The 64,725-nt window shown below is 37.5% G+C and overlaps 5 protein-coding genes across 6 annotated transcripts in view; all 5 read right to left on the bottom strand.

Annotated features, from left to right (window-relative positions):
• Positions 1–28,544: 28,544 nt before the first annotated feature.
• Positions 28,545–29,466, bottom strand: LOC130714486 (uncharacterized). Its single transcript, XM_057564383.1, has 3 exons — positions 29,064–29,466; positions 28,886–28,987; positions 28,545–28,804 (listed from the first exon to the last, which is right to left on the bottom strand). Exons 1-3 carry the CDS (start codon positions 29,424–29,426, stop codon positions 28,685–28,687), a joined length of 585 nt encoding a protein of 194 aa, XP_057420366.1. The 5' UTR covers positions 29,427–29,466; the 3' UTR covers positions 28,545–28,684.
• A 387-nt stretch (positions 29,467–29,853) lies between these two features.
• LOC130713194 (uncharacterized) lies at positions 29,854–32,928 on the bottom strand. Its single transcript, XM_057562984.1, has 5 exons — positions 32,741–32,928; positions 31,491–32,668; positions 31,090–31,400; positions 30,145–31,007; positions 29,854–30,039 (listed from the first exon to the last, which is right to left on the bottom strand). The coding sequence occupies exons 1-5, from the start codon at positions 32,879–32,881 to the stop codon at positions 29,854–29,856; spliced, it is 2,679 nt and encodes an 892-aa protein (XP_057418967.1). The 5' UTR covers positions 32,882–32,928.
• A 1,202-nt stretch (positions 32,929–34,130) lies between these two features.
• On the bottom strand, positions 34,131–37,319 carry LOC130710750 (probable alpha,alpha-trehalose-phosphate synthase [UDP-forming] 11). The gene is made up of 3 exons (XM_057560101.1): positions 35,089–37,319; positions 34,708–34,981; positions 34,131–34,599 (listed from the first exon to the last, which is right to left on the bottom strand). Exons 1-3 carry the CDS (start codon positions 37,044–37,046, stop codon positions 34,279–34,281), a joined length of 2,553 nt encoding a protein of 850 aa, XP_057416084.1. The 5' UTR covers positions 37,047–37,319; the 3' UTR covers positions 34,131–34,278.
• Positions 37,320–56,610: 19,291 nt separating this feature from the next.
• LOC130716115 (uncharacterized) lies at positions 56,611–59,404 on the bottom strand. The gene is made up of 5 exons (XM_057566309.1): positions 59,250–59,404; positions 58,690–58,783; positions 57,454–57,570; positions 57,162–57,263; positions 56,611–56,927 (listed from the first exon to the last, which is right to left on the bottom strand). Exons 1-5 carry the CDS (start codon positions 59,327–59,329, stop codon positions 56,883–56,885), a joined length of 438 nt encoding a protein of 145 aa, XP_057422292.1. The 5' UTR covers positions 59,330–59,404; the 3' UTR covers positions 56,611–56,882.
• A 3,369-nt stretch (positions 59,405–62,773) lies between these two features.
• The window catches only part of LOC130710143 (uncharacterized), a 4,571-nt gene continuing 2,619 nt past the window's right edge, over positions 62,774–64,725 (bottom strand). The window contains exons 1-3 of one of the 2 annotated variants that reach the window (XM_057559301.1): positions 63,810–64,725; positions 63,184–63,295; positions 62,774–63,073 (exon numbers count right to left, since the gene is read on the bottom strand). The exon at positions 63,810–64,725 is cut by the window's right edge and continues 2,619 nt beyond it. In XM_057559301.1, the coding sequence (XP_057415284.1) occupies positions 63,811–64,722 (912 nt within the window). In that variant the 5' untranslated portion in view covers positions 64,723–64,725 and the 3' untranslated portion in view covers positions 62,774–63,073; positions 63,184–63,295; position 63,810. Of the gene's footprint in view, positions 63,074–63,183; positions 63,489–63,809 lie in introns of both variants that reach the window. The other variant, XM_057559300.1, reaches the window with a different exon arrangement.

The following is a 64,725-nucleotide window of genomic DNA, read 5'->3' as shown; positions in this document are numbered from 1 at the left end:
TGGGAAATGAGTGGTCAGCAAATTGCAATACATACCATAATTTGCAGGGTTATTTATTCTATCTTGAAGCCAATCATATAAATTAGAATGACAGTACTTAAACTCTTTAAGTATGTGGTCAAGGCTTGTGAGAATACTGCTCAAAGCATTATTGTGTGCTAGAGCAAGTCCTGAAGCTGCTTCAAAACAACCACCATTGCCAGCTTCCTGGTTCAGTGCTCTAAGAGCTGGCAAGCATCCCAAAGGAGACAACCTTAGAAAACCTAAATTTATAGCCCCTTTCTTATATAGAATCTGCACAAATGAAATTAACAACTTGTTACATTCTTGTATTACTAAAAAAGCTAACTTGTAATTTATTTAGTTAGTTTAAATTTGCAAGTGGTTAGGCTTACTTGGATTGCTTGTGTCAAGTGTCCATGTGACAGAACTTAATGACACAACGACGACTTGAAAATACCATGTTTATCGTTCAGTAATGCAGATAAAGACTTTTCCTATTAGATCATCAAGTTATTATCACAACCATTCCTCAAATATTTAACAATTAATCTCTAACAATCCACCTCCTTCTCTTTTCCAAGTAAAAAATCACTTGCGTGCATCATGTAACAAAACAAAGATACATCCCAATAAAAAGAGAAATTTAAACTGAAAAGCAAATTCAAGGCAAGTTGCTCCAACCCATGAATAAAGTTTGTTACAATGTAGTTGCAACGAATTATCAATTATAATTGAGCATAATCACACTGTAGAAAAGATAAGAAACAGAATAACAAAATTAATAAGTCATAGATAAATAGGCAACGTGCTCCATCCATTCTCAAATAGCCAAGCCAAAATCAATATCAATGTATATTAAAAAAGAACAATTACTGTTAGACTGATTTAGTGACGTGACAGTACCAGGTTAATTCTCATAAAAAAAATTCATATGTCATTCTCATAAAAAAATTCACGTGTCATTATATTAAATAGTTTCAATTCTGTTGTGTCTTTTATTTTATTTTTAGAGTATCAATTAATTTTTATTGAATTTTTGGATTTTTATTTAACTTAAGATTTTATGAGTTTTTATTGTGATTTGCTAGATTTTTGTACTTTTTATCTATCTATGCAAATTTTCTCGAAAAAAAATGCAAACTTCAAATCTTTGTTTTGAAAATGACACCAGACCCTTCTTCTACCTAAAACCAATTAAAAACTAAATCGAATGTAAGATTCATTTAGTCCAAAAAAAAATTATAGGTTCCAACAAGTTCAGAGAATATGAATAATTTTTGCTACATAATTCATTGATATTTTGTTTTAGCAATTAAAAGTCAAATATTAGTTTACCTTATCTTTTACTATTATTTTATACTAGTATTTTTTTACCCGCGCGTTACACAGAGAATATGTCTACTGTATTTGATACGTCAATTAATACCTTGATTATTAAAAATTAAACAAATGATGAAATAGAAGAGTCAGAAATGCTAAACAAAGTTGACATAAAGACTTATCTTCTAAGCCTGATTGAGATCAACAGGAACTCGTTTCACATTCTTCGTGAATATGAAGACAATATCACAAATCACAAATATAAGGAATTACCAAAATATTAATCTTAAAAAAATGAATGTGATAGTAGCACAAATCAGGATTGTGAAAAATAAATCATAAAGTATGACATTATTGTGTTTATTCCAAGTCATCCAAGTTTGAGTCAATATTGACGCTGAAAGCAATTTTCTGTCTATATATTAGATATAATCAGTTGCTCATTTTATTCAAGCTTGATATCATCTTCTAAAATAAGCTTGATATTATCTTGACATATTATTGATTATTTTTTGAACTGGACATATTATTGATTCTATTTATCCCTAACTAGTGTTTTTTACCCACGCGTTGCACGGGGAATACATCTATTATATTTGATAAGTCAATTAATACCTTGATCATTAAAAATATAATAAACAACTGATGAAATAGAAGAGTATGAAATGATGAGAAAAGTGGATAAAAAGTCTTAAATTAAAACCCTTGTTGCATAAATTGAACTTCGTACAATTGAATAACTAATAAAAAAATTGGTTAACCAAATCTCAAATTATGCAAAACATATTAGGGGATGTGTTTTAATGATGGCTAATAAACAATAGCTGATTTAATCTACAATGAAAAAAAGAGAAATGATTCTTTATGTACGTGATTATGCGAGTTCATTTTTTACATAATAAAATAAACTAAGTTTTACTCATATCAAAATGAAGTCGTTTCACATTCTTCATGAGCCTAAAGACAATAACACAAATTATAGATATGAAGAATCACCAATAAAGCATTCAGAACACATTTTAATCTTAGAAAAAAAAGAATGTACCGCGAAATTTGTTATTGTATTTGATACATTAATTAATACTTAATGAAGGTACTTTCTTGTTAAAATATATTTCTTCCCGTAGGAGAATTTAACTCCTATAATAATTTGTACAATAAAATTAAAGTGGACTATATTAATATGTAGTAAAAAATTAACATCAAACTATATTATATTATGTTTTTCTTGTAACAAAAAAAATTCCGATGAAATCTTATTAACATTTATTTTTATTTAGAAGTATTTTCATGTAAAATATTCTTCCTATATATAAAAGCTTTTAGGCTCTTTCTAATACATTTAGATCCAGCTTCTCCTTACTCTCAGGATGCCTAAAAGTCTTTTCTCAAGTCTATCTGTTGGGTAATATCGATGAAGGTGATGACACCCACCATACCTTGCTTGCTTCAAGGTCGATCTCTTGTATCCTCCTCCTGCCGAAGACTTTAAGAGTAAACCTTGCCATTCCAACTTTCATCGATCGAGTTTCAGTTGCTTTTTCTGTTGATCCAGGTTAGAAAGCTTACTAAGGCAACCTCTGCTTTTGCCTATCTCCCAATATAAGAAGCATGTTGTTTTGCTCTTATAGTAGTACTAATGGGCGTACTTTAGAACAAATTTCTAGCGAAGGTCTTGACAGTTTGGAAATGAAAGGTTTGGTTCATTAATAATATCTAGTAGTTTCATCATGCTATTCTGCTTTTGAGCTTGTTGTACTTACCGGAGCATTTCTGCGATAAAAAAATTCAGAATAGTAAAGCAGTCGTAGTATGCTCCCTTTACTTGCTCTAGTGCTCAAGTGATAGCTGAGTGCATACTGTTTGCATCTGAATTATATATAAAAGACTCTTAAAAACAACTACTTAATTCTCCATTACAAAGAATATACATTACATCAGAACCTAATTATTATTTGTCAGTGACATAAGTGTCGAAAATAATAGTAATGGAAATTTCGAATGGTGTGAATAAGGGTTAAAAGTCCAATCTCATAAGAAAGAAAAATCTCCATTTACATCAAAATCTCTCTCAGATTTCTCTACCTCACTATCACCACCGTTTTTCTTATAAATTATCCAAAAATACACTCACAAATTCCACACAGTACCTAACATCATATGCAAATTTTGTTTTCACTGCAACCAGAGTCTGTTCTCTGGCATAAAAAAGCACTTCATAAAGTAAGAAGGTATCACATTTTGAATTTAAATCATTAAAATATTTATTTCTAATTAAAAAATCAAATGAAACTTGCTTCCAAATCAGCAGCAATCCTAGGTGCTATTCCTGATTGTTGTCCAACTTTAACATGAATTAATATGAACTCATGCTAATTCAAATGAAACTTGCTTCCAAATCAGCAGCTTCCAGCCGTATCTGCATTCTAAGTAACAGAAAATCAAGAACTCATGAAGTGAGATTGATAGACATGTTAGAGTAGGATAGACTAAAGACCACCAAACATAATAGCAATATGTGCAACATCAATCTAGCTATGATAGTGCAAAGATAGCAATCAAATTTGCAGACAGATATGAAAGCCAAATAATGAATTGAAGTCACTTTTCGGCTATGGCCTTCCAGTGGTTTCCATAACCAATCAGATCTATTTGTAAGGGGAAACTAATCACATGTTACTAAAGAAGATGAATGGAAGAAAATCCCTCTAGAAATTTTAGACCCATTATATTTGTTGAACGGCTAAAACAACTCTTTGCTTTATGTAGCACTGTTGTTGAAAGTACAATAACCAAATCAAAAACATATGCTGATATTAAATCGTAATGTGATAATTACACACTCATGCAAGCAAGACTTCCAATCACACTAAAGTTTGATTAATTGAACCATAGTAGAACAATGATTAATTATAAAATCTAATATTGCCTTCGAAAAGTGACTTTTAATATATGTAATGATGATAGATAGATGTAGAATTGATGAACTAAGTCAGTAAAACTATATATGCATCACAGTAGTGCAACACCAAACACACATCTCTATCTCTTATCTGGTGAATATATACATATAATGGACTGAGAAAAACCTCCATGAGTACTGGTCTCACATGTTTCGTGGCTTACTTGAAATGAGAGCAAGATAAGATCTTGAGTCATCAATCATGTTTCATCTTCAGCTAGTTGAGAATCAGAGAGTGTAGTCAGAAAGAGATATGCACCTCATTGTCGTTCTGTACCTACGGATAAAATCATGTCAAATGTTTCCAGGGAAGCCAAGGAAATCAATTTATTGTTAGAACATTGGTTTAGGCGTTTAGCATATTAGAAAGGATAGCACCAGTTTTAAAAGTCTAACCTCAATAGTATAGCTTGAGCGAACAAAGATAAGCAGTAAAATCTCATCCATGATATGTAGTTCTGTAGTTGTAACGGCAAGCACCAACAATAATAATTAATTTCCTCGGTGCAAGAAGCAGGCAAAAAGAAATTACCAAATAAAAAAGTTGCAAGGAAAAAAATCTACAACTTCTCCTTTCTCTCCCCTTAATTCTTTCACTCCCTCAATCCACTTCACTGACAATGATTAGGTTAATCAAAACATACACAGATCAATGTTTCACCTCCTATAACATAGGACACAAATTTTAGATGCAAATTAAGAAAAACGAATAAAATAGAATCACATATAAATGTGGACTGGGCGGGATATAAGTATCCCTTATTCCCGCCCAAATCAAGCATTTAGATGAACGAAAGCAGCCATGGCGGGATTATGGAACAACGTCGAAGTCCGCCCGTCTTCTGGATGGGTCCACGCGCCAGCTGGAAGATTCCTTTAGTTTTGTCTTATATGTATAGAGGCTTGGGCCCCGGTTGTCAGGCCCAAGTACAGTGACAGTCCATGTTATGATCATTCCCTCTATAAAAGGAGAGGTCAACCCCTTGTAAAAAGGACCTTTCAAACATTTAATGAGAATATTCCTTTTGTGATATTTTTAGCACTCTGTTAGGGTTTACTTTCTGTCAGTTTCCGACGTCAGAACTTCCTAGTACGGAACAAAAGGAGAATCAGAAAACATAAAAAAACAAATCAAAATATTGCGAAATTCCATATAGAATATAAAATGGACTCACCATCCATGGCTTCCAAAGAATCTCTTTTGGTGGAATATCTATAAAAAAAAACCTGGGCGGGACACCTACACAAGTGAAAGAACGGCGACACAATTATCAGAAGAACGAAGTAAATGATAAAGGTAGGCGACGAAGCAACGTATAAAGACATTTCGACTCAACTTACTTAAGCCTCATGTCTTGGGGGCATGTGGACTGGGCGGGATATAAGTATCCCTTATTCCCGCCCAAATCAAGCATTTAGATGAACGAAAGCAGCCATGGCGGGATTATGGAACAACGTCGAAGTCCGCCCGTCTTCTGGATGGGTCCACGCGCCAGCTGGAAGATTCCTTTAGTTTTGTCTTATATGTATAGAGGCTTGGGCCCCGGTTGTCAGGCCCAAGTACAGTGACAGTCCATGTTATGATCATTCCCTCTATAAAAGGAGAGGTCAACCCCTTGTAAAAAGGACCTTTCAAACATTTAATGAGAATATTCCTTTTGTGATATTTTTAGCACTCTGCTAGGGTTTACTTTATGTCAGTTTCTGACGTCAGAACTCCCTAGTACGGAACATTGGCGCCGTCTGTGGGTCTTACTTCGATCTACTACTTGACATAGAGGGTGCGTTTTAAGATCCATGGAAACTCGTTCGTGTGGTGTGGGCCGCCGCGATCATCGCCGGAGGGGTGGCCGTCACGGCGGCCGCGGCGGTGGACGGTACAACAACCGCGAAGTACCTCAAGAGCCGGAGCAGGAGGCTTCTTCGGCGGGGGTTCACTCGGTGGCGCAGTCACCGGTCTCGTTGGTGAATGCAGCTCCACGAAGACCTTCAGATCTGATAGCTAGATCAGATCCAGGAGTCAGGCGACGATCAGCGCCGCCTGAGTATGTAAATCTGGATGACCTCAAAACCAGCGTCCCGAGAAAAGCGCCAGAGGTGGTGACGGGAATCACTCCGGCGGCCTTGCAACAAATGTTGGACACTTTGCAAAAAGTACAAAGCCAGAACGAGCAGTTGCAAGCCCAGGTGCAGTACTTAACTCAGCGACAAGACTATAAGCAAGAACAACGGCTCGAGGCCGAAGACGTTGTTGAATTCCAGCCTTTTGTTCCCGCCATCACACGGGTGGGCATACCAAAGCATCTGCAAACGATGGCGTTGGACGCCTTTTCAGGCGACTCAGACCCCATGGAACACTTGCGTTATTTTAACACGAAAATGGTTATTGGAGGAGCAACAGATGAGGTGAAGTGTAGGTTGTTACCATCAACATTCAAGGGGATGGCGATGCAATGGTTCATCCGTCAACCGCCCTTCTCCATTGACAATTTTACTGATTTGTCCACAAAGTTCTTAACTCAATTCTCCGCCAATAAAACTACCAAGGCAACCATGTTTGATCTTATCAGCATACATCAACAGCCAGGGGAGAAGCTCAAGAACTACATGGCGCGATTTAGTAAAATGGCGGTTCAACTGGAGGAGGGCAATCCGGATGTTTGCCTTGCGTCTTTCAAAAATGGTCTTCGGGCGGGTGACTTGAATCGGGACTTGACGAGGCGACCAGCAAAAGACATGATGGACCTTCGTGCTCGTGTTCAGGAATTCATATTAATTGAGCAGGATGATCAGAAAAAACAAGAAAGAGAGGAAGGACGCAAGCAAGCCCATTCCGGCGGGGTTTCGCAGGATAAACCTAAGGCAGGGAAGGAAACCAGGGTAGCACAAACCCCCCGTGTACCAAGACCGGGACCATATCAAAACTCCAAACCAGGATTTCAAAATACATGGCACCGTAATTCTCAAGGTCCCGCTGCAGCCACAACTGGTCAGCATGGTACTGCGCCAGCTCCAGTTCCACTTACAAAGTTAAATGCGCCCTTAAGCACCATTTTAAGGGCCGTTGGGCAAACGAATGTTGTGCAGTACCCGCCACCCCCGCGGCGACCGCCAGCTAATGTAGATACCAATAGGTGGTGCGAGTACCACAAAGCGTTGGGGCATACGACGGATAATTGTTGGAATTTGAGGCGGGAAATTGATCGATTGATTAAGGCTGGTCATCTGGCAAACTTCGTTAAAGACACAGCAACGCCAGAAGTCGCTAGGATCACCCAAGGAGACAAAGGCAAAGGCAAGGAGATAGTGGAAGAGTTGGGCGATCCTGTTGGGGAATGTTCATCTATTGCAGGAGGATTTGGCGGGGGTGCAATTTCAAGTAAGGCTAGAAAGCGCTATGTGGCGGCAGTACACTCAGTACATGAGGCAAGCGAAAGCGAGTGTTGGGTGAATCACTCCCCTATCATATTCACTCCTCAGGATTTTGCGCACGTGATTCCCCATGACAACGACCCAATTGTGGTAACAATCAGGGTTAACAATTATGTCACGAAGAAAGTATTTTTAGACCAGGGGTCTTCGGCGGATATCATTTATGGTGATGCCTTTGATCGCCTGGGGCTAAAAGAGTCAGACTTGAGGCCGTATAAAGGAACCTTGGTAGGGTTTACAGGGGACCGTGTCACTGTTCGAGGATATGTGGAAATACCAACTGCTTTTGGCGAAGGAGAGTTTGTAAAGAAATTTCAAGTGAAGTACTTAGTCCTGGCGTGCAGAGCCAACTACAATGTACTCTTGGGACGAGACACCCTCAACAAGCTATGTGCGGTCGTTTCAACAGCTCATTTGACTGTTAAATATCCAGCCTGCAATGGAAAGGTTGGGGTATTACAGGTGGACCAAAATGCAGCAAGAGAATGTTATTTAAGAAGTGTGGCGCTTTATGGGCGTAAGGCCGCCAAAGAAAGTCACAGAATCACAGAAATCTTTCCGCAAGAGGGATTCAGTTTGGATCCAAGAGACGATGCTGATGATTTCCGCCCACAACCTCTGGAAGAAACCAAGCAAGTGCAAATTAAGGGTAAAGTTTTAAAGATTGGCAGCAGTTTGACAAAGGAACAAGAGGAAAGGTTGATCACGCTGCTGGGTGATAATTTGGATCTCTTTGCATGGACCATCAATGATGTACCAGGGATTGACCCCAATGTGATCACTCACAAATTGGCTATTCGACCAGGGGCGACCCCAGTCATCCAGCCAAGGCGGAGAATGAGTGATGAAAAGAATAAGGCAGTACAATTAGAGACAGAGAAACTAATCAAGGCTCGCTTCATCCGTGAGGTGCAGTACCCGACATGGCTCGCCAATGTTGTGATGGTCAAAAAATCCAATGGGAAATGGCGAATGTGCACGGACTACACAAGCTTGAACAAAGTGTGTCCTAAAGATTCATATCCACTTCCCAATGTCGATAAGCTTGTGGATGGAGCGTCGGGGAATGAACTTTTAAGTCTCATGGATGCTTATTCGGGCTACAATCAAATCATGATGCATCCATCGGATGAAGAGAGTACAGCATTTATGACCAATCAGGCGAATTACTGTTACAAGACAATGCCTTTTGGATTGAAGAATGCAGGAGCTACGTACCAACGACTCATGGATAAAATCTTTTCAAAACAAGTGGGCAGGAATATGGAGGTATATGTGGACGACATGATCGTAAAGTCCGCCAGGGCTAGTGATCATGGCGGCGATCTTAAGGAAGCGTTTACTCAATTAAGAACATATCAAATGAAGTTAAATCCTGAGAAGTGTTCTTTTGGGATCCAGGGAGGAAAGTTCTTGGGATTCATGTTGACATCGAGAGGAATAGAAGTGAATCCGGATAAGGGAAGGGCGATCTTAGAGATGAAAAGCCCAACAAGTGTCAAAGAAGTTCAGCGTTTGACAGGACGAATGGCCGCTTTGTCACGTTTCTTGCCAATGGCGGGTGACAAAGCGGCCCCATTCTTCACATGCTTAAAAAAGAATTCAAAGTTTCAGTGGACAGAGGAATGCGAACAAGCTTTTACCAAATTAAAGGAATCATTGGCCACATTGCCAGTACTTTCCAAGCCAACACCAGGCTTTCCATTAGTGCTCTATCTAGCAGTTACTGACAAGGCGGTGAGTACAGTGTTGCTCCAGGAAGAGGGAAAAAAGCAGAAAGTTATATATTTCGTGAGCCATACTTTACAGGGGGCAGAGTTGCGGTACCAAAAAATTGAAAAGGCTGCATTGGCAATTTTGAAAACTGCGAGGCGCCTTAGGCCTTATTTCCAAAGTTTCCAAGTTAAAGTTAAAACTGATGTCCCCTTAAGACAAGTACTTCAGAAGCCCGATTTGTCAGGGCGATTGGTTAGCTGGTCAGTGGAATTGTCAGAATATGACATACAATATGAGCCAAGGGGCCAAGTCACAGTTCAAAGTTTGATCGACTTCGTGGCGGAATTAACACCCACGGAAGGCGAGAAGACTCGAGGAGAATTGGTCCTATCTGTGGATGGATCCTCTAATAAGACTGGAAGTGGGGCTGGGATAACAATTGAAAGTCCAGACAAAATGATCATTGAACAGTCTCTAAAGTTCGAGTTCAAGGCGAGCAACAATCAATCTGAGTATGAGGCTTTGATTGCCGGCTTAAGGCTAGCCATTGAGCTGGGGGTCTAAAAGTTATTTATCAAGGGTGATTCGCAGTTAGTGGTTAAACAGGTGAAAGGCGAGTACCAAGTAAAGGATCCGCAACTTTCCAAATACTTGGAAGTGGTACACAGATTGATGATGGAGGTCAAAGAAATTAAGATAGAACATGTCCCGAGGGGCCAAAATGAGAGGGCAGATGTGTTAGCAAAATTGGCGAGCACAGGGAGATTGGGCAATTACCAAACAGTCATTCAGGAAACCCTGCCTCGCCCGAGCATTGATTTGGTAGAAATAAAGTTGAAAGCAGTCAAGTCAGTAATTGAAGGCGAGCCTTCTTGGATGGAGTCAATCAAAATCTTCCTAGAAAACCCTCCAAAGGATGACGATGTGAACACAAGAGCGAAACGAAGGGAAGCCAGTTTTTACACAGTGGTGGATGGTGAGTTGTATCGGCGGGGAATTATGTCCCCTATGCTCAAATGCGTTGACACCAAGAACGCCCATGGAATAATGGCGGAAGTCCATGAAGGTGTTTGTTCAAGCCATATAGGCGGGAAATCCTTGGCGGTGAAAATTGTGAGAGCTGGATTTTATTGGCCGACAATGAAGAAGGACTGTCTTGAGTATGTTAAGAAATGTGAAAAATGCCAAGTCTTCTCTGACTTGCACAAGGCTCCGCCATAAGAGTTAACAACCATGATGGCGCCTTGGCCATTTGCTATGTGGGGGGTAGACATTATGGGACCATTCCCAGTAGCGAAGGCACAAATGAAGTATATCATCGTGGCGGTTGATTATTTCACTAAATGGATAGAAGCCGAGGCGGTGGCAACTATCACGGCTGCCAAGGTCAGGAGCTTCTTGTGGCGAAGGATTGTTTGTAGATTTGGGGTCCCCAGGGCGTTAGTAATGGATAATGGAACACAATTCACAAGTAGTGTTACCCGGGAATTTTGTACAGAAATGGGAATCGAGATGCGATTCGCCTCTGTAGAACATCCACAAACCAATGGGCAGGCTGAATCGGCTAACAAGGTTATCCTGAAAGGTTTAAAGAAGAAACTGGATGAAGCAAAAGGGCTTTGGGCGGAGGAACTACCAGGCGTTCTTTGGGCATACAACACCACTGAACAGTCAAGCACAAAGGAAACCCCGTATCGTTTAACTTATGGGACTGACGCCATGCTCCCAGTTGAAATTGAAAATCAAAATTGGCGAGTGGTTCGGTTTAATGAGAATGACAACGGGGAAAATTTAATAGCAAATCTAATCATGCTGCCCGAGGAACAACGTAAGGCTCACATAAGGAATGAGGCGGGAAAAGTGAAGGTTGCAAGAAAATTCTCAACGAAAGTAGTGCCTAGAAAAATGAGGGTAGGAGACTTAGTGCTCCGAAAAAATACAATACCCGATAAACACAACAAACTTTCACCCAACTGGGGCGGGCCTTACAGGATTATAGGTGATGTTGGAGGAGGAGCTTATAAGTTGGAACAACTAAATGGTCAAAAGGTTCCACGAACATGGAACGCCTCTCATCTCAAGCAGTATTTTAGTTAATAGAAACAACCAAGGGAGAATGAAGTCGCACTCTTTTTTCCTTTCTTTGGAGAGGTTTTTAATGAGGCGGCATGTAAAAAGAATGGGACAATTGTTCTCATGTGAAAGAAAATTAATGAAAAGGTTATTTCAACAAAATTGCCTGTATTTTTTAATTCAATATAATTTATATTACGAGTTCATGCAATGCAAATCGTATCAAAGTATGCAATACTGCGAGTAAACCTTTCGGAATAAGAAAGTGTCGCCATCAAATGTTAAAAGCCTTGGCAATTCTAGTGGCCACTAGAAACCAAGCCTCGTCGAAAAATCGACTAAGGTATGCAAACCAAAGTAACAACAAAAGTTAGCAACAACTCAAGGTAACAACGAATGAACTTAAAATGGTATTCATTAAAAGTAAGGCAAAGAGGGCGACGCCCGTACATAATTTGGAATGATGATAAAAGACAGGGCAATGCCCAAAGCAAAATTCTAACTTCATGAAATAAAAAAAAAAAAAATCAAGCCAGGTTCTCATTGTTGGCGTTGTTGCCCTGGCTTGTCCCAGCTTGAGGGTCTTCCTTCTCGTGATCCTCGTTCTTGTGCTGCTCATTCCCATCCTCGCCACCTTCTTCAGGCTCACTTTCATCATCGAATTGGGGAAGGAGGTCGAGGCTAATGTCATCATCACCAACTACTTGACCATCTTTGATCTCCTTCAGCCACCCAATACGGGAAAGATCAAAGCCCGGCTCAACCACACTAATCTGCTCTTTGGCCGCCAGAAAGCCTTGAGCAAACTGGAGAGAAGCACGCCCCAAGATGGAAGCGCTTAGGCGTTCGTACTTCTTTTCCAGTTTTTGGCACTTGGCCTGAACAGCAGTGTGTTTGTCGTTGATAGTTTCTTTCAGAGATTTGGTCTTTTGGAGAAGCAAGTCAGAAGCCGCCAAGTCATCAGTTAACTTAGCACACCTCTCCTCAGCAACCTTCAGGTTTTTGTTGGCGGTCTCAGCATCGGCTTTTGTTTGCTCATAGGCAGTCTTATAGTCAACCGCCTTCTTTTCATAACGGTTCTTGGTTGCTATCAACTCCTTCACACACTGAGCCATTCCCGCCACAGTACTGGCGGCAGAGAGCGCATGATGGATCGCCACATAAGCAATGTTGGGAGGGCCTTGACCGGAAACATCCTTGTGAATCCGGTTGTCAAAGGTACGATTCATAAAATCCAATCCGTTGAAGCGAGGATCAGACAGGTTCAGCAAAGGGGGAGGAGCCTCGCCACCAATAGCTGAGCTAGGGCCAGCTTGGACGAATGGAGTTGAAGGGCGGTTGATCAGTGCGCCTGAATCCGGTTGATGTGGCGGGACATTGTCATGCCCCTTCTTTTTCTCAGTCGGACGACCTTTTGGGTCAAGAGTTGATTGGTGAAGAGGTTTAACACCAGCAGCGCTCGAAGTTTTTTGGCGCTTTGGGTCCTTGACGTTATCAGAGCCCGAAGTACCTTCATTCTTTTTCTTTTGCTCAGTCTCGGCGGCCCTTTTCTTCGCCGCCGCAGCAGACTGGGCGAGGTATTCCTTCATCTTGAGGGGGTTGGCATCAACCTTGCTTTTTCCCATCGTGGCTGCATGGAAAACATCAATTAGGCGAGGTACATAAACAAAAAGAAAAACAAGTTGTGCAAAAATTATAAACTTACTAAAAAATTGATTTAAAGTGCCGGATTTCGACGCTTCAATCAAGTCATGACCAGAGATCACTGGTAAGGTGCGGAGGTAATCGGCGATGGCTTGCTCGGATTCATCCAAGGCGTCGTATGAAACGGATATTTTTCGGCGAGGGTTTTTTGTCCAGTAAAAGGGGAAAAAAGGGTGGTTATTGGAATCTCGAAACAAGTTATTCATTTCAGGCGACTCCATGACTTTGAAATATTTTTTCTGCCACACTTTGTAATGGCTTTTAAGGGCGGTGAATCGGCTCATGTTCTTGCGAGCCAAAAGGGGAACCCACTTGACAGATGTAGGTTTTGTGGTGACTGTCTTATAAAAAAGGAAAAATAAGGGATAGGTGGGAGTGCAACTCAAATGTTCACAGAGAATTTCAAAGCAGCGTATGAAACCCCAGGCGTTGGGCTGGAGTTGACAAGGCGCCACGTTCAAAAAGGTAAGAACGTGGCATATGAAGGGCGAGAAAGGGAGTTTGATATTCAAATCCAAGAAAAAATAACCATAAACAAAAAAGAAATCGGGCGATTGATCAGTGGGTTCCTTGCGAAAAAGAACGCAATCGTCCTCGCCACATGGAAGAACATTTAACAGGTGATCTTCGTTATTTGAGGTGGCGGGATTTATCTTTGTAAACCCTTGAGAAGATATTCGAAGCGAACTGATGCTCCCAAGGCTACCCCAGATGGAGCGCCAAAGACACTTATCTTCAACTAAATGCGCATTGGAACGCCATTCGGGCGAAGACAAATCTCCATTAGAGGAGAGAATAGAATCAACGGAGCCGGCGGGACCGGAATCCTCGTGAGTGGAGGGCGAGGATTGTATTTCGATAACGGTGGGGGCAGAAACTTCCCCCTCCGTAGAAGGGGAAGTGAGCTCTAAGGAGGAAATGCTAAAATTTTGTGTCGACATGCTGGGTAATTTCATAAAAATAAAAAAGAAGATGAACAGGTCCAAACACAAAGAAAGAAGAAGACACAGTGTCAAGAAAAGAGAAAGGGGAAGGACTCACCGGAGGAAGAAGCGGAGGATTGAGTAAAGAGAACGTCGGCGATGGGGGAGCACCGCGCAATGACGACGGCCGGGGTGAGCAAGGTTCACCGGAGAGCAAAGAAGAGAGGGAAAGCTGCGATGAAAAAGTTTTCAGAGCAAAGGTTTTCAGAAAAGTGAAAAGTGAAAGGTAAAAAGGGTATTTATAGAAGAAAAAGGAAGAGAGAGAATGAGTGGGAAAAACTGCGAAGGGTCGTGGGATCGTGGGTTCGAAATTTGAAAAGGTATGAAACGAAAAGACGTAACTCCTCGAGACGCACAACGGCATTTATGGCAAATGATGGCAAAATCCCGGAAAAGAAGGATACGTGCGTCAGTTGAAAAGACGTGCTTGACAGGTGTGATAACGGCGAGATATCGACAAAGATAAAGAATGGCGACATATAAAGGAGCATGAAAATGGCGAGAATTCATAAGCAAGAATGTGACGACAGACCCATGACTACAAAGAATGGCGATACACTGTAAAGACGTCTCGACTCAAGGAACCTAAGTCTCATGTCTTGGGGGGGCATGTGGACTGGGCGGGACACCTACACAAGTGAAAGAACGGCGACACAATTATCAGAAGAACGAAGTAAATGATAAAGGTAGGCGACGAAGCAACGTATAAAGACATTTCGACTCAACTTACTTAAGCCTCATGTCTTGGGGGCATGTGGACTGGGCGGGATATAAGTATCCTTTATTCCCGCCCAAATCAAGCATTTAGATGAACGAAAGCAGCCATGGCGGGATTATGGAACAACGTCGAAGTCCGCCCGTCTTCTGGATGAGTCCACGCGCCAGCTGGAAGATTCCTTTAGTTTTGTCTTATATGTATAGAGGCTTGGGCCCCGGTTGTCAGGCCCAAGTACAGTGACAGTCCATGTTATGATCATTCCCTCTATAAAAGGAGAGGTCAACCCCTTGTAAAAAGGACCTTTCAAACATTTAATGAGAATATTCCTTTTGTGATATTTTTAGCACTCTGCTAGGGTTTACTTTCTGTCAGTTTCCGACGTCAGAACTCCCTAGTACGGAACAAAAGGAGAATCAGAAAACATAAAAAAACAAATCAAAATATTGCAAAATTCCATATAGAATATAAAATGGACTCACCATCCATGGCTTCCAAAGAATCTCTTTTGGTGGAATATCTATAAAAAAAACCTGAAAAAAAGAATTTGAAATTAGCATGGCAAGTGATGAACGAAATTGACCTTGAAGTCAAACATGAGTGAATGAAAGTTAAAGGTAAAGTAAAAGAAAATTGAAAAAAACCATAACATATTATGCAAGCAAAGGAAGAAAATAATTTGAAACCTCTATCTGCAACCTTCCCAATCAGTCCAAGGCAGCAAATTGGAGGGATGCGATTGCAAGTCGATGGCAAAGTGGTTCCGTTGAGAGATGAGACGATTTTGTGGGGTGGTTCCGTTCAGTGGAGAGATGAGATGAAAATTGCATGGAGGAGATGAATTCCATGGAGGAGATAGTGGAGGATAGCAGGGTTTTAAGAGGGTTTTTGCTGATGGGATGTATTATTGATTTAAATCACTTATCACAGATTTTATATTAAGATAAAATCATGAAATAAACAACATAAATCATAATCAAATCTAAAATATAAAAAAATACTAAATAAATATAGATAAAAACTATCAAAATCTAGTAAATCACAATAAAAACTCATAAAATCCGGAATTAATTAAAAATCCGAAAATTCAATAAAAATACCATAAAAAATAATTAATACTCTAAAAATAAATAATAATATAAATTTAGATAAAATACAGAAATAAACAACATAAATTCGCATCAAATCTAAAATTTAAAAATGTACTAAATAAAAATAGATAAAAACTATTAAAATCTAGCAAATCACAATAAAAACTCAAAAAATCCGGAATTAATTAAAAATCCGAAAATTCAATAAAAATACCATAAAAATTAATTAATACTCTAAAAATAAATCAAAAATAAATTAAGATAAAATCAAGAAATAAAAAACCTAAATCCTAATCAAATCTAAAATTTAAAAATGTATTTTTTTATTAAGGAGAAATAAGGTAAGGAAAAATCAGGGCACTTGTGGCAAGTGGGGCCAAGGAGAAAGAGCTTACATGTAAAATATTAGGTGAGAATTAATCTGGAAGCGACACGTCACTAACTTGGCCTGTGAGAGCGACACGTCATGCTAGAAGTTGTTCTTTTCTAATATATATATTGATTGATTGGCTAGACAGATAATTAATGTTTTTTTTCCTTAAAAAAAATAATTATTGTGTTTTTATTTCCTATTTCGTTATTATTTTGTATATATTTCGAAATTTATATAATTTTGTGATTCTTATATTGTTATAAAAATTATATAGAATTTTAATTTTAAAATTTTAATTGTTTTCGAATTAAAATGTGAATTACTTCAAATATATACAAAATAATTTTTTTTTGGGGAAAATCAAAATAAAAAAATGTTGATGCTGTAAATTTTTTAAAATATCAATATCTATTGGATTTACAATATAAAAAAATTTAAAAACTAATAATGATGTTGTTAACTAAAAAAAAATCAATATTTAAATGCTCACCATACACCTTTTAAAACCAACCAAATGTTAAATAGATTGTAAAAAATTTATATAGCTATCTAACAAATTTACACGTGGGATTCAGGTTCCTAATTTTATGGCTGGTCTGTGTTCCGCATTTGTCAACATAGGGTCCTTTATGAAGCTAGTTTGATGCTCCTTGCGCCGTGTTTTTGTTCAAATTGATGCTTCGGAGTGCTAAATGTTGTTTTTTCCCTCCGCCTTTTTGCAACTTTGGTGTTAACGGCATATCTGATGATTCATCCAGCTCTGCTCGTGAGGTGTTGCAAGGTGGAGTTTTGGCCGAAGGCACGGCGCAACCGATGCGGAGATGTTCTTTGTCATAGATCGTTTTGGGGCGTTATGGTTCTTGTTTTGGGCGCTATGGTTTTGGGCTGCGGAGTGCTGCTCAAGGTCAATAGTGAAGATGGTGAAATTTCGGGCAGGCGTGTGTTGTTTAGGGTCGTTGTCGGGTGTTGTTTCCTTTAGGTTTTTTTGCCTTTGCTTTCCGGTTGATGTCGTGTGTCGTTTCGCGTCCCCTCCAATAGCGAGCTATGTTTTTGTTAGGTTATGTGGTTTTTGTTTACCACATCTAGGTCCCCGACATTTGCTCTTTCTCATTGGTCGATTAGTGCTTGATCCGGGTTTGGACCTGTTTAATGTGATTTTTAGGTGTTCTTGGGGAACATTGGAGGGGTTTATGCTCACTTTGTTGAGTTATGTTTGTGCAATCAACCATTCTATTTAATAAAACTTATGCTTTAAAAAAAATTTTGACACGTGTAATTTTTCTCCTTTGCTCATGGATCTTCTCTATTGGGTGGAAAGAATCCCACCATACATACTCGCCACTATTGTCACATAAATCATACTCTTAAACTTTCTTGGTGCCCCCACAAGTAAAAATGCCCTCATATGGGCCAATCGCACAGCAAGCATTAATTCCTTCCTTAAAACCTTCAACGAAAATCAAAATTGAATTGGTCACATACATTGTGATTGAAATACAGTGGCAGTAGGGAAGTTAAGAGTAATGATTCATGGACATCCGCACACTGAAGACACCTAGCAGACACCCCGAGTGAAAAATGAGATGTCGGTTGAGTGTCTAAACTATTTGGTTGTCTAGGTATGGTTGGGAAATGAGTGGTCAGCAAATTGCAACACATACCATAATTTGCAGGGTTGTTTATTCTATCTTGAAGCCAATCATATAAATTAGAATGACAGTACTTAAACTCTTTAAGTATGTGGTCAAGGCTTGTGAGAATACTGCTCAAAGCATTATTGTGTGCTAGAGCAAGTCCAGAAGCTGCTTCAAAACAACCACCATTGCCAACTTCCTGGTTCAGTGCTCTAAGAGCTGGCAAGCATCCCAAAGGAGACAACCTTAGAAAACCTAAATTTCTAGCCCCTTTCTTATATAGAATCTGCACAAATGAAATTAACAACTTGTTACATTCTTGTATTACTAAAAAAACTAACTTGTAATTTATTTAGTTAGTTTAAATTTGCAAGTGGTTAGGCTTACTTGGATTGCTTGTATCAAGTGTCCATGTGACAGAACTTAATGGCACAACGACGACTTGAAAATACCCTGTTTATCGTTCAGTAATGCAGATTAAGACTTTTCATATTAGATCATCAAGTTATTATCACAACCATTCCTCAAATATTTAACAATTAATCTCTAACAATCCACCTCCTTCTCTTTTCCAAGTAAAAAATCACTTGCGTGCATCATGTAACAAAACAAAGATACATCCCAATAAAAAGAGAAATTTAAACAGAAAAGCAAATTCAAGGCAAGTTGCTCCAACCCATGAATAAAGTTTGTTACGATGTAGTTGCAACCAATTATCAATTATAATTGAGCATAATCACACTGTAGAAAAGATAATAAACAAAAGAAACAGAATAACAAAATTAATAAGTCATAGATAAATAGGCAACGTGCTCCATCCATTCTCAAATAGCCAAGTCAAATTCTATCCCACCGCTCCACCACGCACCGACGATAAGCACGTCAATAGGTTCATCTAACCACCTCTCTTCGCTTTAAGCCATGGCCAAGAGCGATATAAAAAATAATTTTTCCGGAAAATCAAAATAAAAAATATTGACGTTGTAAATTTTTAAAAAAACCAATATCTATTTGATTTAGAAAATAAAAAATTTTAAAATTTAAAATAAAACTAATAATGATGTTGTTAACTACAAAAATAAATATTTATTTGCTCATCATACACCTTTTAAAACAAATTAAATATTAAATAGATTGTAAAAAATTTATAGAAATCAGTTACCTTTAAGATAAATCTTTTTTGGAATTTTAATATTTTATGAAAAACTTTCTCAAATTTACCTTTAAAAAATCGGTTTCAAGATTTATTATGAAATTAATTTTAGGTAAAGAAAAAGTTTATTTTTAGAGTATTAATTAAATTTTATGTTATTTTTATTGAATTTTTGGATTTTTATTTAATTCAGAATTTTATGAGTTTTTCTTGTGATTTGGTAGTTTTTATTAATTTTTATGGTATTTTTAATTTTTTGTTTAATCTACGTAAATCTTTTAAAAATTTAATATTTTATGAAAAAGATTCTCAGATTTAAAATTACCTTTAAAAAATCGGTTTCAAGATTTGTTATGGAAATAAATTTTAGGTGAAGAAAAAGTTTATTTTTAGAGGATTAATTAAATTTTATGGTATTTTAATTGAATTTTTGGACTTTTATTTAATTCAGAATTTTATGAGTTTTTATTGTGATTTGGTATATTTTGATAGTTTTTATTAATTCTTTTTTATGGTATTTTTATTGAATTTTCTGGTTTTTTATTTAATCTAGGTAAATCTTAGATAATTTGGGCAAATCTTTTAAAATTTTAATATTTTATGAAAAAATGCCTTAGATTTAAACATCAAAAACTATCTAACAAATTGAAAGTTATCTAACAAATTGACACGTGGAATTTGCTATCTAACAAATTTACACATGGATTTTATATAGTGTTTTTTTCTCGTGCGTTACACGTGGAATATGTCTATTTTATTTGATATATCAATTAATTATGAATGTGATTATGCGTGCTTGTTTAAATCTTAGATAATTATGACAAATCTTTTAAAATTCGGTTTCAAGATCTGTTTTAGAATTAGGAAATACGTGTCAACAAAAGATAAGTTATCTAATTCTTTTATAATATATATTAATATATAGAGGGGGAGATGACTGATGCAGTATCTTAGATAATTAGGAAAAATCTTTTAAATTTTAATGAATTATAATCTCAGCATTACATTTTTTTTTTATATTGTGGATCATGAGAAAGAATAAAAAGGAGAAATCACGGGATTCCTGTTAATATGTAGTAAATTAGTTTTGAGACTTTTTCTAATTAAAAGAGATAATAAAAGCGGTTTCAAGATTTATTTTGGAAAAAAATTTAGTAAGGAATAATCTAGGTAAATCTTAGATAATTAGGGAAAATCTTTTTAAAATTTGGTTTCAAGATAAAATAACACAATATAAGAGAATCTATCAAATTGAATGACAAGTGAATTTTTTTATGAGAATTAATCTGAGAATGACACGTAGGATTTTTTTTAGAGTATTAATTAATTTAAGATAAAAATAAACAACCTAAATCCTAATTAGTTTATACTCTAAAAATAACTATAAAATAAAATAAAATATTTCCTAAAATTAACATTAAATAAATAATAAGATAAATTAAGATAAAATCAAGAAATAAACAACATAAATCCTAATCAAATCTAAAATTTAAAAATGTAATAAATAAAGATAGATAAAAACTACCAAAGTCTTGCAAATCACAATAAAAACTCATAAAATCCTGAATTAATTAAAAATCTGAAAATACCATAAAAATTAACTAATACTCTAAAAATAAACAATAAGATAAATTAAGATAAAATCATGAAATTAACAACCTAAATCCTAATCAAATCTAAAATTTAAAAAGGTACTAAATAATATAGATAAACACTATCAAAATCTAGCAAATCATAATAAAAACTCATAAAATCTTGAATTAATTAAAAGTCCGAAAATTCAATAAAAATACCATAAAAATTAATTAATACTCTAAAAATAAATTAAGATAAAATCAAGAAACAAACAACCTAAATCCTAATCAAATCTAAAATTTAAAAATGTATTTTTTATAAGAATTAACCTGAGAATGACACGTGAAATTTTTTTTATGAGATTGACACGTCACAAAGAATTAATGTGAGAATGACACGTCACTAAATCAGCCTGATAGAAGTTCTTCTTTTCTAATATATATATATATATATATATATATATATTGATTTGTTAAAAAAAAAGTTCTTACATTAAATTTTTTTACCAGTGGTATAAAAAATAATGATACATTAGAGAGATAAGTTAAAAAATTGCACAACAATGTGGATGCCTATGAGGAAGCCACACACAGGTCCAGTGGAATTAAGGAAGCTACACACAATTCACATCCACATAATGCAAACTTCAAGATCATAGTCTCCTTCCTTCAAGGATAAACATCCCAATTAAAAATCAGAAGAATAGGTGAGTAACAATAATTTAAGAGTAAGAGAGAGAGAATAGATATCCATACATATTTTGATTCAACAATTTTAAGCCCACAATATTCTTTCTCCTACTTATGATTCAAATCAATCAAAATATTCTTTTCCCTAAAAAAATCATTCCATTAGATAGTTTCTCATCTGTTGACACGTGTTTCCTGCTTCCAAAACAAATCTTGAAACCAAATTTTAAAAGTTTTGCCCGAATTTAAAAAAATCAATTTAAAAAAAAACTAATTAAAAACCATAAAATTGTTAATTAGAAAACATAAAACTGTTATTCAAACCTTATTTTTAATTGATTTTTTAATTAAAAACTGTTAAATATTGGATGAAAGTTGACAAAAAATCAAAACTGCAACAGTTAGTAAACGTGAGGAACGTTGTAGTTCAATAAATTACTTGAGGGACCATAGCGATCAAATTGTGATAAATAAGGGACCAAAAAATGCTATTAAGCCATAACATTATTAATTCAGTCTGTGTTCTCTCCAAGACTGGGTTAGACTCACTAACCATCATGCAACCTAGCTTCATGATGTTCGCCTTTGTAAGTCATGTAATGGGGACCCCTATGACTATTGTTTAATTAGGATTACATGACTCTTGAGTTGCATATTTATTGAGCTCTAAGTGTCCTTCGGGACTGGACTTTGATATAGTAGAAGGTAATTAGGTGACTTGGTTGGGCTACCATGAGTGGTAGCTTTGTACAAGCCCTTAAGTGTTGTACTTCCTTCGTTTCATTATTAGTGTTCATTTAGAGTAAAAATATTTGTTTCATAATAACTGTTCACTTAGAATTTCAATGTTGAATTAATTGATGTTTTTCCGTATTATACCCCAATAAGAACAATAAATGATGAGAGATAGAAATATACTTTAAGGGGCAAAATAGAAAAACAAATAATATATTTTTAAAAGTTAACCATATTAATTGCACTTCTTAATATGTGTGCATCTTCTCTAAATTGACACTTATTCTGAAACAGATGGAATACTTATTAAGCATTTTTTTAAATAGACAAATGTTAGTTGTTACTACCTCCATTCCTATATAACTGTCCAGATAGATAAGAAACACACATATCAAGGATTGCAAATAATTTTGTTAATTTTTATGAATTTTTTTTTCTTATTTCACCCTTAAGAACCCACTTTATCTATCCTCATTTATTGTTCCTATAAGGACATTTCTTAGAAAAACATCATTTAACGATTTCTTGAAACTCTAAGTGAACAGTTGTATGAAAACAAATTATTTTGTTCAAAGTGAACAGTTAATTAGGAACAGAGGAAGTGGTAAATTAGTACTATAAATTATCTCTTCTCAGGATTCGAACCCTGACCCTTCACCTGCAATGAATTACCCTTAGCTCAATCTTGTGAGCTACCCACCCCGCCCAAAATATAGTGCAGACTATATGTTTTTGCATTATGTTTGCTTGACTCAAAACGTTAAAAAATGAATGTTAATCTTAAACATTAATGTGAGATTTTCTTGAATGTAAATCTTGAAGTGTGTCCTAGAGTTTGAGCACACGTGTGAAGCCCACGTGATCAAACAAAACATTTTCATTTAATTGTTTTTATATATATTTTCAAGTTTTACCTCTCCAAAAATTGCATGCCCACCTGCTTATCTTATCCTCCTTTCTGTGTATGAAGTGTCAAACTTTGTTTCCCGTTTTATTGATGTCAACAAATTCTGCGCCATCAGGAAGATGCAGACAAATATAATGTACTAATTTTGTGTGTAATTCTCCCCCTCCTAATACAATGTAAACATCAGTTCCCGTTTCAAACCCCAAAGTAATTCTTTCAAAGAGACCAGTCGATTTTGTAAGTGGTCCTTATTTATTTGTTGATTACATATATGAAGTCTTTGAGTGCCGTTGCTTTCACTTGCCTAACATACCTCCCAATTCTATGTTGTTTCCAATATTAGATAATGTTAGGTTAAGATTTTGAAGGAATTGAAACAGACTAGTCTTCACTCTTCATGGCTTGAGTCACCAATGAAAATGAACCTCTCAACATTTACTGTGCTACCAGTCCCTTCTTTCATGTTTTACAAGTTGTTGACATTATCTGGAATTGTTATTCTTTGAGTACTAGATGACATCTTTGAATAAGCATTGCTTACTTTTTGCCTTGAATCTTATCCATTCCATCTCAATCATAAAAGTGGTTGAGTTAACATTTGGATTTTACTTAGAGCTAGTTTAAAATAGAAACTGCCTGCCTGCCTCCAATGGCATGTTGTAGAAAAAATCCTGTTAGATAAAAAAAATCCCAAGTGACCATGAGTACAAAAGCGAGCATTCTTTTTCTAGGTCATACCTCCTTTACTCCTTTATTACTTCCGGTTCTCCAAATATATGTAAATATATGTCTGGTATAGCAAGTTGGTCGACCAACGATGACAAAATAATATATTCACCTAATTTTAGGAGACAAAGATTGCAGTAATCAGATGACTCTGTCGGTCTCCATAAATGAACAATTAGAAATGATATTCTGGTATAGCAAGTTGGTCGACCAACGATGACAAAACAATATATTCACCTAATTTTGGAAGACAAAGATTGCGGTAATCAGGCGGGTCGTTCGGTTTCCATAAATGAACAATTAGAAATGATATACTTAACTAAATTGGGAAACTTTCATAGATTAAAAATTGATCCATATTTGACCTTAATCTTTCTTTTCTTGCATTAAAAATAAAAATACACAATATTGAGATTACATTAGAGAACACCTCTACCAACCCCACTTTGATCAATAGAGATCACTAGAGATCAAACTTGGTTTGTTTCATTGCAATTCCCAATCAACAATGCTAAAATAATACTACTATGCCATGTTTAATTCAAGTTGACAATCTTAAATGGATCAACAATTGGTGGCTAATTAAAAGCAGAATGACCCACTAGCTACAACCTGACAATTCTTGATGAGTTAAGAAAAACTGAAAGACTTGTTGAAAGAAAAAAACAGAAGGCTTTGTTTTACACTTGTCATTGTGTGAGCCAATACTACCTTTGTAACGTTGGCCATGTACCATTCTGCCATATGTTACATTGATATGAACTACCCCTTTATTGATATGATCACACTGCAGATTAATAGCACGGGAAGGAAGTAGAAATGGTAGTAATCACTAAGGAAAGAAAAGTGGCCACACACGTTTCCATGAGTCTTGGCCTCATGTATCGTTGCTGTGCTGAACTAGAGTATCCAAAGGAACGTATAAGAATTAAGAGGTATTAGAGTTCGTAGATAGTTGAATTCTTTAAGAATTTAATCGATGACTTAATCTTAGACGTAATGATTTGTTAGAAATCTATATTCGATTTCATAGTTTCAAGACGACCAGTTTCATCACAGTCAATTATGTGGGGATGAATACTAAAAAAGAATATCCAAAGGAACAATCCGTGGTTACAACTACCAGATTAAGGAACCTTGTTTTCAGTGTCTGTCAATGTAGACACAGCTCCCTGCAAAGAAACAAGTGGTGCCGCCCAAGGAAGCTTCTTTACATGGATAAGAAGATATTTAGATCAGTTCAACTAGTTCCCTGCCAAGTGTCAACATAACAGCAGCTGCTTAAGATATGATTGAGGCCCTTTCATGAAAGATTGGAACAGAATTGAAAGCTAGCCAAGTCATTGTCTTCATCAAATTTCTTGTTTACCTGGACAAATGTTATTGGATCATTAGGATTCAAGATTACTCACACTGATTGCTGAGCTTCCAAGTAGGGAATTGGGTTTAACACCCCAGCCCTTAGGCTTCCCGCCCCACTTAAAGTGGAGAAATTACCGGAAACCCTCAGGATTAATATCGGTAAATGATTTTCCGATACGTATCGGTTTATCATTTACCGATTCGTATTGATATAACAGCATCAGATAGGTTTTGAAACATAATTTTCAAAACCCATTTCCCTCCCCAAATCACTCCCTCTTCAAATCTCTCCCAAACTTGCGTTCCACCACTCCAAGCTTCGGTCCCATCATCATCAAAGCTTCCTCAAAGCACCGGAACTCCCATTCCATTACATTCAAAAGGTAAGTTTGATTTTTATTGATTCTCTCACATTGATTGATGATTAGAGGTAGTTGATGGATTATTAGGTGAATGTTGAACACTAGGGTAGTTGATTATTGATTAGAGGTAGGTTTTATTGACTGAAATGGCATGAAACGGTCATGGGCACGAGTGGGTCGTTTCCAGTTCTGGTTTCTGGGTTACTGTAAAATCGGAAAAACATTTTCCGATTCTGTAATGGAAAATGTTTTTCCGATTCTGTAATGGGAAAACATTTCCCGATTCTAAACCAGTTTAAGGCAGTTTAAAGCAGTTTTTTTAAGCCAGTTTTTTTTAGTTTTCCTCCATCTATTGGGCTGAATATTTTGTACAAATTTTCAAATATTTTAGTGTCATGACACTGGGAAAGGGTGTTGATGGTATCGGCTTATTAGAACTAGGGAACTTCCTTAATGTTGCATTTTAGTTATCTAGATTGACAAATTAGAAAGGGTGTTGATGCTATATGAGAGATGTTTGTTTCTATATGAGAGATGTTTGTTGCTATATGAGAGATGTTTGTACAAGTTGTAACTGTTAAAGTTGTTCAAGTTGTAATTTGATGTTAAATTTGTTTGCTTTTCATAGGAGAACGAAGGGCGGGAGGAAGAGGTCTCGATCTTCTACAGTCGATGATGCAGAGGATCGCCACGAGCGCTTGCATGCTTCTACGCGGCGCGGCGACCATCGAGCAACTAGTCAGGCGGTTGAGGCTTCGGCCCCGTCTCCGTCTCCGTCTGCTACTCCGGCCGGGGCTCCGTCTCCGTGTCCGTCTGCTACAGCTCCGTCAGGTGGTCCATCTACTACAGCTCCGTCAGGTACTCCGGCTGAGCCTCAGCCTCATCCTACTCCGGTCTCTCCGATGGTTGAGTTACCTCTTGAGGAGACATCTGGCGAGCAGTCTTCTTCGGAGCCCAGTGGCGAGGAGTCTGCTTCTGAGACTGCTTCTGAGGCCAGTGGTGAGGAGGAGGAGCCTCTTATTCTCCAGGAGGAGATTGATGCTGCTGATGTTGTGCCAGATGTGGTGGCAGAGGGCGGCGCGGATGACGACCTCATCCAGAGGGTGGCACCGTTTCCCGGGGGCCTGAGGATCTGTCGCTTCTTGCGCATTATCCTGACCACAAGGCTCCTTGGACGTGGCAGGCACTTCTTCGCACAGACCCGCGGTACGTCGACCGTCGGACATTGAGGGTGGCCACTGTTGGGGGGAAGGTATGGAACCTCCCCTGTGATGGCGATTCAGAGGCCCACACACATGTGCGACAGCTGCTGCAGCAGACGGGTTTGTATCACCTGCCTTGGTGCGGGTTACCGGAGACAGACCCAGCTGTCGTACTGGCCCTTGTTGAGAGATGGCATGAGGAGACGAGTAGCTTCCACATGCCGTTCGGGGAGATGACTATCACCCTGGACGATGTGTCTGCTCTTCTCCATCTTCCCACAGGGTCGAGGTTCTACACTCCGGGCAGAGGGGAGCGAGACGAGGTTGCAGCGCTCTGCGCCCAGCTCCTGGGAGGATCTGTTGCTGCTTATCTGGCTGAGTTTGAGGCGGCGGGTGGCCAGAACATTCGGTTCATTACTCTGAAGACCATGTACACGTCTGCTATGGATGGTATGTCTTAATAATTACTTTATTAAGTTGTATTTATTTTTAGAGTATTATTAATAACTGTTAACTTAATTCATTTCATTGTAGGGGGACGCTGTGAGGATGCTGCTAGGATCTGGCTGGTGAACCAGCTTGGTGCCACCCTCTTTGCCAGCAAGAGTGGTGGTTACCACACTACTGTCTACTGGATCGGGATGCTTGAGGACCTCGGTCGCGTGTCGGAGTACGCGTGGGGTGCGATTGCGCTGGCTTCGTTGTACGAACAGCTGAGTCGTGCATCCCGCAGGAAGACAGCGCAGATCGGTGGGTTCACCTCCCTCGTGCTGTCATGGGCGTATGAGTACATATCCAGCAGCGTCATTATCAGGACGGAGGTCCCCGGCTACACACAGGACCAGCCTAGGGCGCAGCGGTGGTCCACGTCTCGGATCGCGCATTCCGGACTCGATGAGAGACGAGTCATGCTCGATGAGCTTACAGTGGATGATATCACATGGACCCCTTTTGAGGACCATCGAGATGTTCGACCGCGGGATCCCAGGGCCCTCTATTCCGGCTACATCCGGACACCTTACGGCCGGTCTGTGAGCCGACATCTACCAGAGCGGGTTATGCGCCAGTTTGGCTTCATACAGGACATCCCTCGACACCCCTCTGAGATCCAGACGACGGGGTCCCTTGGTGAGACCACAGATGCTGCCTATGCTGAGTTTGAGCCGCACCTCCGCCCTCAGGGGATACCTGCTACATATCCGGGAGAGGCGGTGGAGGGTTACATGAGGTGGTATAGCAGAGTGTCACATGTGTTCATCATCCCTGAGGATAGGAGGGAGGAGCTTAGTGCCGTGGTAAGTTTGGATTCTAAACTTGTATATTATTTTTATTCATTCAATTGTGATTTTTGTTAATGAAATTATTTTTGTATATTATTTTTATGCAGTCTGCCATACGTAGGGGTGTGGAGTTGTTGGAGCCGTCCCTGGAGGTGCCAGGTGCTCTTGCTCCAGGGACACAGCCCCGGATCCTCACGGAGAGGGCGCTCGATCTCTTTCGACGGAGTTCCTTCGTTGGTACCCAGGGAGTTGCCTTTTCTGCTATTCGAGGAGCCGCAGCTGCGGGAGGCAGAGCTCGTGGAGGCAGAGCTCGTGGAGGCAGACCCCGTGGAGGCGGAGCTCGTGGAGGCAGAGCTCGTGGAGAGGGTGATCCTGGAGAGGGTGTTCGTGGAGGTCGAGCTCGTGGACCCAGAGGTCGCAGGGGTCGGGGTCGGGGAGAGTGATTTTATTACACTTGTTATGTGGGATCCATTATTATGTATATGTTAGGACTTTTTATGTTATGTTATGACTCTTGCCTCGTTTTATTTACATGTGTTATATTTTTAGTCTTAATATTATGACTCTTATAATGAAAAAAACAGAAACAACGACAACATATAAATAATTCAAAGCATGTAGTAATCCATGACAATAAGTTAAACGGTTACACAACCAAATTAAACATAAGCAACACCGAAAACAAAATTATTCCTCTGTGATATCGATGAAGTCATGGGGTCCGCAATCTTTTGGGAATACCTTCACTAGGTTGGGCAATGTTATATTAAGATAACAAACAGTTCCTCTAGGTGCAAACACAGCAACCTGCATGTGAAATGTATACTTTAATTAAACCATGCTTAACTGTCCAAAAAATGAAGCAAGTTTCATGTTTAGGTTTCAGACCTTTTGGAGAACGAGAACAGATCCAACAGTTATGTCATTCGCAAATTCACTGTGAGTAAATGCCTTGCGGTGGATGCTAGCATCAACAGCACCCGTGGGGTCCTAAATTTTTGAAATCGTTTGAGAAGTAAATTAGAACGGTTAGTCAAGGGGGACCAAAAGCAAGGACAAGACATACCTTGAGGGTAACTTTCGCATCTCCAAACCCATTGGGAGTGCAAGATTTGATAACAGCAACAACATTCTCCACCCTCTCAACGTTCGCTGTCAGAGAGCCCAGCGGAGTGGCTATTCCCCACTCTTGCAGGGCTGATAGCCAAGCATGTGAGTTGAAATCAGGATCGGTTTCGGTTGATCCATGATCTAGCACACGCCTCACGATTTCCTGGGTCGGAATGAGTGGTGTGTTAGGGGTGGATCTACGGGCATACATGGCAGCCTGGATGGCGCCAGCCGGGCCAGGAATGAGAGGACGAGAGCTGCCAGAGTTGTTGCTTTGACCTTTGCAATGGCGGAGGAATGGATTTGGGTCTTGTTCCATCGTGTAGAAAGAGGAGTAATAAGAAGAGGCAAGACACAATAGACAGGAAGATGATGAATGAAGAGTAAGAAGAAGAGGCAAGACACAACAGATATTTATAGCTCAGGCGTGCGGTCAAAACATTTAAGGTGTACTGGTGGATGGTAGAAGAGTGGTTGGGGCTGGTGGTTGAGAGTAATGTCAGGGTTGGTGGTGGAGGGTAATGAAAATGAAAATGACAAGAGTACATCAAATTAACATTACCAAAAGTACATCAAATTAACATTACCAAAAGTGCATCAAATTAACATTACCAAAAGTACACGCATGAACCTGCCAATCTACGATGATGTCTAGATTTTCATCATTAACAACAACCTGTGATAAGGGCCACATTCTACCAAATTACAGAGAGTTTACAAATTAATATTACACAATACAAGAACATTCAATCTGTGGTGATGTCCACATAGTCCGCATGACCACTAAAAGCACCAAGCCAAGCTTGGAATTGTGCATCATACATGCCTAAACGTGGACCATATAGGTTGCGCCAGTATTTGGAGGCAAGATCACTGTGCCATTCCCACTGGAGAGCAATAGTCGGCATAGGATGTCCAGGAGTTAATTGGAGCTGCATTTTAGAGAATAACCATAAAATTAGATAACTTCCACATACAAAAATTAATCGACAAGCTAGTAGGCAACTAAAATATTAGTGTATTTGGTCAAAATATACCTGTACCCAGTGATTTATCACATGTCCAATAGCTATAACAGAATGCTCATCTCGTGGGCCGGCTCCTATCAGTGGAAAGTATGTGTTACAACCCATAGAGGATAAGGATACGAGAACCAATTGGTACTTTGTGGCAACAAGGTATCCCATCTCTGGCAGTTGAAACCATTTGTCAGGGGTGGCCGGGTCACCAATAGGAAGAGTGAGACGATTATGTAAGCCATAAACAACATCTGTGCCCCACATCCTATTATACATTACCACATTGGTCTCAAGTTCTTGTATCAATGTAGCTCTAACCCAAGGCCAACCGTCCTGACCGGCGGAATGCCCCATTAATGCAGCAATGGATCTATAGCCACAGTTACCATCATCCTCAACATCTGTAATTGTGCCAATATATGGATGGAGAAAGGCTGGAAAGTTACACATGAAATGGCTTGTATCAGACTTCTTCACACGCTTCTTCCTCTTTGTTGGTTGTGAAGACTTCTTTTCCTCTTTAATCTTCTTGTCTGTAAGTTCAAACGCTGAAGGATCACGAGTCAAGGATCCTATTGCTCGACCCTTGGGTTGTTTGCTCTCTTTCAACTTAGGAGTGCGGTTGGACTTTATCCGAAGCTCGGGAGTACATAGTGTACTCCTTTCAGGACAATATATCGCTTGAAGCTTCCTCCTTACCATACTCTGCCCTCCAGTATCCAAAGAATGGAAATAACGTGTCAGTGCCTCAACTTCTGGGTGCATCTCTCCATGGTTTAGTCCGCAAATATCTGAGCTGCCAGTATCTGCAACAGGTACATGCTCCCAACTTAGGCTCTTCCAGAATGGATGAATGGCCTCGTACGGAATCCTCTCATAATCTGCAAGTTCACAGACATGTTACATTGAATCACAAATATAAATAATTGGAAGTAGTTGAGAGGAGAGTGGTTGACCGGTAACCTGCAAGTTGACAACCGCAAGGTAGTCCATGAGTCTCTCTCAATAAGCAATCGCATCTGCCGCCGCAGGCTCGCATTCTTGTCAGTTCAGCATCAATGAGTTTCAGGCATTTGATTGACACAAATCCCCTAATATTTGTGTAGAAAGGGGTCTTGAAAAGGTGATCAATTTTATTCATACTGCGCTCAAACGATGCTACTATCTCAGTGTGGCGATTGGTGGTCAAACTATGCGACGCATCCCATGATGTGGCCAGGTCACCCTTACTGTTCCGCAACATCAACTTCAAGCTGGCATGTGCACCTTCAGCCCTGCAAACCAACAACGCACATGTAAGAATTAATATTGTAATAATCTATGAAATGAAATACATATAACAAGTCATAACATAATTTTTGTACCTGTTACTTGTTGTTGTTCCAAAATGCATCACATGATTTGTCCATGCCTTGGCAAATTTCTGCTTGTGGACCAACCATGTAGTAGAACAATAAGTGGCAAATTTCAACTTGTGTTTATGCTTGCACATGTTAAACAATTCAATCCAATGAGCTTCAAATTCTGGAACTGTTGGAGCATCTACCAATTCGGCCCACTTGTCCATAACCTCTTGAGCAAAATCATCCGTGCCAACATACTCTTTGCACTTTGCCAAAACACACTTGTTGATGTGCCACAAGCATAGTAAATGGGTGGTGGTGGGAAGGCTTTGTGAAGCAGCACTCAATAAAGCAAGATCTCTGTCCGTCACAATCACTCTAGGCAACCTGGATTGGTCGGAAATCAGAGACTTCATACACTCCAATGCCCAAATGTAGTCCTCTGTGGTCTCATTGCCAATGTAACAGAATGCTATTGAGTATGTTTTATCCGTGGAGGTCAGGCCAACAATCTCGAGCAAGGGTAGTTTGTATTTGCTGGTCTTGTATGTGCAATCCATGATCACTACATATGGGAATGTGTTGAAAAGTTTGACGGCATTCGGATGAGCCCAAAATATATCTCTAATCACTTCCGATCCGGGTTCATTTCGTTCGAAGTGAACATACTTCTCACCGTCCAACTTCTTCAGCAAGTATTGTATCTCTGTCAGTGACCCACGAACGGATTGTCTGAACCGCTTGCAAACACCATAAATTTGTTGGATGGTAGTCAAGTTTGAAGGATCTTTTTCCTTCAAGGACGCCAACATCTTTCTAGGTGGAACCCAAGTCTTAGCCTGATTTATCACGTCCTCCTTCGCCTCACTATTCAGTCTACCAGCGTAATTGTGGCCAACTAGTGACTCAGCTGCGAGATGGATGTGTCTACCGTCCATCACCTTCAACCACCAACCTTTATCATCTTTCGTACGTCGTCCTTTTAGCCTAAAAGGACAACATGTCTTTTGTGTTGACGTTCCTTCAACAAGATCCGGTTCTCTGTAGGGAATATACGCACCATGCTTCTCACACCCCAGAATGACATATTCTTTTCTTCCCTTCGCACCACTATCAGACTTTGTTGTCACCAAAACAAAATTATTTGCCATAGAAATGTCGCGAACCCATTTCATAAGATCATCTTTCAAAGGGAAACGCTGTTTCAGGATAGCATAAAACAAGGCATAAACAAAGCAAACAAAGCATGCAAAAATTTGTGCAATGAGTACCTGATCAGTATGATACAAATGAGAGACATCTATAGATATAATCGGAGGTTCAGCTAGTGATGGTTGCTCCTCTGGATTATCATTTTCCAATCCAGCAGCATGTATCAATTGTGATTCACCAAAGAAAAAGGACTCTGTCATCCCTGGAACAAAAACGGTAAATCAATAACCGACCCTATAACGGTAAATCAAATTCCGGTATAATAACGGTAAATCATAACCCGATACATTAACGGCAATTCATTTACCGATTCGATTCACGATTCAGCAGCCTAAATTACCAACTTAACTAACTAAACTAACTACTTAAACTACTTAAACTAACAACTAACTACTTAAACTAACTATAAATAAAGTACCAAAGCTAACACCACTTACCAGAAGTTAAAAGCTTTCCCTTGGTGGTGGTGGTGGAAATGTGGAGATGGTGGTGGTGGTGGGAAGGTGAAATGTGAGGGAGGAGTGGAGTAATGGTAGAATAAGGTAGTTTGGGCGAGTTATGGGGGGCTGGTGGGGGGTTGTTGGAGGGAGGAGTAATGGTGGAGGGGTTGGTGGAGGGAGGAGTAATGGTGAAAAGGTGATCAAACTGCCAGATTACCAATCGGTAAATGATATACCGATATCAATATAAGAATCGGTTAATGATTAACCGATATTGTTCTTCGTGTTCTGGGTAATGGGATAAAGGTGTTCATACTGAGGAACAATAACGGTAAATCATTTACCGATTGTTATTTTGACATCGGCAAATCATTTACCGATGGGTAGTTTTGGAATAAAAAAAAATGCTGGGGCGCGTAGCCTAAAGGGTGGGGTGCAAAACCCAAATCCCTTCCAAGTAGCTCAACAAAAACTGCTTTTAGGTAGTGCACAGTATTGGTTAATGACTAAGTCACTAGTGGAAAATTTGGTGTTGTGATTGGAATAGTCAGAGAAAAAAATCTTCCTTCACTTGGAAAAAGTAAAAGCAAGTTATGGATGATGTATAGCCTCAAAATCAAACAACTTTTACCACAAATTTATTTTGGAGAGCTTCTGAGCAAGAAACCAAACATGTCCTTAATAGAATATGTGACACGTTCTTTTTAACTTGATTGCAAGGAAACATAAATTTGCCAGCTTGTGATGGACCAGCAAGTACTGACAACCATTTTATGGGGCATGCTGTGGCCTCATCATATGATGCTTGTGCCTTTCATTTAATTAAAATCCAAATGCACATTTTTTCACACCATAATGAAGAAGAGTATATTAAGCTTTGCTAGTTTCAATTTTCACCATAACAGTAAATTTATTCATAGAACCCTCATACTCAAGAAAGATTATTGTTTACTGAACCCTCATACTCCGGAAAAGACTAGTTTTAGGCACGTTTTCATTGCACAGTGAGGAAAGAAAAATAATTTTTTACTGCAAGTTATGTGAAGAAGAACATCATGAATTAAGCTATTCTGTAGATTTCTAAGTATTGGCCCCTTTTTTTTCGAATCAACCTATGAAAGTATCGTTCTGTACAAGACTGTTTTCTGTATCAGTTTCTACAATGTTCCTCCTTGCAATTCCTGAGAAGCTATGGGCAGCGTAGCTGGGGCTGATGCAGTCGCGAGTCCTTCGAGCAAATTGATAACCTCGCTAGTATCTTCCAAATAGTATTTAGCCATGCTTGGTTTCTGGCCAACAGTGCAAGCAAACACTTTGGATATGGTTGGCAGAGCTGGGTTAGAAACTGAACTAGCAATGCTCTCAAACATGTCTTCATCTGAGCGATCATCTCCAATGCACAGAAGAAAATCTGGTGATTTCCCCTCACTCCTCATGGTTGAGATAAGCTCTTCAACTACCATACCTTTGCTCACACCCTGCAGCAAAACAGAAAAATACACAATTTTAACAAATAACTAATGAACATTATCAAATTCACCTTGAGAACTACCAAAATTGTCAGTTCAAAGAGTATTGGTTGATACCTGAGGTTTAACTTCAACTATATGTTGTCCCCTTTTAACCACCACTGGCTCATTAGCCAGCACATTCTCCAGGTGATCAAGTAGCTCTTTTGCCTGGCATGACCCAAAATGAGGATCTGCTTCCTGATGGTGCCAAACAATTGCGCTTTCCTTTTGTTCGATGAAAGAACCATCCGTTGCTTCTGTATAAAGCGCCATCACCGGCTCCACAACCATTTTCCAATCAAATTCTGTTGTTGATCCCTGGGTCTGCCAAGGAGAGTCCTTACTCCACCTGCCAGCAATCAAGAACAAACAATGGATTAACAAAAACACCAAGACCCAACATTGATGAATCTCTAACTATAACATGGAAATTCAATTAGTTCAATTCAATGTTACCTGGTGAAGTAACCATGCTCAGCAGAGAGACCCAGCTTCTCACACGGAGAAAACCACTCGCTGAGGCGATCCTTATCTCTGCCGCTGACTATAAACACAATATTTCTGGGATCACTGCATAGACTATTCAAGACAGAAATGACCTCAGTGCTTGGAGTTTTGTCAATAGAGGCCTGGGGCATCATAGTGCCATCATAGTCCAAAAGGATCAACCTACTCTGTGTATCTCTGTAGTCAGAGACAATGTTATCAACAAAGAGCTTCCTGAAGGTAGGATCCAAAGCAACAACTCTAAATCCCAATCCCAGCCCAAAACCCCAACACCTCTTACGGTGATGCTTCCTACAAGCCCTGCCTAAATCCTGATCAAAACTCCTCGCCCAATAGGCTACATCATGAGAGCTTATGTACTTGTAATGCTTCTCGTGGCGCAAATGCTTCTCTGCCTCCGACATTGTGATGGCCGAGTTCATGGCCTCAGTAAGATCATCAATGTTCCACGGATTCACCCGAATGGCTCCACTGAGAGAAGGGGAACACCCAATGAACTCAGACACAATAATAACACTCTGCTTGGGTTTCACCTTCCCATTCTCATCTCCTTCAACCCCAAGTGCCTTATCCAAGGCAACACTCCCCTGCCTGCACACAGTGTACTCATAAGGCATCAAATTCATCCCATCCCTCACAGCACTCACAACACAGCACTCAGACACAGCATAGTAAGCCACCTTCTCCTGAGTGGAAACTGGGCCGTTGATACAAACAATTGGCAGGTACCCCTTTCTGCCATACCTCTGGTTAATCTCACTTGCAATAGCCTCACTCTCACTCTTCACATCCTGAATGTCCTTCCCTCTGCTTCTTGCAGGATTCAGAATCTGAACCAGCACCACACGACCCCTCAAATGCTCACGCTGGTCCAGTAGCTGCCCAAGTGCCAAGAACTTCAAGCTAATACCCTTGAACAAATCCATATCATCAACTCCTAAGATCACGATTTTCCCCTTATACTGCTCCCTCAACTCCTTCACCCTGGAAGCAGTTTCCGGCAACGACAAAACCGATTCCAGCAAACCCATATGAATCCCAGCTGGTTGAATCTTAATATTCACTGTTCTTCCATAATAATCCAACCCAATGTGACCCTTTTTGGACTCATAATCCAACCCCAGCATCCTGCTACAACAGGACAAAAAATGCCTTGCGTAATCAAAGGTGTGGAACCCAATCAAATCACAGTTGAGAAACGCCCTGAGAATCTCCTCTCTCACCGGTATAGTCCGGTAGATTTCCGACGTCGGGAACGTGTTGTGGAGGAAGAATCCAAGCTTCACATGGTGGAAACGCTTCCTGAGCAAAGTTGGGAGAATCATGAGGTGGTAATCGTGAACCCAGACGAAATCCTCATCTGGGTTAATCACCTCCGTGACCTTATCAGCGAAGATCTTGTTGGCATGAACATACGCCTGCCACTGCGCGCGGTCGAACCGCGCACCCTGGCTCGGCGACATGGGGAGCATGTAGTGAAACAGAGGCCATAGATAGTGCTTACAGAACCCATGGTAGAAGAGATTGTGAACCTCCGAAGGCAAAAACGTGGGAACACAGTGAAACTTCTCTAGAAGAACCTGCGCCACCTCGTCTTGCTCCTTTGGCTCGACCTCCGCCTTCAACGACCCCACATAGAGAACCTCAACCTCCGATGGAAACCCATCTTTCGCCTGTAAAACCAGACTATCTCTGTCAAATTCAAACCGCCAGTGCTCGTTCTCCCCGTCGCGTGAAGCGCGTATCGGTAACTGATTCGCCACGATTATCCGCCGTTCTCGTGACGCCGGCGAAACGCCGCCGTCTGATCCGAAATTGTTAATCTCCGGCGCCATTACCCCTGGAACTCGATTGTAATCATCCGCTGATATCAGATTCAATAACCCCACGCAAGATCGCGAGAGCATTATCCAAATACAAAATCAAAATGAAAATGAAAACTGAGGTGGTGGTTGAGGGTGAAGAAAACTGTGTTGGTGTGATGGTATTATTATAGGTGGGTGTTGCAGAGGAAGATGAATCTTGTAGCAATGGAAATCTTGGATTCTGATTTTGATGATGATGATGATGATACACATTCCATAGAAGAAGAAAGAGCGAAGGGTGGCGTTTTTGTCTGCAACAAAACCACGACACTGAAGAAGTGTTGCGGATAAGAACGAGGTCGAAGCAGAACAGGAAACCGAACCGGGTTTTATATGGGATGTAATTAAACGGATTCATCCAACGGTTGAGATTTGATCTGTACTAAGTGCTTACTGTAACCGACTACTCTACATTATCCTTCAGTTATTAACTCACTGGGTTTGGATTTGAAAATGTTACCGGGTATAGCCGGTGTAAATGGATAAGGATGTGTGAGTACTCAAGGATCAGAAAGGAAAAAATATGCATTCAATGTAAATCTATAGGATCACGTGGTCTTTACGGCAACAAATTTTAAATCTATTTACGGATATTTATTTATTAACAAATGTTAATTTAATCTCACCATGTTAATTTTGTTTAGCATATTGTGGATAAGTAGACTAATATGCATGCCAGCTGGGAATGCCGAATTTGAAAAGAATATGAGATAGACAAGAGTTAAAACCTTACATTGAAGATGGAACATACATACAATAAATGTTAATAATAATAAGAGGATAATGTTTCTCTGCCGCTACTGCTACCTGCTCTCATCATTTCAGTGAATAACTTCTATGCTATTCTTAGTTATAACTTGTCTCATGAATTTTAAAAAATAATTTTGATTTTAATAGATTTTTTACATTTAAAAATGTTTCGCGGTGCATGTTAATTGTTTAGGTGGGAAAAATGGAAAGGTTGAGTTAGATGAATGGGTCGCACACAAGATCCCATTCCATGTTCACACGGATGGCGCAAGTTTCATAGTGCGACTTTTGTTTCTCCGTTATCTGCATCGACTTTTATTTATTTTTTATTTTTTATTTTCATTATCTATCTTTTTCCTTTTCTTAGGTGGTGGAGTTATGGTATGATTATATATTTATTAAATATATGATATGGTATTTTATTATGCGAAAGGGAAAATGGGTTTGAAGAAGTGGCCACGTGGTTGTGTACCTAAAGAACGTGGCGTGAGGGTGTCGTCTTTTACCTGAGAGAAAACTTTGACTGCTGACTTGGCATCCACGACTGTAACAGCAACCAGTCCTTTTATGCCACGTTACCTCGCTTCCCAATTATACCGCGCTCTTCTTGCTTCCCACGTTGCTCTCAAGTACAATTAAAAAGAAAAATATAATGACAAGTAATAAAAGTCGTGTGCAAAATTAACAACGACAAAAACTTGTCCCGCATGATAAATATTAGATAAAATTGTGAAATTATCATAATTTTAGTAGTCCAACAATGGCCTTGATGGTCCACATCCTCCAAAACTTGTGATTGAATGGTGATTAGAGTTGCATAAAAAATTTAAAACTGATTTAAATATCTTGAAATTATAGAATTCAAGATGATTTTTATGAAAAAAGAGTGTCCAATTTTATAAGACTATATATTGTGAGGATATGTTTGTAGCTTACGTCAATATTCCAATAACGGGGAGAGGAGGAATATATTAATTTACGAGCTTATTTTGATTGTACAAACATACCTTATCCATATCACCAGCACCGTAAAATCTTAATAAATTCACAAGTGCATCCCCTTCAATTTCTATCCGTTGACATGGGCATGGCAAACAACTTTTAATACATATATATCCTCCGTAGACGGTGAAGTGAATACGATGATTAATTTTTTATTTCAAAATGCTTTTAGAATGGAGTAATAATTTTTAAGAGGACATTAATTTATGTTTATCTAAACAATGTTCTTGTAGGAGCAATAAATGATGAAAAACAAAACACATTGTAAAAGATAAAAAAGTAATCAACAAAGTTAATCACACTTTTTAAGAGCGTCTTCAATGTTAGGTTTTTAATTCTTAATTTTTATCACTATTCATGTGGGTCCATACTGCAACAAGTGCTCAAGCAATTTTTTGCAGATTTTGCTCCAATTATGAGTTTTTAACATTATTCATTCGATCTCACAATATCATTATTTAGTAATATTTTATATTTTCATATAATTTAAATTTAAATGTTAATTCAATACTTAAATTAAATCAATTGATCATGAATGAGAGATTTTTATTATCATTTAAGTCAAGAGCTCAAAAAATAAAAATTATTATATAATAACTATTATTTATTTTTAAGAACTAAGAGCTTTACGTCAATCTCCTCCAATTGTTAAGAATTCAGTTTTTAATACTTAGCTCAGAAATAAGAATTAAGAACTTTGCATTAGAATACTCTAATATGCGTATTTATTCTCTTCTTGAACAGTTAATTAGAAATGGAGGTAGTATATACTAAAAATGGAGGTAGTATATACTAAAATAAATTACATGTACTACTTAATTTATTTTTCAAATATTTACCAAAATATTGTATTTTGATAAATATTTACCAATCTATGGTAGTTTTGGCCAGGTAAGATGCTTAGGTGGTCACTTTTTGCAAAAACTCCTCATATGGAGAGTTTTCTTAATGACATAGATGTCTAGAAGTAAGAGTTTTCACAGTCAATAATTACATCATCATTATGTCGCATAAAGACTCCTCAAGTGAGGAGTCATGCTGTCACGTCAGACTCTTGGAACGAAACACCACTATTTTGAAAAAAACTCCTCATTTGAGGAGTTCTCCTATCAAATCAGTCTTCTCATACGAGGAGTCTCTTTTCCAAATACGTGAAACGAGGTCAACTACCATCTGAATTAAATTTGACGAATTGATCAAACAAAGGCGATCCCAAAGAGAGAATGTGCCAAGCATATTCAAACTACCACGGTTGACGACCCAAAACATACTCTTAGGCAACCTTAAACACTCTATAAAACAGCCACAAAAATTACTACATTCCTCCCATTTATATGTGAAATGATCCAATCATATTTAATGTGTTATTTTTAATAAAACATATAAAATTAAATAGATGAAAAAAATACAATCAAAAAGTGACAACTAATATTATTATCTTGAATTTTTAAAACAACAAATAAATTAGATTAAGTTTTTAAAACAGTTTCAGATAAATGGCTACAAGTATATTATTACTATGGAAGTTTTTTCAATAGAAACTATCTATGTATTTGATACCCTAAAGTATCAATAGTAATGATTTTTATGTTGTAATTTGGAACATGTTTTAATGGAAAAACAACTACGATTACATGTTTTCAACTGGATTTATGTGTGAATTTACTTTTAGTTTTATGGGCCGTGAAAAGTAGTTAACTCGTGCCACACATTTGAAAATTTTCTTTGAGGAGGTTTTATGAAAATAATGGTGAGTCTGAAGTGACAGCAAAACTCCTCATTTAAGGAGTCTTTAGGTAAGATAATGATGATGTAATTATTGACTGTGAAAACTCTTACTTCTAGATGTCTTTGTCATAAAAAAAACTCATCGTACAAGGAGTTTTTGCAAAAAGTGATTACCTAAGCATCCTACATGGTCAAAACTACCATAAATTGATAAATATTTATCAAAACACAATATTTTGGTAAATATTTATTTTTTTTACAATATTTAAAAAAAAATTCCTACATACTTATCTTTTAGAAGTTAACTTCACTAAACATATGGATAAAAAAAACATAACAAGGAGGTTTTTATACCCATGACGTGGGTAAAACGAGGTGACGTGGTGATTGGAAATGTAACACGTGGCAGAACAGGGAGCTAGTTTGTGTTGATGATTTCTTTCCTCAACGAACAAATTTTGAACAATGTCAGTCATGATCCTCCACGGCTTTTCTCGACATATATTGGGACCTGCGCCTGCGTCTGTGATGCCAAGGAATAAGGATGGGATGGATTGGGTCTCACGGTGAGTGGGGTCCATTATTGGTTACGTGTCGATAATGGGTCCCACTTTATCCACAAAGTTATTATTGTTTTCGAAAGTGAGCCATTCACATGGCCAGCATCTCATGTTCTATCCTGTGTCCAAAACAAGGACCCACCTCTTTCTCTCTTCACTTTCCTTTTTATTATTTTTTGTTAATGAGCACCAAGATATGATTCAATACATTCTCACGCTTCACGCCTTGCCATAGTCCACGCGTATCAAATGTGAATTCTATAGGTTGGCTGTTGGCATCTCCAAAATAGATAATGTTACCAACACTTTTTCTAAGACTCTCATTTCAACATTCTTTTTATTATTAGCTGAAATTTAAGTGAGATTATAAGCACTCAAAAATCCATAATAGCTAGTAAGCTAGTTGAAGGGTTTTACCAGCAGCTAGCATAGTGAACTAGCCAATGGGACAGCTAGCCGAGGTAAGACAAATTAATAATCGATCGCTCATAATGAAATGATTGAGGTGTCGAATGTGGAAAACATCGGAGAAGATGAACCTGAGTTTTAAGTTTTAACGCGTAACAAATATATCAATCAAGGTTTTAAAAACTCACATATGCTTGAGATAGAAACTGTTCATCACCCTTTAAAATTAGGAGGCAGTTATTGCTTAAGAACCAACTAATGCAAAGAGTTTGGCTTAAAACAAAACTCCCAGACTGGTTAGGAGAAACAACTGCCAATATCCGACGACTGTAAATGCTTGTAAAGAACTGGAAAATGTTGGTAATGGCAATGATTGTTAACTGTTGGAAGTTAGCCGAGTTTGCCTCTAAAAAATATAGGAAAGGTTATTTGTACCATCACACACAATCAATCAATCAAAACTATATTTCCACATTTATCTTTTTCTTTTACTTCATGACTTTACTTTTTAGTCTTTCAACTATTTATCTATACAGTTTTCTTTCATTTACTTTTAGCCGTTTAGCTTTTATCTATCCATTTTTCACCTTACCTTAGGTTAGTAGCCTTTGACACCGATACAAACTTCTCAATAGCGGTCACACTAAGATTTTTTTTGGAGTGTCATAGGAATCTGCATTGAGGAACAAAGTCTACTTCCTCGAATAATCGCTTGATTAGATAATTGTTACGTTGGTTTCCCTCAGCCAACCCACATGGCTACCTAGTCCCTTATTTGTAAACCAACATAGATCTATTAATTTAATGAGTTTCAACCAATTAAAAACAAGGTGTTGAGAAAAAAATATTAAAGTGAGCGTCAATGACGCTCTTAATCAAATGTTATTGTGTGTTCATCTTTTTGTAAGGTGTTTATTTATCGTCTTTCAACTTTCAATTAAAAATTACATTTCGTGTGTGTTATGAACCTTGGACCTTTGACTCTTTTTGGGATTCAAGTAGAGTTAATTTAAAGCCAAACATACATGTTTGTTTTTTTAATTTTCATTAAATTTAACATAAATCTACGTTGAAGTCAAAGTATCCAAAATATATCTTCTCCGATCCACGTTAAACTCAACTTCACATATTTTAACTATATTACTCCATTGAAATATAAAATGATATTACCGTTGATTGTAATATTGTCAAACCAAACCTGGATTAAATCTTGCTCATATAACTACTTAATACTTTATTACCATATAGGTAGATACACATAACCTAACCAGCAAAACAATCGTTGGTGGGGATGGTGATAAAATAATGTGGAAAAAATGTGTGTTGACATGCATGTAGCTAACCCATCTTACTTGTCAATGTGTGTTATTATTTTTATTCCAATCAAAATTCTTAATTTATAGCCCACCAAACAAATTTGTTTCAAATTCCAACTTTTTCATATGGCGAAAATAAAAGCTCCACCAGGTTGAGTTGGCCATCCAATCAAGGTCTCTTTCCCACTTAATTAAGCAGAAAAGTTCCCGATCTAGTACTTACCTAATTACAGGTTTAATTAATTTATTGTATACATAGATAATTGAAACGACTTTTTTGAATGTTAGGAGGATTGGAATATTCAAAGGATAAGGCGTTTCCCTCTAGCAATCTTTTTTCTCTTTTCCTATGGTTTTATACCAAGAATATTATCACTAACTAATCTTGGAGGATTTGGGACGTAATAATATATTAGTCCTCTTTGTCTTTTTGGTCTTCGTGTTTCCCTTGGACCAGCTTGTTTTCTTCCTTTTGTCTCTGCGCAGAAAATATAAAGAAAGAAGAAAAGGAAAAAAATATATATAGCATGCGATTAGAATTTGGTAGATAAGGCAGCTGACAAAGACTTTGATATGTGTCCAAAATTTTGTATCCAACCTTATCTAAGGAGAAGAAATTTCAAAAGCACAAGACACAAATTGACAACCTTCATCATTTGTAGTTATCGCAAAGATTATAATAAGCAAGCAGACCCAAGTGCAAAATGATATGCTCTGGACTATATATCTATGTTTGAAATTGGGTAATAACTGTTGCATATTCTAATTAAGTTTTCTTCGGAACACTCAGATTATTTTACAAAGTGCATTCTAGTCGTGGAAGAAAAGCACGAGTGTTGATCCGTCTTTGTTATATACCCTAGTTCGTATTCTTATTTAATATTTATGATAGATTATTGCCCCTTCAAAAAAAAAAGGGATATGATTGTCGTACTTGCCATATAGGCAAAAAATTGCTCCCTTAACAGGCCAATCTCGTCTACTAATTATAATACTTTTAGATGGGAAAAGAATGTGAAGTATTAGAATTTTAGGTGGTTGATTGCATTGTTTTTAATAATTACGATATTTTAACAAAATTCCAAAAGATGAGATAAAAAGAAAAGGGAAAAGATAAAGAAAAAGATAAAATACGTCACGGCGTGCAAAAAGTTTGAAACCTAGTTTCAATTAGAACTTAATCGCAAGGGAAAGCATATTCGAGATTGGTTCAACCAAGAGGAATACCATAAGTTTGTTCTTCTCCTCCTTTCCACCTCTCATGCACTTTTCATGCCAATTTCCATCACTTTGCTACTATAGCTCTTCAACATTGCTTTAATTTCAAATCAAAAATCATTATTTAACTTTGAAGATTGGGCCTTATCAATTCTTTGATAGGGCACTACCTAGAATATTTATCGATAACTATCAAGAAAATATCATTTATATTAATTTTTCGCTTGATTTTTTTATAGTATATTTTTTAATGGTTAATAATTCATTCAACAGCCAAAATAGAAATGTAACGACACTTATAACATGCGAGAATAAATCTCAAACGAGTGATAATGTAATGCAGAACATAAGCAATAAAAGACAAACATGCACACTCAAAAAACTAAGCTGAAGCATTCAGCTCAAACCATGATGTAAAAACTCCAAGGGTAGTACAAAAGCCCCTAAAAACTCCAAAATAACATAGAGAGACTAGTTGACTTGGAGCAGAGAAGTTTACGTCTTCAATTTTAAATAGCACTATCATTCTAACAACTCTTTGACTCTTCGCAAGGCTATCAAAAAAGTTCAAATGTTGCTTGAGCGTTATCAACGTAGACAAACCAAGCTCTATGGAAGAAGAGAGTGGGGAAGCTTTTGTAAATTCAGGAATAGGGTACGTAATTAAGAGGCGATGGATGCATCTTAGTCGGTGAGGAAACAACAAGATCGACAGAGATAAAGGTGACTAGCTATAAGCGAAATATAGTGGGGGTAGCTGGAACAGCCGTCGTGGATAGTGGGGCAAATGACGATGGTGATCACTCATAAAGCTCCACAACCGCTTCAAACCCCACTTCATATCTAACTCAGAACAAGTCAAAGCTCTGGATCTACCGCAAGCTCCTGATGACCTCGGAATGGATAGTGCTCATGATATCTAGCTATGTTGACGGTGAGATGGTGGTCGTGTCGTTTCAACATTGGATCTACCGCAAGCTCCTGATCGCAGAATGAGGTGGAGGAGGTGGTCAAGGTGGAGAAAGGAGCGGCGGAGGAAATGGTGGTCAAGAGAACCCGAAACAAAACAAAAGGAAAAAATCACTTATTTGAGTATCATATTCATCTAATTTGAAGAGAGTACCATCTAATGTGGGGAGAAAAACCTACCAAGGAGGTAAGGAAACCTCCCTAGAGGAGGCGAAGCTCCCCAAGGGGAGAAGAACGATGCTCTGTGTATGTAGTACCCTAGCACCTAGCACCAAGGTCGTGTATGGCCTAAGGCAATTGAGGTAGGCCCCCAAAAAAATTGAAGTTGTAGTTTTTTTTTTTGTATTAACAAATTTTCATTTTTTAAAACACTAATAAATAAAATATCTCTTATTTTTACATTCTCAAAATAGTAAAATTAATTTGTGTTTACTCTTAATTATATTGTTAGTTTTTTATAACTAATATATCTATAGTACAAGTTTTCTCTTCACTCATTGTTTCTTCTTTCAAAAAAGAAAATTTTAATTGTTTCTACCTTGCCTTGATATTGAAGTGTTGCAAAATCTCTCATTGTTTCATTTCTCGTATTATAGGTTTTATTCATAATTTTTTATTTATTTTGTAGTACTATTTTAATTATATTTCTTTCTTATTATTTTATTCTTATTTTTTAAGAGAAAATGACAAATATAAAGTATAAAATTAGAAGATTAATATAAAAACTAGTGTTTTTTACCCGCGCGTTGCACGGGGAATACATCTATTATATTTGATAGGTCAATTAATACCTTGATCATTAAAAATATAATAAACAACTGATGAAATAGAAGAGTATGAAATGATGAGCAAAGTGGACAAAAAGTCTTAAATTAAAACCCTTGTTGCATAGATTGAACTTCGTACAATTGAATAACTAATAAAAAAATTGGTTAACCAAATTTCAAATTATGCAAAACATATTAGGGGATGTGGTTTAATGATGGCTAATAAACAATAGCTGATTTAATCTACAATGAAAAAAGAGAAAAGATTCTTTATGTACGTGATTATGCGAGTTCATTTTTTACACAATAAAATAAACTAAGTTTGACCCATATCAACATGAAGTCGTTTCACATTCTTCATGAGCCTAAAGACAATAACACAAATTATAGATATGAAGAATCACCAATAAAGCATTCAGAACACATTTTAATCTTAGAAAAAAAAAGAATGTACCGCGAAATTTGTTATTGTATTTGATACATTAATTAATACTTAATGAAGGTACTTTCTTGTTAAAATATATTTCTTCCCGTAGGAGAATTTAACTCCTATAATAATTTGTACAACAAAATTAAAGTGGACTATATTATTATGTAGTAAAAAATTAACATCAAACTATATTATATTATGTTTTTCTTGTAACAAAAAAAAAATGCCGATGAAATCTTATTAACATTTATTTTTATGTAGAAGTATTTTCATGTAAAATATTCTTCCTATATATAAAAGCTTTTAGGCTCTTTCAAATACATTTAGATCCAGCTTCTCCTTACTCTCAGGATGCCTGAAAGTCTTTTCTCAAGTCTATCTGGTGGGTAATATCGATGAAGATGATGACACCCACCATACCTTGCTTGCTTCAAGGTCGATCTCTTGTATCCTCCTCCTGCCGAAGACTTTAAGAGTAAACCTTGCCATTCCAACTTTCATCGATCGAGTTTCAGTTGTTTTTTCTGTTGATCCAGGTGAGAAAGCTTACTAAGGCAACCTCTGCTTTTGTCTATCTCCCAATATAAGAAGCGTGTTGCTTTGCTCTTATAGTAGTACTAATGGGAGTACTTTAGAACAAATTTCTAGCGAAGGTCTTGACAGTTTGGAACTGAAAGGTTTGGTTCATTAATAATATCTAGTAGTTTCATCATGCTATTCTGCTTTTGAGCTTGTTGTACTTACCGGAGCATTTCTGCGATAAAAAAATTCAGAATAGTAAAGCAGTCGTAGTATGCTCCCTTTACTTGCTCTAGTGCTCAAGTGATAGCTGAGTGCATATTGTTTGCATCTGAATTATATATAAAAGACTCTTAAAAACAACTACTTAATTCTCCATTACAAAGAATATACATTACATCAAAACCTAATTATTATTTGTCAGTGACATAAGTGTCGAAAATAATAGTAATGGAAATTTCGAATGGTGTGGATAAGGGTTAAAAGTCCAATCTCATAAGAAAGAAAAATCTTCATTTACATCAAAATCTCTCTCAGATTTCTCTACCTCACTATCACCACCGTTTTTCTTATAAATTATCCACAAACACACTCACAAACTCCACACAGTACCTAGCATCATATGCAAATTTTGTTTTCACTACAACCAGAGTCTGTTCTCTGGCATAAAAAAACACTTCATAAAGTAAGAAGGTATCACATTTTGAATTTAAATCATTAAAATATTTATTTCTAATTAAAAAATCAAATGAAACTTGCTTCCAAATCAGCAGCAATCCTAGGTGCTATTCCTGATTGTTGTCCAACTTTAACATGAATTAATATGAACTCATGCTAATTCAAATGAAACTTGCTTCCAAATCAGCAGCTTCCAGCCGTATCTGCATTCTAAGTAACAGAAAATCAAGAACTCATGAACTCATGAAGTGAGATTGATAGACATGTTAGAGTAGGATAGACTAAAGACCACCAAACATAATAGCAATATGTGCAACATCAATCTAGCTATGATAGTGCAAAGATAGCAATCAAATTTGCAGACAGATCTGAAAGTCAAAGAATGAATTGAAGCCACTTTTTGGCTATGGCCTTCCAGTGGTTTCCATAACCAATCAGGTCTATTTGTAAGGGGAAACTAATCACATGCTACTAAAGAAGATGAATGGAAGAAAACCCCTCTAGAAATTTTAGACCCATTATATTTGTTGAACGGCTAAAACAACTCTTTGCTTTATGTAGCACTGTTGTTGAAAGTACAATAACCAAATCAAAAACATATGCTGATACTAAATCGTAATGTGATAATTACACACTCATGCAAGCAAGACTTTCAATCACACTAAAGTTTGATTAATTGAACCATAGTAGAACAATGATTAATTATAAAATCTAATATTGCCTTCGAAAAGTGACTTTTAATATATGTAATGATGATAGATAGATGTAGAATTGATGAACTAAGTCAGTAAAACTATATATGCATCACAGTAGTGCAACACCAAACACACATCTCGATCTCTTATCTGGTGAATATATACATATGCATCACAGTAGTGCAACACCAAACACACATCTCTATCTCTTATCTGGTGAATATATACATATAATGGACTGAGAAAAACCTCCATGAGTACTGGTCTCACATGTTTCGTGGCTTACTTGAAATGAGAGCAAGATAAGATCTTGAGTCATCAATCATGTTTCATCTTCAGCTAGCTGAGAATCAGAGAGTGTAGTCAGAAAGAGGTATGCACCTCATTGTCGTTCTGTACCTACGGATAAATTCATGTCAAATGTTTTCAGGGAAGCCAAGGAAATCAATTTATTGTTAGAACATTGGTTTAGGCGTTTAGCATATTAGAAAGGATAGCACCAGTTTTAAAAGTCTAACCTCAATAGTATAGCTTGAGCGAACAAAGATAAGCAGTAAAATCTCATCCATGATATGTAGTTCTGTAGTTGTAACGGCAAGCACCAACAATAATAATTAATTTCCTCGGTGCAAGAAGCAGGCAAAAAGAAAAAAATTACCAAATAAAAAAGTTGCAAGGAAAAAAATCTACAACTTCTCCTTTCTCTCCCCTCAATTCTTTCACTCCCTCAATCCACTTCACTGACAATGATTAGGTTAATCAAAACATACACAGATCAATGTTTCACCTCCTATAACATAGGACACAAATTTTAGATGCAAATTAAGAAAAACGAATAAAATAGAATCACATACAAAGGAGAATCAGAAAACATAAAAAACAAATTAAAATATTGCAAAATTCCATATAGAATATAAAATGGACTCACCATCCATGGCTTCCAAAGAATCTCTTTTGGTGGAATATCTATAAAAAAAAAAAACCTGAAGAAAAGAATTTGAAATTAGCATGGCAAGTGATGAACGAAATTGACCTTGAAGCCAAACATGAGTGAATGAAAGTTAAAGGTAAAGTAAAATAAAATTGAAAAAAACCATAACATATTATGCAAGCAAAGGAAGAAAATAATTTGAAACCTCCATCTGCAACCTTCCCAATCAGTCCAAGGCAGCAAATCGGAGGGATGCGATTGCAAGTCGATGGCAAAGTGGTTCCGTTGAGAGATGAGACGATTTTGTGGGGGTGGTTCCGTTCAGTGGAGAGATGAGATGGAAATTGCATGGAGGAGATGAATTCCATGGAGGAGATAGTGGAGGTAGACAGGGTTTTAAGAGGGTTTTTGCTGATGGGATGTATTATTGATTTAAATCACTTATCACAGATTTTATATTAAGATAAAATCATTAAATAAACAATATAAATCCTAATCAAATCTAAAATTTAAAAATGTACTAAATAAATATAGATAAAAACTATCAAAATCTAGCAAATCACAATAAAAACTCATAAAATCCGGAATTAATAAAAAATTCGAAAATTCAATAAAAATACCATAAAAAATAATTAATACTCTAAAAATAAATAATAATATAAATTAAGATAAAATACAGAAATAAACAACATAAATCCTAATCAAATCTAAAATTAAAAAATGTACTAAATAAAAATAGATAAAAACTATCAAAATCTAGCAAATCACAATAAAAACTCATAAAATCCAGAATTAATTAAAAATCCGAAAATTCAATAAAAATACCATAAAAATTAATTAATACTCTAAAAATAAATCAAAAATAAATTAAGATAAAATCAAGAAATAAAAAACCTAAATCCTAATCAAATCTAAAATTTAAAAATGTATTTTTTTTATTAAGGAGAAATAAGGTAAGGAAAAATCAGGGCACATGTGGCAAGTGGGGCCAAGGAGAAAGAGCTTACATGTAAAATATTAGGTGAGAATTAATCTGGGAGCGACACGTCACTAACTTGGCCTTTGAGAGCGACACTTCATGCTAGAAGTTGTTCTTTTCTAATATATATTGATTAATAATTTATATGATAAGATTTTTTCCAAAAAAAAAATCACTTTAGCATTTTCGCCTTATGCCTCAAAATGCCTATACACACCCCTGCCCAGCACAGAAAATATTGAGCAACCTATTCTTTCAAGGCGCTCTTATTTTTTGTATATTATTGAAATAAACAAAATCACAATCATACAAAACTAAGCTTCGTACCCTTCAATACGAACAACTATCTTGAGGAAGGAACCACTAAAGAAAATCACACTATCTGCACCCTTCTAAAACAACTAGTAAATCAATACAAGAGTTTACCTAAAGACTAATGTTTATTTTTATTTTTAAATTTATTTCCTAGTATATGAAGTGAAAAAATAATTATAAAGTTCCGACAATATAATATAAAAAATTAATATCAGAAGGTCTATCACTTTTTTCGTAATTATCAGAACTTTGACAAAAATATGTACCAAAAAAAAAAGAACTTTGACAAAAATAAATAAAGTTGTAATTAAGCAAGAAAAGTGAACAATAAAGTCAAAAACACAAGTAATACAAAATAAAAAATGTTCCATGTTAACTATGATAATGTTAGTTAGCAGGCTGGCATCACCTCTCCACCACTAAAACATGATCTTTAATTGTTGGCAATGGTTCAGAGAGCAACTTTCATTTCATGTCGGTTCTGCAGAAGCATCTTTGCAAGCCTGCAAATTGCATTAAGAGACAAATATTAGACAAATACATGTGTTCAAAGTACATGTATTGTTAGTCTTTAATTGGCTAGCATACATAGTACCCTACTTCTGTGCTAGTTTTTACATAACTAAGCATATGCTCATTTAATTTGTACCATCGATGGTGGTGGTGGCTATGCTAGTGGAGCCTTAATTTCCTCCCCCAGCTCCTTCTTAGTTCTAACTTCTAAGCCACCCAACTTTATCTGAATTGTCCCTTTCCCATTATCCTCAATTCCAACTCAAATGGGGTGGCACCTAAAACACCTAAATGCTAACTTGATCTTGTTCACCCAAATGGAACAAAGACCATACACACACAAAGTCACAAACAACAGTATGCACACCGTTTGGGTCTCAGCTTCTGTTTTTTCCAAAATCAATTTTAAAACTGAAAATCTTATTTCTTATTTTCATAACTAATTTTAAGTTCAAAATCAAGTCTAGAAATATTGGTTGTTTTCGTATCTGGTCCGCATAAAAAAAAGTGATTTTAAAGTAGGATAAAATATAATTTTATTTTACGTGATTTTTTAAAAAAGTGGAAATTGATTTATGTTTATTTATAAATATAAAAAATATTTTTCGCAATAAAATCTTTGATAATTTTCATCTCATGGGGAGATCTTTGGTTATCAGAACACCCAAATCAAATTAAATTATTGAAATAAAAGTTACTTATGATTAAAATCAGGCATACACAATCAATTTAAAAACATGAAGTTTTTTTTTGAATAAGGAATTGTTTCACGAAATAAATATAAACAAATGGAACCATTTTCAAACAGAAACAAACACTTCATTTCTAATTTCAGTGACTCAAAAAACTTTGGTTGATGCTTACACCTAACTAAATATGTAATCTAGGATGTGAGATCACGTGACTTGGGCTCACAAAATTTGGTCCACACTAGTTGTTCAAATATCATAAACCACATTTAATTAAGACCGTTAGGAGCCCACCCAGATTTAATAAAAGATCGGATCAGAGGATAATGAATTTTAGAAAAGTGAAAAAAAACAAAAAAAATGGTTGGAGACGCAATTAGCCACGTTTTTTACGAAGTTGGGTCCACACACAGGTACGATGTGGGTTGAGAAAGGTGAAAGGAACACGTTTTCTTTGGTTCCATTCCATGAAGAGGATTTGAGGACATAGGAACATGTCTTTTTCTTGCAACCACTTTCAAAGTTTTGGGGTGTTCATTATGAATTTCTATCCTTATCCTTGTTGCCTGTTGGTTTTAATTCAGCAATGCCTCTTTCCTAGGAACCTGCTTCTTTTGTTGACCCATCAACCCTGCACTGCACCTTCTTCTTTGTTGCCTAAGATCTTTCTCATTTTTCAACTATGCAATCTTCCAAGAGGAAATTATGTGGTTTATTCCCATCACTATTGAAATATAAGCTTACAAAATGTACTTAGTCTATTCTCTTTTCACAATTAAATATAGTCCCTGCCAAATTGTATTGCGCTGATTATGAACTTTGGAAAACTATGAGCAAAATTCAATGCCCAACTATTGCCAAAAGGTTCAAGCAAACAATACACATGCCTTATAGACACCGTATTGCATATTATAAACCAATTATCTTGAAAATTTAAGTTTAAAGTAAAAGCTACATAAATGATTATATTTCTAAGTTCTAACTCGTCCCTACATAAGAATTCTCTTGGACTTGAAGTGAGAATAATCATATTCACATACTATGTGTTAAAATTCAACTTTATTAAAATTTATTAGAAAAATTAGGGTGACAAGAGTTAAACTTTAGACCATTTTGTTATAGAAGCTCTGATAACATGTTATGAACTAATTATCTCAAAAATTTGTAAGATGGATATTAATGAGGATTCAAACCAATACTAAGAAGTTAATTATTCCTTTTGTTTTCCTCATACCTCCGAATTACTATGAAAAAAATGTCAAAACCTATATCAAGTATTGACCAGATTTGGAAGGAAAACAAAGCTGCTTTTGCTTACAAACTTGGAGTGTTTTTTTTTCCAAGGCTCAAATACGGTACATTTCTATGTATATTCTCTATATTTGGACAACGTCATGCAACTGAAATTGGGCAAATGGGAAAGGTAATTTGTGTCACTGTAAACCTTTTTTTCTTTTCTGGTTAAATGTCACTGTGAAGTGTAAACCTAAAGAGTACATTTTTTGCAAGTTATATGCAACACTCAAGTGGGATTGTTGGTCCAAATACGTTAATATGGCCTTAGAACATTCAATGATTATAGCCCATCGGGGAAAAGGCCATAGTGGGCTTTCCATTTACACTCATTCCCTTTTCACATAACTCGTGATCTTGTTAAAGCTTAATGGTAGACTCAAAAATTTCCCATTTTGATGAAAGTGCATCAATGCAACTAGAACTTCAATTTATTACTAGTTGGTTTTGTGGAATAACGCCTGCACCTTTGACACGGCAAGTCAATATCTTAGAACACGTAACGGATTTTTTTGTTCATCATTTATAGTTGAAAGGTCATGGATTTATCTTTCCATATAGAAATCATGTTCTGAAAGCAATATATTTCTTTTAACGTTATTGTTTGTACATATAAATTTTAAAATTATGCCAAGGAATAGAATCCCAGTTGAATTAGTACATTGTATAAAACATGTTAAGGAATTTGACTTAGAGGAACCCCCTCCTTCCAGAAAGACCAAGTCAAAGGGTATATATGGTTGCCAATTGCCATCGCAAGAGAAAATCAAAGAAGAGGGAGTTAGATAAGAGTTAACATTCTTACTTTTTTACAATCTCTTATATTTGAGAAGAAAATAGTCTGTAGTTTTAATTTTTATGTACTTCCGAATTTTATCCTTACCTACTATTTTAATCAAATCTTATATATAATTAACTATTTAAAAAATGAGAATTGTTATTCAGACCCTCGACAACTATTCAGATCGAAGGAATTTTTTGAAACCCGAAATTACCCATTTCGAACGCACCTTTAAATTGCGTGACAGTCGCAGTTTGAACCTCATGTTCCGAGTGCGACACGAACGCACACTGAGAGTGCGATTAATTCAGAACTTCTGTAATGTACAAGGACCCTGGCCTTTAGAATATACATTTTGTAACATATCGCACTCTCATGGAGCGTCTTAGACGCATCTTGAGAGTACGACTCTGACGCACCCTGAGTGTGCGATTCTTATGTCGCACTTTAAGAGTGCGTGAACAAGTGAACTCTGCATGATAAACGTTTCAAGCAAACAGAAACAGGCCCATAGCACCATCACACAAAACAGAAACATGATAAAAAACATAGCAGCTTAATGTATTGGTTCAGGTTCGTCCTCCTCTTCCTCCTCCTCCTCCTCCTCCTCCTCCTCCTCCTCAGTAGAACCCTCCTCCTCTTCTTCACCAGAACTCTCCTCCTCTCCTTCACCAGAACCCTGCTTTGCATCAACCATATCATCATCTTCAAGCTCTTGCTCCTGTACTGGTTCAGGTTCAGGCTCCTGTATTGCACTGGCAGCAGTCGTTGCACTACCTGCACGCCTTTTACGGGTTACCTCGTCACGCCTTTTACGTGCTTCTTCTTTCTTTCGTAGGGCGGCGACTTCACGCTCCTTACGTTCAGATATGCCAAATTCAAATTCTTTGTTCTTGGCATATTTGAACCAACATTGGAAACATAAGACTCAGGGTGCGTCTTGGTCGCACCTTTAAGGTGCATATCAAGCGCACCCTTAAGGTGCGTGTATTTTGAACACGCACCTTCAAGCTGCGACACAGACGCATCTACAAAGTGCGATAAAAACCATAAGAGAATGGGTCGGGTCGCGTAACGAACCTGGGTTTCGGGAAGAATCTTGGGTGGTTTGCAGTAGAAGGTGGCGATGGGGGTGGCAGCGACTCCACTCGGTTGCGGTGTCGCTGGCGGGACCGATGGCGGTGGCAGGCGGAGGTAGTGGAGGAGGATGCGTGAGAGAGGGAGGGAGATTTTGAATGAGGAAGATTTAAATGAGTGAAATGTGTTTGGGGGAAGGGGGTTTTGGAAGTTTGAAGAAGTGGGAGAAGTGGGGGGGGGGAGAGAGTTAGTGGGGAAAGTAAGAAGTTTTTTTTTAAAACAGGGGCATTTTGAACAATTCACCAATTTTGAGGGGTTTGAATAGCTGTGGGGGGGGGGTCTGAATAACAATTCCCTTAAAAAATGTATAGGTAAAAATGTCTTTTACTCTAGAAAGTAATTATTTATCTTCTCTTTCTAGTATATATATATATATATATATATATATATATATATATATATATATATATATATATATATATATATCATACCAAAAAACCTATAAAATCTATTCAACTTCTCACTTCTTCCTCTTTACTCATCTTCTCTCTTTTCTATTTCTTTCTTCTCTTTTTCTGTTCTCAACCAACAAAGCGTGTAATGTCTGGAAACGTACCCAATTCTTCAGGGACGCAATAAACGCATCCTTTCCACAAATTGTTGTTGGGATTAAGTGTTAGAGTCAAGTCTCACATCGGAGAAGTCAAGGTAATAGGTAGAGTTTATAAGGAGATAGACCCATAAACCTAATGCCTTAAGGTTTTGGGTTAAGATGTGGTATCCAAGATCTCCTTGGTGTCTCCCCTCGGCCTTGACCCATGGGTCCTCGTCGTGACTCTCTCCAACAAGTGGTATCAGAGCTGATGGTTCGTGGGGTCATGGTAACAGCTGAATAACTTCCGCAGAGAGGCCGATGGTGAGTAACCATGGTATCGGTCGGGTAAGTTCTGCGGAGGGGCCGATGGTTAGTAACCATAGTGACGGCCGATAGCTTCCGCAGACGGGAGGACTATGAGTGATGTGGTTGAAGGACTCACACTTGAGGGGGAGGTTGTTGGGATCAAGTGTTAGAGTCAAGTCCCACATCAGATAAGTCAAGGTAATATGGAGAGTTTATAAGGAGATGGACCCATAAATCTAATACCTTAAGGTTTTGGGTTAATATATGGTGTCCAAGATTTCCTTGGTGTCTCCTCTCGGCTTTGACTCATGGGTACTCGCCGTGACTCTCCCCAACAAGTAGTATCAGAGCCGATGGTTTGTGGGGCCATGGTGGGTTAAGATGTGGTGTCCAAGATCTCATTGGTGTCTGCCCTCGGCTTTGATCCATGAGTCCTCGTCGAGACTCTCCTGAACAATTGCCCAAACTAGTATGCTTTTGCGCATCTCGTGTTTTCAAATCTACAATCAAAAGGTGTGACGTAGTGACTAGTTCACTTCATCCCTTAATCAAGAGATCGAATGAAGCATATATTGTGTTAAATCATTTACCGCATAGTGCGAGCACCCGCAGTAAAGGATTAGTCACGATGTTCAATGGTGGATACCCTGGACTCAGCAAAGGATTTTCAAATCTACCATTTTAATGCTTATCAATGGTTCTGCCACAAACTATAACGCAATTCAATGGAATATCCTCGTTCACAATTGCTTAAAGGATTGCATATTTCGATTCGTCTCATTGATTGGTAAAAATAGACGAAAATACTGTGCAAATACGCCCAATACTAGGAACTCATCCACTACCCCCCTCAATCAAACCAGTATCTGATAGTATTGAGAATGAATCTCTTATGAGTTATGATACCTGTTTCTGCAACGCACTTTTTGGATGACATGGAGTCACCAATTGAAATCATCAAAACTAGAAACACCCGAGTTGTGTTTAATTTTACCAAGAGAGTTGTAACCATATCGTATGACTAAGCCAGGCAACCATCTAATGAACTTGATCAGTCTCTAAACTAGGGAAAATAATGTGTCAAGAATTCAACAAGAAATGCTAGCAGCAGGGAAAAACAATTGAGTAGGTAAAACATCCATATCAAGCTACATCAATTGGCTAGCAGCTCAGTTATTTAGTAAAATCATGTTACATACGTAGGATTAACAGTAACAAGGAAATTTGAATAGGGAAAATTGCATAGCTTGGTATGTGATGTAAAAAGCTTATTGTAAACTTTGAGAAGATATATTCACAAAGAATGTGAGGAAGAATCTGCATTTCTTAACATGTATCCATATGCACCTCTTGGTCTGTCTACCGCACAAAAAAATGAATGATTGCATCGAAGTAGTCTTGCAGCTGAAAGAAAGAAGAAAATGTTTACATATCAAATCATTAAACAGGAATTGTCCAGCCAAATGGAAGTAATCCATGTATCAGATGTCTCCCAAGTCCCAATTAGTAGTGTGTTTGGTGTGTGCATGCAACAATGCCTACCCATATCTGTATGTATACTGGAGCTCTAGTAGGGTCCATGTGTGTATGTCCGAAAAAGAAAAGAACATGTAAGAAAAAATAGTTCCAAATTTTCACCTGAGTCATAATATTTTTTCCAGTTTGACCTTCTATAACTAGGCCTGCTGTGAGACCAATCATTGCCCAAGCTCCATTAATGGCCTCAATTTGACGCCTTCTCTGCGCTCACAACATTAAGGTGGTTAAATTTACAGTTAACTAATGAACACTGTTTTATTAGTGTTATGACACAGTATCCTTCTGTCTTAGCAGAAAAACATGGGGAAGAACAATAACTTTCATATTTCCTGTATACTTCCACAATAACCCTAATTATGAGATTCAAATTGGAAAATAAGAATGCTTTCACCTTGAGTTTTTCTTTTGCTTTAATTCTTTCCATTTGTTTGGCAGCCAATTGCTTGGCTTCCACAGGATCAACCATGATCACGTCATTTTTTGAACCTGCCTTTCCTGAAGATACCACCTGTATAATTATTAATATAAAGATGTAGATCACATCAAACGGTATATAAAGGAAAATATCAAAAAGAGAAGCGATAATTTACATCAAAAGAGCAAGTAAACATGGAAGTACACAATTGTTTTATAAACATCAATTTGATATCAGAAAGAAATGAAGTTATAGCAAGAAAAGGTTGTAACAAAACTATCTGTTTATTGCATTTAAAAGAAAAAAGAAGCAAATGAGTAAACTAAAATACATAAACAATTAACATATAGCAAGTCATTAGTTTAGACAACTGATTTAATTTCAAGAATGAAAAGTTCAGGTTAAAGCTAAAGAATATTATTTCACAGGAAGATAGCATTCCTCTTTTTCTCATGGAAGGGCAGAAGGAAGCAACAAATCAAGAATGATAGTGTTTTTCATGAAATAAGATTGACTCACTGAGACACAGATATTATAAGAAATTCAGATATTCTCACATAAAGTAATTATACTATATTAAGAGAGTGTTTGGTTTTGCAGTTGGAAGCCCTCGTAAGTCGTAACTACTATGGAAAAGCCACAAAGTGTTAGTTCGGGATTGTCATGCTTTAAACTGTGTGTCAACCACCAATCTAAACACACTATAAGACTTAGGAATGTTTTCAATGTGACAATAAAGTCTCATTGTCAATTCTCTGCATGTAGTAATTATATTTAGCATAAATCAGGTATACGAAGAAGTCATAATATGATATGATGGGTTCAGCTACATAGATCATTCTGGATATACAACCTAGGTTAGATAACTCCCATAGATGTTACGTCCATGTCATTTCTTACTTCATTATGACTTCCTACCTTTTGTATACCCTGTTATCCTCCTAAATTTTCAATCTACTACTTCTCTCCTATGCATTTATATTCTTATGTCAGTAAATGTTTATATGAGATAGGATCATAGGAAGTAGAAAGTAGTATAAATATGAAATACATTAAAAGCAACACAACTGGATAATCATTTCAGGATATCATACTTATATCTTCAAAGTTTCCAACAACATATAAGTTAATGAGTTCAAAAAGAAACATATCATCTTAATAGTTTTATTAGTTCTTTTGAACCATACATGGGAATTTTCACTTTATGCATACTTTGGTATTACTAGCAGTAGCAAGGACTCGAAATGATTGACTCCGAGGTGTATTGGAAACTATGCTTACATCTTGCTCTCTTTTCCATCCCCACCTAAAACAAGGAAAGTAATCTCATCAATCAGCAATAACAAGAAGGTTGGACAGTCATGTTCTTCTTCAAGCAGAAAAAAATCCAGCAATCATCTGATGGAATAAACTGAATTTTCTTACACACCCTGCCCTGCCTATATTAAGAACAATTCTTTATTCCTCTATATTGTTTGTTATCTATACCACATCAACACAATGCCTCTTATCACATTAATGTTTATACAATGCTAAAACCCCTTTTGGTATTTTTTTGGACCTCAAAAACAAAAGAATTCAATTCATACACAACCAAATTCTGGCTATCAAAGCATATCTGCAAATCTAAGCATAAAGAAGTGAACTTTGGTGGAGAAAAGGGAAGAGCAGGTAGATGGGATTAAAGGGTCGAAACGAAAGCAGTTCCCAAAGCACAAAGAAATGAACCACCTAGGAATCAAATTCTGGAAAAGAAGAGAAGCAGAACTTACTTGACGACAGTTAGAGAGCGGTGCTGAACGGGAAATGGAACAAGGTGAGTGTTGGTTAGAGGAAGAATGTTTGAGGCCATTGCGTAGCTTTATCCCTTCCCGTTTTCTCTTCTGCCTTCTTTATGCTCTTGTTTTGCCAACTAAATTAATATTCTCATGCCAAAATACTGAAATTCTTTTTTCTTCATCTGAAAATTCTAAATTAATTTATAATTTTTTTAAATGGAATTAATATTAATATTAGAATTTTTAAACAAAAATGATAAGTGGACATACGCATTTCATTTGTCACCTTTGGACCTACAATTTTATGTGGTTAAAAATTGTCACAAGTCCATTTGTAGCGGTAAAAAACAGTCATTAAAAATTTGTAAATGTTCGATGTTAAGTGAAGATCATATTTCTACATATCATTAAATTTGAATTATGATCCATATAGATGGTGTTTGTGTTGGTTATACCTTATATCTCACAACCTCTCCTTCTTAGTTTATTTTTTAACAAAGGTCAGTTTGTGACCTAATTTTACACCATCAAGTATTCAAATACTAGTCCTAAACTTCACATTTTTCAAGCAATTATAACTAAGTAATGATAGGTATACATACATTTTATGATAGACATCCATTAGACATACACATTTATGGCGGTTTTTATTCCCACAACTTTGTGGAGTTAAAATACACCACAAATATGTAAGTCTTCTAGAAAGTATGTTTATCTTGTTGATTTTCACTTCACATCAATCGTTCCATTTTAGCTAATCACTTCCCTATCATAGAGCTCGTCTGATATGTTGTATAGTATAATAACTGATGGTATTAGGTAGGATTGTATTACGCCTGATATGATAAGGTATGATAAGAATTTAATTATGGCTTAATACATCAAAATGCCTCTGGAATTGTAAAGGGAATCAGTTCTAGGACCTAAGAAATTTTCACATCAAATTGGGTCCCTAAGAATTTTTTTTTTAATTCAATTAAGGACAAAGTGTGTCTGATGCTGAAGTGGCTTCAATTTTAGCCTACTCAGCTTTTCCACGTGGCATTTAGAATTATTTTTAAATTGAAAAATTCTAAAAGTTAATTTTTTAATTCCAACTCATTTTTTAATTATTCAAAAAATCTTTAATTAATTATTCATCATTCTGATTAGCCTGAATAACCCTAGATCTCATTGAACTTCTCATCTTCCTCCCTCCTCTCCCACCATACCCACCCTCAACCTCACCCCACCCCCAACCCCCCACCCATAACCCTGCAAACCCGTCGTGTGGGTCGCACTCCATCGCCGCTTCCTTGTCGCCACTGCCCCTCATCTCCCTCTCTCTAAATCATTTGTGGTCGTCCTGGGCTTGTGGTGGCTTGTGGTGGTGAATGGGTTTGCTGGGTTCGTCGTCCTTTCCTCTCGCCCCCATCATGCTCTTCTTCTCTCTCTAATTCGTACTGTTTTGATGATCTCAAAGCCCCCAGGGAGCGCCGCTTGGAAGCAACATCGTTCCTCTTCTTGTGATTCGATGGATATGAGGGGTGGTGGTGGGTTCTGGGTGATGGGTTTTGGGTTTGGAGTGGCGTGAAGAGGTTGGTGATGGTGGTGGGTGGTTTCTGGTTGATGGTGGTGGTAGGTTTTGGGTGGCGTGGAGGTGGGTGGGTTCTGGGTTTAGCCTAGCTCAGAATTCCTTCTTTGATTCCAACATAGATGGGTTGCTTTGAGGAGATGAGAAATAGAGGAATGTTTCGTTGTGTGTTTTTTCTCAACTTTTTGTTTTGTAATGTTTTGAAGGCTTGGTTGCGCTAATGAATGTGATATTTTATCTTTCTATTTGTTGAGTTCAGACTCTTCTTCACTCTGCTTTCTCACTTTATATTTATGATTTAGTCCCTGATTCTAGTTTTAATGAGAACTCTTGCTAATTTGGTGATAAAAGAAGGAAGAAGGATCGAGTTCTGTCACTCACGCACACAACGAACAAAGGAGATAATTCCGCAGATCTTGGATCTGGACTTGGAAGAAGAAGAAATGGATTTAGAGAGATAATTAGTTTATAATTAGTTAAGGGATTATTAGATTAGGGATTTTATTTAAATTAGGGATTTTATTAAGTTTTTTATTTTTTTTCTGCTTAAATAAATGAGTTGGAATTTAAAAATAAAGTTTTATAATTTTTTAATTTAAAAAAATAAATAAAAATGTCACGTGGAATTGCTGACTAGGATAAAATTGAAGTCTGGCAGCATTTGTCTTTAATTGAATTAAAAAAAATCTTAGGGACCCAATTTAGGTCATGCAATTGATTCCCTTTACAATTTCAGGGGCTTTTTGATATATTAAGCCTTTAATTATATATAACGTTTGGTGATACATTGTCTAACATATCACATCGTTTAAATTGATACAATCATATGGTTGGCGGGTGGTAGGGGTGGTGGAGAGAGGTGGTTGTGGTGGTAGAGACGGCAGCGATGGTTGTGGTGGTAGTTGTGGCGACAATGGTGGAGGTAGAGTGGTGGTGGTGGTGGCGATGGTCGTGGTAGGGGTAGAGGGTGGTTGAGGCGATTGTGAGAGGGCAATATAATTGGTTGTGATATTGATAGTGTTGTAGTACGGTGATGGCGATGGTAGTAGTAGTTGTGACAGTAGTGGTGACGACAATGGCAGTGGACGGTGGCGGTAGACTGGTAGTGGCAATGCCGGTGGTAGAAGATAGAGGCGGTGGTGGAGTTGGTAGTGGTGGCGGCACTAGTGATAGTACAATGGTGGTGGCACATGCAATGTTATAGGGCGCCAATGGTAGTGGGTGGTGATGAAGGCAGACGAGTTGGTGTGGTTGTGGTGGAGGTAGTGGTGGCAATGATGGCGCAACAGCGATAACGACGGTGGTGATAGAAATTGGAAATTTTGATATCATAAGTAATGGTCAATGTTACGTTATTTTTGAATTGCAACACTTAATTAGATATACGGTTAATTTTATATGTTTTATAAAGTTTATGAACAGGACTACATAATGTTTAACATCAATTCTAAAAAACATACAATCACGTTAGCAGTTTGAAAGAAAAATCCACTAGCATTGTCAATGTGTATATATTCTTGACTGGAATTACCAATCAGCAAATATCACCTCTATGTAAAGGACACACCTCTAAGTTTTGCTAGTGATGGTTGAATGATCAATCTTCGTTAGGAAGAAACAGAACTTGTAAAATTATTAGAAGGAGTAATCCATAGGCTCTTTAATAGATGCTCACATGAATTTTTAATTATCTTTCACACCATAATTGATCTGTGATAGTCCCACCAGTCATGGTCATGGCAAATACAAAACTTATCTACAAACTTTTGGTTTACATTAACATTCATTTTAATTGTACTAAAATATTTGCAGAACAAATCACAGGAAAATGCAAGCAACTTCTCAAATATACTATGTGCATGTTTGAATTCTTTCTACTATTGAATCTAAAACCAAAGTCAATCATAGAGAAGTTTCTATTAGTAGGTCCTAGGTGTCAGATTGATTCTGAGTATAAGCAGGTATTTTTCACTACAATGAGAGAACATAAAAGGGTGTTGTATAACAGAAATGAATGTATTAGGTTCCATTTTGATCCTTGAGGAAATTTTGGGCAATACCAATACAAGGCTGCTATCAATAAAACTCTTAGCAGGCAGTTGTAGTTTATGATCACAAACAGAAGATGAGAAAGTGAGCATTTAAGGTAACAGAGGATGAGATCACAGCCCTGTTCTCTGAACTGAGAAAAGCAGCAATTACCTCATTCCGTGGCCTATAATGGGTTCTTACACCAGAGTAATATCTGCGAAGTTCAAATATAAAGGCAAGTTACACATAATGCAAAAGCCCTTTTTTTCCAGAAATGAAGTGAACTTGAACATAAATAAACACAATAAAGGAAGAGACCACTACCTTTGCAATTGGTGCTCGTAAGGTCCAAGTAGAACCCTGAAATCACCACTTGAAAGCGTGTTTGCAACCACTATTATTGAACTTATCAGAATCATTTCTCCCCCCATCAAAACTACTCCATTAATAGCATGTTTTGATCAGCTTCTCTAACATCAAAATTAATTCATAAACTCAAAAGCTACCCTACTCACAGATGCTTCTCCGTATAATTGACTTTGTCTCCAAAAAGAATCAATTGTAGAAGTGCTTCTAAACACCCACTAACTTTTTTTAGAACCACTTCTCACCTTAACATGAAAATCTACCTGGTTATGAAACACACATTGAATGCACCAAGTTTGAGATTGAAGAGAAGAAATGAAGGGGAATGAAAACAAACTTTGGAGCCTAAAGTAGCACTCCAGTGCCAGAAACCATTACAAAATTACTTGGACATACAAACAGTGTAGACATCAACTCACACCCATATTTTCTATATATATTTTTTTTCTTCTATCATATATCACATTCATTACTCGATGTTTCTTCACGGGTGCATTCCTTTGCCAACCTAGCAAGTGTCTAGGTAATGCATTGGAATCACAATCAAATCTACAACTAAAATGAAATTAACACAAAAAAATTACATTACAGAGAGTTGTTGACTTGTTGTAGAGGTAGTTCATCAGGATCAGGTTGAGCTTCCTTAACTGGATGCTGTTTTCTACAATGGCAGTAGAACACTGTCATAATCACATAACTCCACAGCACCATGAATCCGTACGAAACTATCAAAACCGCTTTATCCTCAACTCCAATCGAATCCTCACCGTCCATCAACCGCTCCACTTTCGACCCGATCGAGCTCGACCCCAAAACGAACAAACCCGACAGAACCCACCCGCAAACCCGGTTCCCCTCCATCAACCCGGATGCGACCCTTATAGCATCCCACCCGAACCTCTCTTCAGAAACGGAGACCACGAGTGCCACACTCGTCACCGCCATCAGGTACACCTCGAGACCCGATCCGATTAGGAAGACGAGGAGCGGCGACCCGGTGAGCGCTGCGATGGCGCGGGGGATTGGAGAGAACGCGAGGAGGAGGGCGTAGATATAGATGGTGGTGACGGAGAGGCGCATGGAGTGGTGCTTGAGGGCGGAGGCGGCGGAGTGGAGGGTGGGGGCGGGGGTGAGTGTGGAGTGGACGGCGGAGATGGCGGCGGCGAGGGAGAGGAAGAAGGAGGGGATTGCGAAGAGTGCTTTGACACGGAGAAGTGAGGAGGCGTCGTGGCGGGACTCGCGCCAGACGTGGCGGGCTTCGAAGCGGGTGGGGGCGTGGTGGGCGAGGGATTCGAGGCGGTGGATGCGGGCGGTGAGAGGTTGGGTGGTGATGGATTGGGAGATGAGGAGGGTGGAGAGAGGGAGAGTGGTGAGGAGCATGATCGATGTGAATGGGAGGGGATTGGAAGAGAGGATTTGGAGTGATTCGAAGATGAGTTTGAGTGGGGAAAGGGAAACGCGGCACCACGATAACAACACTCCCTCCGATTCACACATTGA

This window comes from Lotus japonicus, chromosome 4 (assembly GCF_012489685.1).
Source record: "Lotus japonicus ecotype B-129 chromosome 4, LjGifu_v1.2".
Lineage (NCBI taxonomy): Eukaryota > Viridiplantae > Streptophyta > Magnoliopsida > Fabales > Fabaceae > Lotus > Lotus japonicus.
The sequence above is the reverse complement of the archived record's forward strand: the minus strand, read 5'-3'. Positions and strand labels throughout refer to the sequence as shown.

Coding starts and splice junctions, on each gene's coding strand:
- LOC130714486 (XM_057564383.1), bottom strand. CDS start 29,426: ATGGAACAAGACCCAAATCCATTCCTCCGCCATTGCAAAGGTCAAAGC. Junction 28,988..29,063: donor ATGCGAAAGTTACCCTCAAG/GTATGTCTTGTC, acceptor TCAAAAATTTAG/GACCCCACGGGTGCTGTTGA. Junction 28,805..28,885: donor CTGTTCTCGTTCTCCAAAAG/GTCTGAAACCTA, acceptor TTTCACATGCAG/GTTGCTGTGTTTGCACCTAG.
- LOC130713194 (XM_057562984.1), bottom strand. CDS start 32,881: ATGACAGAGTCCTTTTTCTTTGGTGAATCACAATTGATACATGCTGCT. Junction 32,669..32,740: donor ATTTGTATCATACTGATCAG/GTACTCATTGCA, acceptor ATCCTGAAACAG/CGTTTCCCTTTGAAAGATGA. Junction 30,040..30,144: donor TGATAAATCACTGGGTACAG/GTATATTTTGAC, acceptor TCTAAAATGCAG/CTCCAATTAACTCCTGGACA.
- LOC130710750 (XM_057560101.1), bottom strand. CDS start 37,046: ATGCTCTCGCGATCTTGCGTGGGGTTATTGAATCTGATATCAGCGGAT. Junction 34,982..35,088: donor GAGCATGGTTACTTCACCAG/GTAACATTGAAT, acceptor GATTGCTGGCAG/GTGGAGTAAGGACTCTCCTT. Junction 34,600..34,707: donor TAGTTGAAGTTAAACCTCAG/GTATCAACCAAT, acceptor GTTTTGCTGCAG/GGTGTGAGCAAAGGTATGGT.
- LOC130716115 (XM_057566309.1), bottom strand. CDS start 59,329: ATGGCCTCAAACATTCTTCCTCTAACCAACACTCACCTTGTTCCATTT. Junction 58,784..59,249: donor CGCTCTCTAACTGTCGTCAA/GTAAGTTCTGCT, acceptor TCCTTGTTTTAG/GTGGGGATGGAAAAGAGAGC. Junction 56,928..57,161: donor GAAAAAATATTATGACTCAG/GTGAAAATTTGG, acceptor TCTTTCTTTCAG/CTGCAAGACTACTTCGATGC.